Genomic DNA, 60,948 nt, shown 5'->3' on the forward strand with positions numbered 1-60,948 from the left:
AAAAAAAAAAAAAAAAAAAAAAAAAAAAAAAAAAAAAAAAAAAAAAACTCCTTTGTCCTTCCTTTCTACAGGCAAAGGGCTCATCATTTCCATAAGAACCTTTGTGTTCTGGCCTGTTGGCTCTGGGTTTCTGATAGGCCTTTTATAGACTGTGTTCTTACCATTGCAGTTGATTCACTTCAAAAAGAAACCGTGAAGCACTGAAAGGCTCCTTTAAGCCAGTTGTTGACTATAACTACGAACTAGTCCGGGAGTTATCGAGTTCTTCCACACAGACTTTGCAAGGAAGCAGATCAGGTCTCCGCCACTTATTAACAATGATTTTTGGTGAGTACATAACCTCTCTAAGTCTGAATTTTTTCATCTGTGCAGTAGGGCTAATGAAAGCTGGGCGGGTCAAAGGAGGCAAGTCACATGGATTGTATATGAACCAGTCTGACTTTCCCACTATTATTATCGCCTTCTATGAGGACACAGGCATTGTGAGAGCACAGGCTTTGTCTCTTTTGTTCGCTACTTTCTTCCAAGAGCCTGGAATACAGATTGGTACAGTGTAGTCACCTATTATTTGTGGAGTGAATAAAAAAGTGTCTTCAATTATTCCTTGTAATTCTTACCGTTCGGGACATGTAAATGCCTACTAAATCTTTTAATAGTGGAGTAGGAGAGATGATTCTATGATTTTTGACATTATATGAAGATTTTTGGCCTTGATCTCTTAGGTAACTCCAGTCATAGCATTAAGGTTTCTATGGGTGTGGTTTATGTATGCATTGGGATTGGGAGGGTACGCGTACCTCTGTGTGTGTGTGTGTGTGTGTGTGTTTGTGTGTGTGCGTGTGCACGTGTGTGTGTGTGTGTGTGTGTGTGTGTGTGTAGTGCCCTTTATTGTTGCTTTTCACCTAACTCCTTACTCCTTTTACAAGGTTTCTTATAGAGTCTGGAGCTAGGCTGGCAGCCAGCAAGCCCTAGCAATTCCCTCCTCAGAGCTGAGGCCCAGGCCCAGATTTTCTTTATGTACTAGGACCGAAACTCCAGTCCTCAGACTCCTAAGCTGGACTACACAGGTTGATTTTCTCTTTAAGAATTTTTAAAGTCACTACTGACTGACTGACTGACTGAATGAATGAATGATCATATGGAATGGAGTGCCCTTGCCACAGTACATGTTTGGAAGTCAGAAGACTACCTGGAGTTGATTGTCTCCTTCTACCATATGGGTCTTGGGGACAGAACTCAGATCATCAGGACTGTCAGCAAGTGCCCTCAGCCACAAAGCCATCTTCTCTGGCCCAGAGATTAAATTTCTAACCTCCTGATTATTAATTAGTTGTATGACTTGTGCAAGTTGCTTCACTTCTATTTCAATTTTTTTACATGTAAAGAATAATTGCCTTGACTCATAGAATATTGACGAACATTAGGCAAATTAGTATGCATATCTGTGTATAAATATAGATGTTAACAATATATTTATTTATTTATTTTTATTATCTTTAATCCTTTTTTTTTTTACAATCCAGTCTTTATCCCCCTCCTATTCTGCCCTCTGACAGTTCCTCGTCCCATTCCTTCTTTCACATCTCCATGAGGATGTCCCCAAACCCCCATCCTCCCTACAACCTTTCAGGCCACTCCTTGGGGTCTCAAGTTTCTAGAGGGTTAGATGCATCTTCTCTCATTGAGGCCAGACCAAGCAGTCCTCTGCTGTATATGTGTTGGGGGCCTTGGACCAGCTAGTGTATACTGACTGTTGGTGGCTCACTGTCCGAGAGATCTTGGGAGTCCAGGTAAATTGAGACTGCTGGTCTTCCTATGGGATTGCCTTCCTCCTCAGCTTTTTTCAGCCTTTTCCCAATTAAACCACAGGGGTCCCCAACTTCATTCCATTGATTGGGTGTAAGTATCTGTGTCTGTCTGTCTCAGTCAGCTACTTGTTGGGCCGCTCAGAGGGCAGCCATGCCAGGCTCCTGTCTGTAAGCACACCATAGCCTCAGTATTAGTGTCAGGTTTTTGTGCTTTCTCATGAGCTGGATCCCAAGTTGGACCTCCTTTTTGCTGGATTTTTTGGAGGAAAAGGAGTTGCTGGATCTCCTTTTCCTCAGTGTCTTCTCCATTGTTGTCCCGGCAGTTCTTTCAGATAGAAACAATTCTGGGTCAGAGTTTTTGACTGTGGGATGGCAACCCCATCCCTCACTTGATGCCCTGTCTTTCTACTGAAGGTGGGCTCTACAAGTTCCCTCTCCCCACTGTTGGGCATTTCATCTAAGGTCCCTCTCTTTGAGTCCTGAGAGTCTCTCACCTCCCAGGTCTCTGGTACATTCTAGAGGGTCCCCCCACCTCCCACCTCCTACCTCCCACTTCCTAAGGTTTTATATTTTCATTCATTCTGCTGGCCTTCAGGGCTTCACTCCTGTTCTCCGCCCCTCCCCCCCCCAATATCTGATCATGTTCCTCTCTTCCCCTCCTTGTCCTCTTTCCCACCCAGGTCCCTCACTCCCTTTGCTCCCCCCCACACACCTGTGATTGCTTTCTTTTCCCTCCCAAGTGGAATTAAGGCATCCTCACTTGGGCCCTATGGCTTGTTAGCCTTCTTGAGTTCTGTGGATTGTGTCCTGGGTATTCTGTACTTTTTTATTGGCTAATATCTGCTAATCAGTGAGTACATGCCATGCATGTCCTTTCGGGTCTGAGTTACCTCATTCAGGATGATATTTTCTAGTTCTTATTATGTACAGATTTAGGAGTCTTTATCTCTCCATCTAATATGTTAGTTAGTTGAGACAGTCAGTTGAGTTAGAAATTTTTAAGCTGAAACCAATGATTGCCTTCCAGTTTTTTAAAAAAAAAAAAAAACAAAAAACAAAAACACCTAATTACTTCTGTGACAACCAGAGCACATGAGTCTGTCTCAGATCACTGTGCTATGCTTGGTGGCTTTGCTCTGTGACACTCAGATTTGAAGTTTGTCTTTGTTTACTCTGTCATATGAAAATCTGCCCTTTCTCTTGTTGCTGAGACTATGTTCCAGACAAATGCTATTCTGGACCTCTGTGATCTTCTAATTCCCAATCCCTGAAAGTTATTAGAGCTCAGTGCACTATTCCCTGCTTATTGAATGAATAGTCCATTCTCTATACTGCTTGTCATAGGATCATTCAGAGAGAATAGGAATCAGCAGGTTTTTTATTTTAATTTTGTGAATAAATAAACCAGTAAGCCAGTAAATATCTCAGTTCCGTGGGTGATGTGCTCTCTGTTACAGCTACTTGGCTATGCTTGGAAGGTAGTCACAGACAACACAAAACCAGATGTGTGCCTGTGTTCCCTTAAAACTGGACTTACAATGATGAGTATCTAGAAGTAGCACACTCAATTAGGGTCACGGACTCAAATAGACTGCTTTTATTTTCTGTTTAAAATGATGAACAGATGTCTAAGCTGTAGGCAAATTCATCGGAATTCTATGCTTTCCTATTAGATGTTGTCTAGATTGGTTTTGCCTACAGTGTGGATGAATTAAGAGCAAAAGTCAAAATAAAATCAATAGAATCAATGAATCAAACAAACTTGGGTGAAGGTCAGGAATAGGCTCGGGTCTAGTGCCAACTTATTTTTTGGCATTTAAAATTTTTCTTCAACATGTCCACAGGTGGATGTCAGAGGACAGCTTGCAGTATGTCTGTCCTTAATGCCACATGGGGTCCAGGGATTGAACTCAAATTGTCAGGCTTAGCTGCAAGCCCCTAGTCTGCTGAACTATCTCTCTGCTCTCTCTTCAGGATTTTTCTTTTTTAGTTTATTTAATATTTATGTATTCTCTCATATATTACATCCTGACCACAGTTTCCCCTCCACTCTCTCCTCCCAGTCTGTCCCCCCCCTCCTCTCCCTCTCCATCCACTGCTCCTCCCATTCCCTTCAGAAAAAAGCAGGCCTTCCAGGGATATCAACCAACATGTCATATCAAGTAATAAGACTAGGCACCTCTCTTCATATTAAGGCTGGACAAGGCAACCCAGTAGGAGGAAATGGGTCCCCCAAACAGGCAAAAGGTCAAAAAGAGCCCCCACCCTCTCTGTTAGGATTCCCCCCAAACTGCTAAACTATACAACTATAACATAAATGCAGAGGGCCTAGGTTAGACCTACATCGGCTCCCTGATTGTTGGTTCAGTGTCAGTGAGTTTCTATGAGTCCTGATTCTTTGTATGTCAGTAGCTATGAAAATACGATTTACAGGGGAGTACATTAGGGTCTGTAAAGCAATACTGAGGCTTTCTGCCACCTTTACCGTGAAACCTATGCATTAAATATTCCTGCTCAAAAAAAAACTTTTAAAGGAGTTTGTTTATTATTTTTAGTTTTTCAAAAGTTCATTGACGAGCACTGTATTCAGAACATCTCCACCCCTTCATACTCGTCCCCATTCTATAACAACTATTATTATGCAGATTTATACACATGAAGGGGGGAAGGGGCTCTAGAGACTGGGATAGCAGGACACTATGAAAAGGGAAAGAGGGAAAAACAAGGTAGGGTACTATAGCTGAGGAGGGGGATGGTAATATTAATACACCTGCTTTTAAAACTGTGACAGAAAACAGCAGCGAGGGGTGCTTATTCATTAACTCATTCAACAACTGACTGTGCACATTTTCTAATGCCAATGTTTGTGGAAGCAATGACAAGACAGGTTAAAGAGTAAAAAACACTACACCATCCAACCTAGGTTTTTAGCACTCACAAGCTGATAAGGGGACAGCTTGGCAAACAGGTAGTGAGACCATATGGATACCATAATGTTGGAATACATTGTCTACTCTTCATGTGGTATATTATTTGGCTGGTAGAGGTTTCCATTGCAAGGGAGAGCAAAGCTGATATTTAATGCAAGTAAAATTAATTACTGTTGTAAGGGTTTCATTAATACGCATGTGTACATACTTTAATTTTCATCCTTAGAAAGAATACAGTCTGGGAAGAAAGGGCTTTTAAATGTCGATCAGCTTATAGAAGAGCCATTAAAGACCCAGATTTCATTTGATATTTGAGGAGAAAGGCTGCTTTGAAAGAGATGACAAACCCTCAGTAACCTGGGGAGACGCAGAGACCTTTTTTTCTCTCTCTCTTTCTCATGAGCAATCCTAAGCGGAACAGAACACGGTGCAGAAAATAAGAGGAAAATATCACTTGTTCTAAATATGTGTAATGACTAACCTCTATCTGATGCATTTGGCATAGGAGAATAATTAGAAAATTGAATTATACTCCTATTTATGCTTCTAGTGCCAAAAATAATGATTCCACATAAGTGAGAATTTTTTTTGCCTATGTTCATTACCTGCTACTAAAGTAAATGTGTTTGTATTTTTGTAAATCCTGCTTTTCGAGGCAAAGTTCTAGACTCAGTCAAATTTTATTCAATCACTTACAGTCTTACCTGAATTAATAAATCCTTACGTTTTAGATTTTGTTCAACTACTGGAAACATACACAAGAAATGTACAACAGAGGCATAGTGTGTGGGGGGGTGTAACATAACAAAGTGTGTATCCACCAGCACAACACAAGAAATAAATGCACACTTTTAAAAGTAAGTTAATCTATTTAGGTTTTTCTGTTTTTATTAATAGCTAATATTTATTCATATTTCTGATATTACAATATCAGATATTATAATATCAGATATATACATAATATCTGATATTATAATATCTTACTTTTCCTCCCTCCAAACCCTCATCACATGACACAAATTAAAAATGTACAAAAGGATATACATAGACGTTTTAACTCCCCCCCCCCCGTTTTCAGAATGTGAATGACTTCCTTGTTACAATGCAAAATAACCTAGTATTGGATGTTGGATTTAACATATTTCTCTAACTTACATTTTACCTTTTTCTAATATTTTACTGGCACAAACTGTGCTACAACAGATCTAGGTTTGGAGGAGAATAAAAGAGGCTAATGGGAGATAAATATGAGGCAAATAAATTATACACTTGTATGAGAATGTCATATGAAAGCTCATTTATCTTGTACAGTTAATAAATAGTGAAAATTATTAAGTACCTCACGACTAATCTTGGGTATAGATCATTTTACACATGAATGTGCACCTCTGTGGAATACATGTCTAGAAGTGTTAGATCAAAAAGCAGGTGCATTTTTATTTACACAGAGAAAATTATAATGCCTGTACCAGTAATGGGTAAGAGTGCTCGCCCCAAACTAACGCTAATAAAGCATGCCGTCCAATTTGGTCAACATCACAGGTCAATGTGGGATTGTAGAGGCTTTTAAGCTTGCATTTCCTAGTATGATTGAGACTGAGTAGCTCTGTACCATTTCAGCAGCCATTTGTATTTGTTCTCCTGTAACCTGCTTATTCATCCTCATCCTTTTTTCCTCTGATGTGTTGGTCTTGTACTTACTGATTTATAAACACAATTCATTTGGGGCAGTTTACTCTTTATCTGATATGAATCCTGTCTTGTGCCCCCACACCCATGCAATCCAATCCGTTGCCATGTTCTTTGTTTGGATGTTTCTTGCCATGCAGCTTTTTCTTTTATGGTCTGTAGGTTTTATGATTCATTTAGAAAGATCCTTATTTCAAGTGTAAAAACAACAGACATCTAAACAGAAATGTAATTTGTGGATCTTCCTGCCCCCCAGTTTAAAGATCATTTTTACTTGTGGCATTTTCACATTTAACCCTCAGCCCTGAACGGACTGGACTGGATATAAAGAAAGGAATCTGCACAGTGAACCTTCAGACATGAAACACAGTTGCTATGGAAATTTGATGTATCTCTGTTGTTTTAAAAACACTCATTATTTGTCTATTTACACTATTATGAATAAACCTCTGTGCTAGGCACCCCGCGGGATAAAAATACGAAACAGAAATTAGACCTTGTTCTCCTTGCTGTGCACTGGGGGATATCAGTATGATTTCAAAACCTAGAGAAAGCAAGGAAGAAAGTGGAATGAGCAGGGTGGATGGTCCATAGCTAACTATAGGTTGATTAAACCTGCCTATTCCTGATTACTGATGCTTTTATCCTTCGGAGCTGAGCTTGACAAGTGTTGTCTATACAGGGCCAAATAGCAAGTATTTTAACCTTTACCACCACTTGATTCTTCATGAACAAGGACAGTTGCTGTGTTCCAATGAAAAGCTTGGCTGTTGGGCACTGAAATGTGAATTTAATATAATGTTTACATGTCATGATTTTTAAAGGAATTTTTTTCAAGCATCGAGAAATATAAAATCAACTCAGCATATGGGTCACACAAAAACAGATGGCCCACAGGTCAAAGCTTGCCAATCCTGCTGTAGGGAAACAAACTGTGAAATTTTATTTTTGAAGACAAAATGGTTTCAGAAAGATTTATAAGTTATTGATAACTGCAGAAAACTAACCCACAATGCATAGCTTTATTAAAATTTTAAAAAAGGATATTGGGAAGTAATGACCATTAATGGGGTCATGGTGAGATTATGACCAGCTTCTGGCTACTCAACTAAACCCTGATTTGAAGTGGAAAGGATGCAGTTCTTTGAATCCAATTCATGGATTCCTTCTGTTAAACTGCCGTTCACCTAATATTTCTGTCAGAGAAGCTAGAAACTATGGTGATTGATGCCATAGAAACACACAGCGAGTGAGCTGGGTGATGAGCTTCTGGATCGTGGCATGGCTGAGAAGCAAAAAGCTTTTTAGCTGCCAGTCTAGAGGTAAAGTAATGGAATAAACTGCACTGTTGCTAGCATGCAAGGAGCTTACTGTTTACAGAGAGCTTTGCACATACATCATCACCCTTAATTTTAGATTGCATGCACAGTGACACTATGAGGTAGGTAGCTTTATGATTACACAGTTAAGGGTTTGAGACATTGTCATAAATTTAGGGACCCGATGTCTTTGTATGTGCTAAAGCCAAGATCACACACAACTAACAAATCATTATCTGGAAAATGATAACACCAAAAGCATGCTACTCAGTGCATGCTGGCCGTGTTTCAAGCACAGCTATACAACTGGCATGGGATGCCTCAACTGGCCTCACGACTGCCCAAGTAGGGATCTCTGATGGTCTTTGGCATAGGGTCACAGGCCTTGTAGTCAGTCAGATAGATCCCTAGGTTCAACATTCTGTCTTGCCATTTACAGCCTTTTTGTCTAAGGCAAGCTATCCAATGTCTCTGCATTTCTGATCTGGAAAGACACAACAACAAAATGCTATCTATTTCTGCTGAATACAAGGCACTGAATGTAAAATGCTTATCCTAGTGCCCAGTAAATCTTGGTTATTATTAAGTAGGGTTGATAATACTTCTGCCAAACCTGCCAGAGATGATTAAAATATGGTATCCACACTCTTTACTTGCATATACCCTTTAAATTTGAAATAATTATATCAAAAGTTGCAAAATGTAGAAAATGTCTTGTGTGCCCTGCACCCCAATAACAATTTTGTATAGAGCTGTCATACAATATCAAAACCCAGAAAATTCATATTCATATAATACTGTTGATAAAGAACTGATTAAGTTTTTATCATTTTATATGCATTTACATATGTATGAATAGTTTTGTACACATGTAGATTTGACCATCTACTTCCACAAAAAATACACAGAGGCTGTGTCCATCACCACAGAACTCCCCATGCTAACTCTAGATTTACGCCTGACTTTCCTCCTTGTTTCATTGAAAATCCTAGTTTGTTGCCTTTGTCATTACTAAAAATGTTATATGAATAGAATATACCACTTTTTGAGATATGTTTTTCTTAAGTATAATTCCACTGAAGTCTAACCAGGCCATTGCCTGCTTCAGTAGTTCACTCTGCTTTGTTGCTGAGTCATAGTCTACTGTGTGGCTATAATAGAGATTACATAACTGATGCCCACTGAAGGAGATTTAGACTATTTCCAGCATTTTGATATCGTAAATAAATTTTCTATGAGTTTCAATGATCACTTTTTATGTGAATACGTGTTTCCATTTCTGTCTGTCAGTAGCTGGGCTATATGGTAAATGTGTGTTTGAATTTAGGAAACTGAGTTACCAGAGTCTGTACTATTTCTCCACCCTCTCAACACTTCAGCAATATATGAATGATTCTGTTTTCTTCACATCTTTGTATAGTATCATCATATTTTATATTTCATCTGTTTTTTTATCCCCAAACAATTTCAAATCTCTGATCCTATTTGAAAATATGGTTTTTAAAGATATATTCAAAATAAACTAAGGTCTCAGGGGATTACAGTAGGTTCTGATTCAAGGGCTGGTACCCTTATTAGAAGGGAAGATTGGGGTGTGTGTGCACAAGGAGAACACTATTACAATGTAGACAGAACGTTGGGTAGTGCACCAACAGTGTTTCAGCAATCACCAGAAATTCAAAACAAGGAAGAGTCTTCTTTACATTTTTTCAAGGAATTCAGATCTGCCAACAACTTCCTGTTGCTCCAAGCTTCCAGTACTCTATGACAATGGATTTCTCTTGTCTGAAGGAAGCAAGTTTTTGATCACTTGATCATTTATGATAGACCAAAAAAACTGATTTAGTTGATGAATATTTTCTTCTAGTTTCTAACTGCTATTTTTCTCCTTTGAAATAGTTACAGGAAAAATAATTTTAATGAAGCTGAGTTTGTTTGTTTTCTTTTCTGTGTCATACATTTTCTATCAAATCTAAAAATACTCTTTTGTCTAACCCTAGATCACAAGATACCCTTCCTATATCTAACTCCTTTTACATTTTGCCACCAATCAACTAACCGTATTTATTCAGAGTCTTCATTCTGTTCTGTTGATTTATGTGTTGTCTTATCTGGCTATACCAGATTGGCTTGGCCTCTGAAGCTAGGGAGCAAGACTTAACATTATGTAAGGAAATTCTTTCTATTTTATTTTTTTTTCTCCTGGACTGTTGTAAGCTATCCTAGCTTTGTTTTTTCATAGATATTTTTGAATAATCTTGTTTCTATCATAAAACATATTCCTGGTATTTTGATAGAAAATTCATTACACTTAAGAGATAGTATGGTGAGAAAAATGGCAGCTTTACTACAGTGTTTCCTAATCCATAGACAATACTTTAGATTTCTATATTTTTTGTATCAGTGTTCTATAATTTTCAGCGTGAAATCCTACATAAAAATAACATGATTAAAATTTGTTTTAAAAATTTAATTTTTTACTTATTCACTTTGCATCCTGCTCACTGCCCCCTTCCTGGTCACACCCCCGCACACAATCCCCCCATCCCCCATCCCTCTATCCTTCTCCTATGAGTGGGTGGGGGCCCCTGGATATCCCCTCCACCCTGACACTTCAAGTCTCTGTGAGGCTAGGTGAATCCTCTTCCACCAAGTCTGCCCAGCTAAAAGAACACCATGTACAGGCAACAGCTTTTGGAATAGACCCCGTTCTGGTTGTTCTGGACCCACATGAAGACCAAGCTGAACATCTGCTACATATGTGCGGGGAGGCCTAGGTCCAGCCCATGTATGTTCGTTGGTTGATGGTTGTTTCAATCTCTGAGAGCTCCAAGGGTCCAGGTTAGTTGACTCTGTTGGTCTTCCTATGGAGTTTCTATTCCTTTTGGGACACACAGCCTTCCTCCTATTCTGTAGGCGTTCCCAAGCTCTATCCACTGTTTGGCTGTGGATCTCTGTATCTGTCTGGGTCAGCTGCTGGGTGGAGCCTCTCAGAAAACAACTTGCTCCTGTGTGCAAGCATAACAGAGTACCTTAATAGTGTTAAGGATTGGTGCTTGCCCATAGGATGGGTTTCAGATTATTGGTTAGCCATTCCTTCAGGCTCTGCTCCATCCCTCTTGCCTGCATTTCTTGTAGACAGGATACATTTTGGGTTGAAAGTTTGTTGGTGTCCCTGTTGGCTCCACTGGGGTTTCTGTATGGCTACAAGAGGTGGCCTCTTCAGGTTCCATATCCCCAGTACTCTGAGTCTCAGCTAAGGTTACCACATTGATTCTTGGGTGTCTTCCTTATCCCAGGTCTCTGTTTCATCCTGCAGATGCCCCTACCACCTCACCTCATCAGTTGAGACTGTGAGAGGCTATAGGGACTTTCCAAGTGGGACTAAATGTATTTTGCATTATGCTACGGCTAGGTATGGCCCCCCTAAAGTCATGTATTTGAACAAATCTATGGAGGCCAGGGAGTGGACATCATACATTATAATTATTTTTCAAGATTCTGGTAAACAAATAAATCAGAATTTATGTTATTTAATAACTCCATGCCCTTTACATTAACCCCCTTCCATTGTTACCATTTAATTCCATTTCTAGTATATTTATGTGCTGTCCTTGCATATGTAAAACACATATTTTATATCCTGTCTGTTATACAAATATTATAATTTTTAAAGTCTATAAATGTTTAAAATGTAGCAACATATGTTGAGACTTTATTACTAAAGACACTGCATACTTTGGTTTCAGGATACAGAGAACTCAATCTTACCAGAAAACTCTTTCCTTGCTGGCTAATGTTCGAAGGTGCTGCAGGCTGCTGGGAGAGAAAACAGAGCAATGGTCTTATCCAGGGCTGGACCCTGCATGATACAATACTGACCTGACAGGCAAGATGTGCCCACTGCTGCAATAGCAGCAAGAGTGTTTATGGGGGTAACCAATTGCTCTCTTCCTTGGATTTGAGCTCTCCTCCACAGGAGGTATTTCATAGCTGGTACTATAAAACAAGTTAAATGTCCATGCCCAGGCTATTCCATAGAACATAAAGCAGAAAGAATGTAAGTGCAGGAGGCTGGGGAGGAGGACAGTGAAATGCTGTTCTCTGACTCTTTTCACATATGAATCCACAGCAGCTGTGTTTACTTACACAAGAACAAGCCAATAAAACTTCAGCCTGGATAGATGAGGGGCTGCCAATGCCCCACTTCTAGTTGAAAACCTATTAGCAGTTGGTGGCTTCCAGAGGAGGGAGAATCACTTATCTTTGAGGATATGCAACTGGTAGGTGCCCATGCCCAAGTAGATGATCTAATACTCACGTACATATGAGCAGGACTAACCAAACTCAGTGGGTTAAAAGCATAAATAAATAAATAAATAAATAAGAAGATATCAAATTGTGAGGGAGATGTGATGGGGAATCCAGTGGGGAACTGGAGAGAAGTGAGAGCAGATATGATCAACAGATATTGTATATATGTATGAATATTTCAAAGGATAAATAACTTATTTAACGAATAATTTATTTAATAAATAAGCATGTGGAAATTAAAAGTAACAATAATTACAATTATTACAGATAAGTAATCGATGGTAAACATATATGACAAAAGAGCTCTAATCTTACATTATAAAATTTTTGTAAGCTCATTTATTACTTCATAGACTTTAAAATACCATAGCCTATTCTTTCATCCTTTCTAATTTTCTATATTTTCCCCTTGATTTATTGCAGTAGTTAGAATTCTATGACCATGAGGAATAAGACTGTTAAGAGTAACTTTTAATGCCTTATTGCTGATCTTATAGGAAAAAAAGGTTTAGTCTTTCAGTATTATGTATGTGAGAGCTTCAGGGGTTTTCTACATGGTCTGTGATAGAGAAGCACACTCTCCTCTAATTTAAAAAATTTAGAATTCTTTCTTTTGTACCATGGATGTATGCTGTCTTCTATCAAATACACTTGTGCTTCCATTGGTAAAACCTTGTGGGCTTTCATTTTAGCCTGTTAATATGGTGGAGTACACTGAGTAATTTTTATGTACTAAGCTACTCTTGTGCTCCTGGAATAATATCCACTTGGTTGCTTTGTGTATTGTTGAGTTCTATTTGTTAGTATTTTATTGAACAGTTGTATTCGAAAGTTCACAAACCCTATCAACTTTATAAATCTTTAAAAATTTTCACTTTTTTATTGAGAGAGGATCTCATTGTGTAGCCCAAACTGGTCTGGAACTCACTATACAGCCCAGACTTCAATGAATAATTCTACTGCTCATTGTTAAAAATACTGGGGTTGCAGACATGTGGTATCATACTTGTTTCAACTCTATTTTCAATTTTTATGCATAAAATTGTCTGATTTATCAGGTGCTATGTGATATTTTGATACATGTATGCATCATACAATGTTTAAATCAGGCTAAACATTTCTGTCTCCTCAAACAATCATTTATTAATGGTAGAGCAATCAAAATCTTTCCTTCTAGATTTTAAGGATACATAGTATATTATTTGTATCTGTACTCAATATACTGTGTTATTGCACATCAGAACTCCTTACTTTATCTAAATGCATCTGAGTCCACATTCATCAACAACTCCCTCCTCTTACCTCCTTTACTAGGCTTTCTAGCATCACTCTGATACATGATAGCTATCATTCTTCTCTCAATTTGCACGAAATCAACTTTTGACAGTGTGATGCTTAATATTGTCAACTTTGCAAGACCTAGGAATCACTGAGGAGATAGGTTTTCCCAACACCTGTGAAAGATTATTAGTATTAGGTTAATTGAGGTGGAAAAATGCAGCCTAAATTCTGCAGCACCATTCTCTGGGATTAGGTGCTGGATTCCTCAGAAAGGAGGGAGCCAGATGAGCAGTCATTCACTTTGCTCTGATTCCTGGCAGCAAATATAAGGTGACAATCTGCTTCAAAGCCTTGCCACTAAGTAATGCAGTGACTTGCCTGCCACAAAAGACTATGCTGGAATACTGCACCAAAACAAACCCTTCTCCTTTAAGTTCCTTTTGTGAGCTTATTTTATTCTATAAAATTATATATTATATATTATATAATAATATTATATATTATTTTATTACTATAGCAACAGGAAAAGTAATTAATACAGGCAGATTCCACATGTGAATAACATCATGTGGAACTTGTCCACTTGTGTCTGGCTAAGTTTACTTAACATAATTATATCTAGTGTCATTTATATTGTCACAAATCAAAGGGTTTTGTCCTTTCATAACAGAATAGCATCCCATTGAGTTTCTGTTCTTCATTTTCAATGGGTTTATTTTTAGCCAAATCTGCCACCTCCAGGTTTAGTGAGGGACCAGAGCTCAAAAAGTGAGATTGAGAGTGATTTAAGAAGACCCCCAATGTAGACCTCTGACATACAAATGTGTATACATACACGAGCAAGATTCCTTTCCATAAAATCAAGAAAACAATCCCGTTTATAATAGCTACAATAAAACATCTGCTAATAAAATCTTCATGGATGTATAATACCTATACAATTAAAATTATAAAACATTAATAAAAATAGTTCAGGAGAACACAAAAAGTAGAATGATGCCCTGTGTGCATGGTTTGGAAAAATTAAGATGGCTAAAATGTCTATATTACCCAAAAGAATGTACTCATTCAATGCAATCCCTATCAAAATACCAAAGATAGTATCAATTGAGTTACAGAAATGTTAACATTTGTATGGAAACAGTCATACACACACACACATACACATACCCCCAATAGCAAAGAGAACCTTAAGCAAAGAGAACAAAGCAGGAACAATTGTGACTACTTGACTTTGACTTCAAAATATTGTAAAAAGCCATAGGAATCAAAACTGCATAGCATTTGCATAAAATTAGCACATGATTTTATGGAAAAGAATAAAGAACACAGAAGTAAACACATGCATTCAACTTTTTTGGACAAAAATGGTAAGAACAAGCAATGGACTCAGAATTACCTTTTCAATAAATTATGTTGGGAAACTAGGACTTCCACATGTAGAAGAATTACCTTTATCAGCAGTTACAAAAGTCAACTCAATAGACTTAAATGTAATTTCCTTCCCTCTTCTTTCCCTCATTCTGCCACCCAAGTCTTCATCTTAGAACCTTATATATTAAGTTGAAATCTGTTGTCAATTTCTGGAAGAGAGTGCGTAGCATTTGTATCTTTTCAGGTGCTTCAGATGTATGGATTCAATTTTGGTAATGCTAATAGAGCAATTCAGATAATCTTTTTTAATATTGGGTGAGTTTTGATAGTTTGTGCGTTTTGAGGTATTGATCTATTTAATCTTACCTGGTAACTCTGTGTGTATGGATTTGTTTTTAATAATTCCTTCTTAACTTTGGAATGGCTAGGGTATCTATAGTAATATCTAAATATCTCTTTTCCTTTGTCAGTCTCACTAGGGGTTGACCTATCTTAGTATCACTGTAATAGATCATATTTCCCAAATTACTTGCTTCTGACTTTCATGGTTTCAAGTGATAAATGCACTGTGGTTTGAATGGTCATTGTTTATCTTTACACAATGATTCTTTTTTTTTTTTTTCTGTTTGCTTTCATGATTTTCCCCCTTTAGGTTTCAGGAGTTTCACTGTAATGTATTTTTTCCCCGTGTATTTCTTTGGGTCTATACTGTTTAGGGTTTGATTTGCTTCTTGACTGTGTAACACTATATCTTTCTATAAGTTTTGCATATTTAAAACATTATTTCTTCAAATAGTTTTTGGGATACACTCTTACCATGTAGCTCAGGCTGGCCTGGAACTCATGCTGCCCTGATCTCTAGCTCCTACATGCTAATATTAGGGGCATGTACCATTGCACTCAGCTTCTAACGTTTAGAAAAATCTCACAACCTTTCTCTTCTTTTTCTGGAGATACAATAATCTAAAGCTTAGAGCTTTTGTTAGTGTTGTGTGATCCCTGATGCTTTGGTTTTCCACCTCCCCTGCTTCTTTCTATTGTTCAGACTGCCTTGGATTTCACTAATTCATTCCTATCTTGTCTCTAATTTTCCTTCTGAACTGTCTAGAGAGAATTTTAAGGTTTTGATTTTATTTTGGTTCTAACAATTTGCAGTTCATTCTCTTTTTTAGGGGTTTTCATTCCCTTACTGGAAGTTTCTCTTTTTCCCACTTGAAGGTAACTTATAATTGCTTGTTGAAGCATTTTTCATAACTTCTATCGTGAAACAATTCAGATAACCAACATCTGAGTCTTCTCCATGTTGGCATCTATGTATTATCTGTTCCCATTCAAATTGCCCCAGTTCTTGGCATGATGAGTGGCTTGATATTGTTTCTTGGACATTTGAGGTACTGTTTTAGGAGAATCTGGTTCTTATTTAACACTCTACATTGTCAGGTATCGATCCCTTGGTAGGTATGGTGTGTAAGTTCACATGAGAGGAGATTTTTAGCAAATATCCACCGGGCACAGCAAAAGTGAGGAATGATTATCACTGTCTCATTGTAGAAACATGGTTTGCCCACGTGATTCTGTGGCAAAAGTGAATGGATGTCTGTTGTGCTCCATCATTTCACCTTGTTGATAGATACTAAGTATAGGTGAAAAATGATCTCTGCCATTAGGTCCCATTGATTTCTCAGTGGACAACTAATCAAATTCAGAGTAGCTTAACAGTACCTCCAACATAGGTATTTAGTATTGTTGATGCCTAGTAAGAAGGGAAGGCATGACTCCCTGCTAGGCTCTCAGTGGGGAAATCCAAAGGACTCACTACCATGAGATTTTGCAGTGCTGATCTCACAAGATAATTGATCTTACATTACCCCTTTGCAAACTCCTCCATCCTTATTTGTTGTGCTGTGTCAAATGTTTTTAAGGATTTGTTTTTTATTTTATGTGCACGAGTGGTTTGCCTGCATGTGTGTATGTGCACTGGGTGCATGCCTGGTACCTGAATACGTCAGAGGAGAATGCTGGATACCTTGTGACTTGAGTTATGCACAGTTGTGAGCTGACATGTGAATGTTGGGAATGGAACTCATATCTTCTGCAGGAGCAAATGCTCTTAACTGCTGAGTCATCTCTCCATCTTCCAGTAATTGTATAAGCTATGAGAAAAAGGCTGTGAAGAGATATACTATTCCATTTTGGCCAGAATCAGAAGTCAAGGCTTGAAGCAGACTGTTAGTCCTCCTAAGTCTGTAAGGAAACATTGTAACTGGGCAGAGGAGTGATGACCTTGACCATAGCTCAGGTACATTTCTTTTTAATGTGGCAGCAGGGCTACATTGGGGCTTGTGTTGTGATAATGACAACAACAAGCTAACAGTTGGCTAATAGTTTTCAGCGTCAGGCACTATTCTAACCATGTCCCATTGAGAATTGCCTATTAAAGCTCGTATCCACAAGTCCAAATATTCCAAAAGATCTGTAAATTTTAACATTTAAAAATTCATTTGGTGGCAAAAAAATCTGTCCTGAAATGACATTTCACTATTTATGGTTTTTTATCTATCATGTTTAATGTGAATATACATCCATTTCACAGCAGAAATATTAATGCATTTTTTCTATGGGATATTGCCCCAGAACCCATTAGGGATGAGATGAAATATAGAGCATATGCACCATCTTATCTTTCTAAAAATCTAAAATTTTCTGAATTCTGAAATGCAGCTGGCCCCCAAGGGTTTTTGGATAAGGGGTGGTAGATTGGTTCCAGCTTATGTGCCTGCCTCTAAGACTCCATTAAGGGAACATTTTCACTGATGCTTTAAAGCTCTTTCCAAATTATAACTGGACTGACATAAGTGAGCACAAAAGGAAGAAAGAGTTGGATAAACCCAAGCGGAGAGGCTAGGCAAATGCATCTTCTATCAGCAATGCAATCTCCTCGTGTCATAGTACAAATGCCTGACCCAACTGATTTTTTCTTCATCATTAATAATCAAGCTGAAAACTTTCAGAGGTCTAATGATGCCTATTTAAGTAGGAATATAGCATACTGTCGATAGGTGAACACAGAGTCACTTCTATCCCTTCTGCCCTTACTCCAGTCTTCTCAGGCGGCAGTACATATGAGACTTCTTAGTCACAACAATTTATTTTAATTAACATTAAGCCACTAATATAAAGCCAGGAAGTTTGCCTTCTGTGTACATGCCTCTCGACTGGAAGATTTCCTAGAAGCTAACTAAGGTCACTCTCATTGATTTGGGAGGGAAACCATGCTCATTTCATTTCATTCATTTAATAGATAATTATTAAGAACTTAGTCTTCAGGAAATATTGAAACAGAAGTGCGCTCAGAATTAACAAGATGGAAATATTCTCAAGTATATTTGCCAACAAACATCTTGAGTTCAAAGTAGACATGAAAAAAGGATGTTTGTGCTATCTCTAATTTCTTGAATATTGAATTATTCATTCCATTAACCAGTGACTTCCAAAAATGCGTTACGATATGGCATTTCTACTGGGAAAAGCATGAAAAAGAACAGTGTGATGCTAGTTATTGATGTAAGGCTGTCTGTTCCCTTCCCGGGAAAGGAGAATGAGAACAACAGACAAATGCCATATCATCCCTGAATCCTACTTTGAAAGCCTTAACTTATTTTTAGAGTATGCAAGCCTGCTTCTTACCAGGCAGTGTTCATTTGAACCTTCTGATACAGAGTTAGGCTTTTCTGAAGCCCCGAACTAAGAATGCTTTTTAACCCTTGCTGTACATTAAAAATCATACAATTTGAGGATGGGGAGGGGAGGAGGGTGGGGGCACATCCTCAAAGAAGCAGGAGGAGGGGGGATGGGATAGGGGGCTTCTGGGTGGGTGGGGAATGAGGAAAGGGGATAACATCTGAAATGTAAATAAAATATCCAATAAAAAATTTTCAATCCTTAAAAAAAAAAAAAAAAGGAATCACATTGAGAGAATAAAAAATTCAAAACTAAAGACCACAACAGAGTGATTGATTCAGAGCCCCTGAAGCCAGGTACCTATGTAGGCACACACACCTCTTAAAGACTTCCAGATGAGTCTGAGATTTTCGTGAGGACTAAGAGCCACTACAAATATTGATTAACCCACAAAACTGCAAAAGTTCAGATTTGTGGATTCAATTGTATACCTGGATTTTTATAAAGTTTACTTCACTGCATGCCAGGCACTGTGTGGAAGGACTTGATGAACATTATTCTAGTTTTATTCTCAGACAGTTCAGAACATTGCTTAAGGGGCAGCAGGTTTACCCACCTCTCCATTTCCATAAAAATTTTGAAAACAATTTCAAATACAAAGATACACAATGAAAACACAAGGCTTCCCAGGATATTAAGGAGAAGTACCACTGGCTGCTCTTCCCAACTAATATTGTTAATTAATTTCTATCTGGGGATCCTGGGACAGCCCATGCCTCAAAATGATTCTGGGATGTATTATAGTTCACATTTTAGGGGTGGCAAAAAAGAAATCAAATAGTGATTGAATGACTTCCCTGAGGCCACATACCGACTAGTAGAACTGAACTGAAGCTAGTTCTATCCTGCAACTCCACAAGAGCTGATGTGACAAGCTAGATATGCTCCTGCAAAGCTCATAGTGTTGAACCTATGATCTCCAATGTGATTCTAGTTGGAGAAAGGGTCTATAAGGAAGTAATTAAAGATAAATAAGTCCTAAAGGTGAGTCCTTGATTTGATAAGACTAACATCCATATAAAAAGGGACACCAACCAGGTAGTGGTGGCACAGGCCTTTAATCCTAGCACTTCATAGGCAGAGGCAGGCAGATGTCTGTGAGTTCAAGGCCAGCTCTGTCTACAGAGCAAGTTCCAGGACTGCCAAAGCTACACACAGGGAGACCTTTTCTTGAAAAACCAAAGGTGGGTTGGCCGGAAAGATGGCTCTAGTGTTAAAGACTGGGCTCACAACCAAAGAAATAAGAAACACCAGAAATCAGTTGCCCACCCCCTCCACTGCCTTGAGTCTTTCTCTGTCATAATATCAGTGTCCCTCTCCCCATTAGCAGCCCCTTTGCCAGATACACCAGAGAGTCCACTGGCAAGAGTGAGAGATATGAAAGAAGAGCCAACAGGCAGAAGTTTTGAGTAACTGGATAATTCCAGATGTGAACAAATGTCAAGCTATCATCCATGGAGTTGACTGTACATCTGAAAGAAGCACATCATGTTGCCTCTTGTAGGCAAAGTTTGTATGGCTGGGGCTTCTGATGGTTTCTGAACCAGCAGATGTAACTGGTCTCATCAAAGATTGTTTTTTACTGGGAGTGACCTCATGCAATCATTCCTATTTTCTCCACAAGTCATCTCTGACATTTGATTCATTGTACCAAGACCCTGCTAAGGATGTTTGTATGTAGGTGGTACTGCGTTACCATGCCCAGCTCATTATGAAAATTTACCTGCTGGCAGAAAGGATTCTGGAACAAGATGCACCATCAATTATCTCTAGCTGCAACAGATACCTAGTAGAAGAGGTGCCTGGGAGTTCAGGAAAACTTATGTAAGCATTTGCTTTTTTTTTTTTTTTTTTTTTTTTTTTTTTTTGGTTTGGTGCTATGTCTGAGGACTATTCATTTGGCCAGCTCAAAAATGTTCTATAGTTTGAGGACAGTGTTTCTAGAGATCTACCAACAAAGGAAATCTTAACTCTCAGTTTCTACAATTAAAAAGCAATGCTTGCAGAGATTTGATGATTAGGGTCTCACGGGTCTTGATAGGATTTCATTGTTCAAATGATTTGCAATACATTACAGTTTGGTAGACTTGTATTGGGATAACCTCATTGCTTCTCAAGAACTTTATTCCTCAAGGGTCTCTTTACAGGGATGGCTTGTCTAATTATGGAGGAGTAGAGATGCCCTACAATTTGCAGAAACAAACACCTTTTAATAATCAGATCTCACTCATCTGCATCTAGGTCTGTCTCCTGGGAGCCTGAAAGGGGTATGTCTGTATTCTTCCAAAATGGTAGACCTACTCAACAATTGTTTTCCTTCTCCTAAAGAGGTTGGGTGACTGAAGTCACTGGCCCTGAGTACCCCTGGGTTGGAAGTGGACTATCTATTGAGCTACAAAATTCCAATGCAGGAGACTGAGCGACTTTTAAAGGAATGTATGGTAGACAAGCCCTTTTAGAGAGGTCAATAGGAACATGAGGTGCAAGCGCATGTCTTTAATCCCAGAACTGGGGAGACAAAAGCAGGTGGATCTCTATGAGTTCAAGGCTGGCCTGGCCTTAAAATCAAAAAGAAATTCAGTAGAAACTTCAATGGGGAACTGATTAATGGCTGTTATGTTAGATACTCACCACTTGGTGGATCTTGGAAAGAGACAGTTTTAGCTTAGATTACAGATCATTGAAAATCTGTAATAGGAGCTGGAGAGCTTAGTGGTTAAGAATGTACAGCGCATGTAGAGGCTCTAAGGTTGGTTCCAAGAACCCATGTTGTGTGGCTCACAGTTGCCTGTAACATCAACTCCCGGAGGACTGGACACTGCCGGCACCTGTGCTCACTTGCACTTATAGCACATATCACTCCTCATCCCACATACACACATAATTTAAAATACAAGTTAAAAGCTATAATAGCTAATCTTTTATTGCATGTAATCTCTTTTGTATGTAAACTGATCAAATTGAAATTTGCATTGCCAACAAGATAAAAAAATCTTAGGTTTAATGTGGCATTCTTGTTTCTTAGCTTCTCCTCACCGTGTTGTAATTCATTATTCCTCGCTTGTTGTGCCAGGCTTCTTCCTCCAGGAAGTGCTAGTTCGTGTCTTCTGGTACGCTGCCACCTTCCTTAGCCTTTTATTTTGCTGTCTAAGCTAAGTTTTGTCTGAAGTTCACCAGGGTCTCAGGATGTTTTGGAGCCATAATAATATATGAATCCTTAGCTTTGCATTGTATACTAATTGATGTATACTGGTGTCCTGTAACTTCTTTAAGTGCTTATGCAGTCAATGGGATTATATCAAGGTTTCTGCCATAGGGCACCAAAGGTGTACCTCATCACTATACTCAGGAGGATTTGGACCTTTCTGAAATGCATAGACATAGCATCTTAAGGTTTTAAGGCATTGTAGAATCTTTTGCAGTGACCTTCATAAGTAGATATGAGTAGTCCATAAATATATCTTAGGATGCTTCCTCCATTGTAGCCTCCATGGGTAGTTTGCCTTAGAAAGACAGCAATTTGAAGGTGAGACAGTATTAATGGGAATATTGAGTCACTTTACTATGAGCACATCACCCCAAGCAGATAATCTGCCAGAGTAACCATGCTGTCATACTCTAGACTCCTACAACCTTGGTAAGATAAAAACCCAAGGCAAGTAGCAGACTATGACGCAAATACAGACAAGTGTCCATCAGTAGCCAAGAGAGCTGTTCCAAACCTTTTAGGTCACTGCACTTAGCCAGCTGAGAAGCCAAGAGTAGGAACTGTGTTATAGCCAGCCTACCCCTTTTATTTGGTTATTTATGTTTTTGAAGTTCAAGGCCATTTTATTGGAGCTTAAAAGAAAAATCTCAAGGCGAGCAAGCTAAAAGTCTCAGCAGTTACCTGGTGTAGGAAGTTGGAGAAGAAAAAGGAAAAGCTGCATGGAGAAAGGGGATAACTTCAGAGAAAACAAATGGACAAGCTCAGAGTGTCCAGAAAAGCATCTGGATGCTGTTGCTCTACAGGTTTTCTTGCCCTGTTGGAGCACTGTAACATCAGTCTTGATCTAGTTGACTTTTCTGTTAGGGACCAAAATCTTTCTAGACTTCAATGCCTGGAACAAGTTTCCTGTTCAAGCCAGGCATAGTGACACACATCTGCAATCCCACCACTCAGAAGGCAGAGGTAGAAAAGCTGCTTTGAGCTCAAAGCCAGGCTGATCTACTCGAGTGATTTCCAGGCTGAAGAAGGCTAGCCCATCTTAACATAAACAAATGAGAAATCAAGTAAGCAAACAAATAAATACCGCCCCCAGTCCCAGCCGATCAAATCAAAACCATTTCCTAGCCACCTCTGTGACTTGACTTTCCTTGTATTTCACTAGTGTATTCATGACCCCAGCACTTCTCTTCCTTCCCTTCCCCCAACGCCTTTCCATGTCTTTAAGCATAGATATGTATTTCAGTGCCCACATGCCAACTGCCTGCTGTGGACATGTTGTGCCTTTTGATTTGGCCCTGATGGCAGTTTGAAGTAACGCAGAGCAGAGGTATTTATAGTAAAAGCTTTCAAGTGTTATCAGCTCCCGCTTATGCTTAGTACCACCTGCTCCCACTGCAGTTAGTCCAGACCACCTAAACCACAGTCACGAGGTCAGTTCACCAAAACTCCATCTTCCTTTAGCACTAAGATGGGGTATAGAGACTATTCCGGAAGAAAAAAAATACATAAAGTGCACCCACCAAAAATAGAGGTCCCACCACCCTGGCTGGAGGGTGGCATCAGAACACCAACCACAGCCAACACACACAGGCCATCTGACCAGGCAAAGGGAGTTACTTTTCTGGAGGAATTCCACTAGTCCCCTGGTGAGGTGCTGAGCACCTCATGCTGAGCTCCAAGTGGTATTCTAGAGGTCAAGTCAACTGACTTATCTATCGATAATAGAAGAGCAAAGAGGAAATGATACTTGAAAGAGGGGAGGAGGATGGGAGAAAAAGAGGAGAGAGCAAAAAGGAGAGGAAAGGAAGAAGGAAGAGAGAAGGAAGACTGTGTCTCTTCAGTCTTTCTAAGAACTTCAGTGCTGAGTCATGCCCTGCCACTGGGTCTTCCTCCTGGGGCTGGCAAAATTGCAGGGAAGGGCTGGTTCCCACCAGCCTTGCACTGTGGCACAGAAATCAGGCTGGATCACACACTGCAAAGCCAAGTCCACAAGCTCTAAGGAATCTAATCCAATTTTCCATCACAGATCGTCATACTCAGAGTTCTTCCCTGATACCCGCTGGCCTCCTGAGTAGGACAGCCTTTCAAAAGAGATCACAGGACTCTGGTTGTAGATTGCGCAAATCTATCTTACCTACCACAGAAAAGTCAACAACTGACCTGAAGGTGTCCATAGAAATCTGTAAAGAGATAAAGCTGAAGTTTATATTGAATGTCCCTAGAAAGTGGTGCCTGGGTAGGATACTTGGTATAATGTGGAGATAGATGGGAGAGGGCATTGGGGAAGAGAACATGGGTGACCCTAGGAAGGCAAGGGTCATGGAGGTGATAACTCTAAGTCCTATAAAGTGAATCTTACACCCCCAGATGAAGATTACCTTGCCTGGTGTGTGTGTGTGTGTGTGTGTGTGTGTGTGTGTTTGGGGGTGGGGGAGTACAGTTCCCTCTCTGACTTGAGGCCATAGCAACACATTGGACATACAGCAACAAGATAGCCCCAGAATTTGTGGGGTAAGGACAAATGAAAATGTGAGACCTAGTGCTCAAGAACGCTTAAGGATTTTAAGATGATGAAAGCAGGTACCTAGGTCTTCTTCTAAACACTGGTCTCTGTGTGAAAGACTGGGGTTAGGGGATGACCAGTGTGAACTCTTCCTTCCAGGATAGGCAGTAGTGGGTGAGGGAGGGAGTACAACCTGACAGAAGATGACGATCATATTTAATCACCTACAGGATTATTTCCCAAACACAGAAACAATGAAGCAAACCTGGGCTGGAAGGAGCTCTAAGGTCTAGTCTCCCATGGAAGAAAGGTAGAGGGATGAACTTAGGGAGTGGAGGCCTTGACATGAATTGCAGGCCACACTTCCATTAGAGCAGGGGTAGTGAACAGTAGCAGTTATAAGACAGGACAGAGGTGCTGGTGAAGACAAAAGGTGTGGGGCACCTGCCTTTCCATGTGGCTTGAATCAGGCCGTCATAGTGCATGGCGTCTGACTGGAAGTACCAGGGAAAGGGAAAAGACTTGCTTTGAGTGTTTTCTTTATGTGTCTATATTTCAGCCCCACCATAGCCGATTGTCCCAGTGTAAATATTGAGTTTCTCCTGGCTAATTCCTTCTTAGAACCTCTTTGAAAGCCCTAGAAGCCATATACTAACAAACCCATTTCTCTTCTTAAGCAGCACACTTCTCCACGAGGCAAAGATAAATCGGGGGTGGGGGGGAGGGCTTTTGAGACTCTTGGTTGTGTAAGATAAAGGCATAGAAATGAGTCAACTGTGGATCCATGGACACAGTCAAAAAGGCCCGAGAAGGAGGTGTTATTGGGGACAAGGCAACAATTTTTTCATTACTGTTCTTCCCAGTCTACAGAATACTTTCAAAAAAAGTCCCTAACAGGGGCCAGCCTCTTTGGCAAATCAGCCTCTGAGCTGTCTTTCAGCCCATCACACGAGGTAAGGATCACTATTGATGCACATTTTGTATCACAAATTACCACCCACACTTAGCCGTTCTACATAGATAAAGCTCAAGGATGACAGAAAAGCTGTGAGTAATTCCAGACACCTGTCTCTGTGAAGGCAGAAACACAGCTGCTCTAGCCCAGAAAACGGATCTTCGACACCTTCTGTTCAGGGTCAGAAGACATTCTCCATTATTTCTGGAGAGTGAATAAAGGAGCTTCCTGTCTGCTTTGTCCACTAAGAAGTCTGCAGTGGGGCTAGCATCAGTGAAGAAGACGGAGTTAAATGGGAACAGGAAGCCACGGTGTTTCTGCCGGTACCACTGTTCCTTTGGCAATGCCAAGTCTCCTGCTCGGGTAATTCTACCCATTTCCTCTCCGGGCTTTCCCCAAGCCAGCCACTGAGGCAGGGAGGTCTGGATCTAAGCTCCCTTTAGTCAGTATACAGTGGCTTCTATTGAAAATAAGTAAAGCTCTGGAGAAATGGAGACGGTAAAAACGCTTCTAGTCTCACTCATTTGTGAAAGCCAGGGGCAGCAGCTCCCTCCTATCCCCCCAGAAAAGAGGACTGCAGAGGCATAGGCACAGAGCAGTAGAGGCCCGTGGTGCTGCTCTAGACCCCACAGAGCATGTAGCACGTCCCACTATTTCCTGCTTTCTTGGGATGACTCCAAATCCCAGTAAGCCTCACTTCAGGTAGCTGTCTTCCTCAACAAGCAAGAAGAATTATTTTTGGATTCATGCTCCTGATAATCTGTGAACAAGTGCTTCTCAGGAAAAAAGAAGAGACTGGGGAAACATGGGAAGAGGCTAGGGGAACATGGGAAGAGGCTAGGGGAACATGGGAAGAGGCTAGGGGAACATGGGAAGAGGCTGGGAGAACAAGGGAACTCTAACAGCGTTGTCTGCCCTAAGCTCTTGCAGAGGTACAGATGCAGCTTTGCCATTTCAGTTAATCTGAGAGAGAGGAGAGTCTGGTAGTCAGAGTATCTAGACTTGGAGCTGAAAGAAGAAAACAATATGGGATTATATTATTATTATCCCTATGTAAAAAGGATGGATTGCTTTGGGAGAAGCTTGAACCCTTGTTTTCCAGTTTCTGCTTTCACACTTTTCAAAGCCATGCTCATATGACCTTCTCAAGTCTTCGTCACTGAGTGGCATTGAGTCACTGCCAAAGGTTCAAGTATCTGTCCCAGAACATTGTCTTGAAACCCAGAGAAATAGCAAAGAGTAACAGTCACCTAAATTCAATATCCTAGCCTTGTAAAAAGTCAAATATAGCTTCTTTCATGTGTAAAGAGAACTAAAGAACAGATCCAACCAGACAGCTTCAAGTGCCCAGGACTGTAACAAGTGGGGATTGGATTCAAGTGAGTTCTAGAGTAGTGACACTGGCACATTGATTTTCTGGTTTCACCAGCTTACCCACTTTGGTAATTGTGGTTTTCTTTTGTTTTTTTCTTTTGGTGGTAGAACTTTTTAAAGCTCTTACAGGGGTCCACTTTTGAGGTTATGTCTGTAATTTAGCATACCAATGGGCACTCAAACATGTGCTGTGTACAAAAGATCTTGAAAAAGATTAATTGTCCTTTTATAAATGGTGTCTTATACCCCAAGAGAAAAAGAAAAGTAGACTGGGGTTTGAAGGATCATGGAAGCTTTCTCTCATCCCTTCTGTTAATAAATCTCAACTTACTGCAGGATTGTCCATTCCACAACCTTCTGTCCACACAGACCCCTATCTGACCAAAAGTAAGATGTCCAAATAGACCTCACTGCCAGGAGACTCTGTACTATGGGGCACACTACAGTCTCCTCAGCTTTGTCCCACTTATGTAAGTGGTACCAGCATACTGGCCAGTTTCTAGGAGAGAGATCAGGCATCCTTGAACCCAGGTGGGATGGAGGATGGATCTTAGTGTTTCTGGTAGTGCTTCACTGGAAAGTTACTCTGGCATGAGGACAGCCAAGCACCCAGTTTACTCTTTACTCCTTACAATTGCTTCCAAGGCAACATGGTACCTGCTGAGGACAGGGACTGTCCCTCTTGCTCTCATTTGAGCTACATGGCACATCGAACTATTTACTCAGCTGGAAGGAAAAAATGGATTATGTGAAGCCAAGACATCTCAGATGTAACAAAAGAAAGAAATATGAATGGAAGCATAATTATAGATTCATAGTGTTGTGGTCATTTATTGTGCTTGTCAGGAGTTCACAGTCTGCTCTTTGCTAGAATGTCTCTGCATCTTCAAACCTTCAAACTACCTTTATTAGTCACAGCTCATCTGCATGTTTATTTTCCTCTAAGTGATATTTACTTTGTATCTCATCATGTTTGATATTTTTTAATATCCTCTGAGTTTGTATTACAAATGTTTCTTAGACACCAAAGTAACATGTAATAATGAAGATATCACGGACACAGTCCCACAGCCCAGAAGTCTATCCTCTAAGAAAGAGCAGTTTTGAGTGTGAGTGTGGCTGGGAAAGTAATTCTCTTGCATTACACTGCCAAGCGTTTGCATGGTCTGGGAAAGGCACAATACAGACATTGTCATATATCACACTATGACATTCTCCTGTCCCCATTTTTGGAAATCATAGGTTTTCTACCTATGCATTCAGGCCCTCCCTTAGTCCATTTGATTAGTGCTGGGTTTAAGGCAAAAGAGTACGGAATGAGTTCTAGGCCACTCTCTGGTCTTAGTTCCAAGCTGGTGGTTTGTTTGTTTTTTTTTTTTTTTACTTTTGGGGTTCTCCTCAACACTGGCCTTAGGACTCCACACTTGCCTTTTTCTACCCATTTCTAAACTTGGAGCAAAGTCACTCTCTTGATAATTTGTGAAATCTGCTTCATCTCTGTGGTGGTTTGAATAGGAATGGCTCCCATAAACTCATGTGTTTGAATGTTTGGCACGTAGAGAGTGGCACTATTAGGGGGTGTGGTCTTATTGGAGTAGATGTAACCTTGTTGGAGGAAGTGCGTCACTGTGGAGGCAGGCTTTGAGTTCTCCTATGCTCAAGCGAGCCCTGGTGTGGTACATATTTTCCTTCTGTTTCCTGGGATCAAGATGTAGAACTCTCAGCTCCTTCTCCAGTACCTTGCCTGCCTCCACAATGCCATGATATCCACCATAATGATAATAGACCAAACCTCTGAAACTATAAGCCAGCTCCAATCAAATATTTTCCTTTATAAGAGTGAGTAATGGTGTCTCTTCACAGCAATACAACCCAAACTAAGACAATCTCTATCTCTAGATACATGATCTAAGGTTTTTTTTTTTTTCTTTTCATACAGGAAGAGACAGAGTCCAGGTAGCTCAAGAATGTTCTGATTGACAATGGATTGTCATCCTAAACACCCAGTGGAGGTTCTTCAAAGGCATGAGGTTTTTCTAAATCTTTAGAGAGTCAGAATTCATGAGGGTCTGAGGAATTTTCACTTAGGATATCGCTGACCTGAGTCAAACAAAGTACAGGTGACATCTTGAGAAACCACCTTGATTAACATGGACTGAGAAAGTATACTATGTTAGAACTAGTCAAAGCTTGTGGTTTAGTTGAAACTACCTCTCTTTGATAGGGGAGTGCTTAGGAACACAGACTTTAAAACCTCCACCCATGGTCCATGGCTCAGGTTGGTGCCTTGATTTTCCCAGACCTTCAGCTTCCCCAAATACACTCGGGAATAGCAAAGTCAGTCAAGGGAAAGCAGTAGTGATATCTCCCTCATTCTGGCAGTTGTGAAGTGCACCTCAAGAGGTGAGACTATGCTACCCATCACACAGTAGACTGCAGTGAACAAAGGAGACTGATGGGTAGGGAAACAGAAACGTGAAAGTAACCCTAGAGACTCTTAGCTTGGTTTAAATAAGAGCATCATTAGAATCCTTCTGGGAAAAAATGGGTAAGAGGGGATTCCATGCCTTCATAGGTTGGAAGGAAAAGTGGTGATCACTGGAGAAGAACTGCATGGCTTGGAGAAATTGTGAGAAAGAATATTAAGATTGGAAGAGTGGGATGGAGAGATGGCTCAGTGGTTAAGAGCATTGACTGCTCTTCCAAAGGTACTGAGTTCAATTACTATCAATCACATGGTGGCTCACAACCATCTGTAATGGGATCTGATGCCCTCTTCTGGTGTGTCTGAGGACAGCCGCAGTGTACTCACGTACATATAATAAATCTTTAAAAACAAAGATTGGAAGAGTAGTATGGAGAATGTGTGGAAATGGTGGGACTTGAGTAACAACACTGGACAAAATATCCATTTACAAGCACAATGAAGATGCTTTGAAAGACCCAGAAGGATTAAAACATTGCCAATAATTCTTGCTGGGAACTTCTCACAATCTGTGTAGGTATTCAAAAATGGTTGAGGTAGAAGACTTGGCAAGAAACTAAATGTCCCATGTGAGCAAGCATGTGCTACTGCCAGAGAGATTCATGTTGTATGGTTATTCATGTACTTTCCTTAATTTTTGCATTAAGTTTTAAATCTAGGTGCTAAATCTTTCTCATCCCTGTATCTATTATAAGCATGAGCTTAGTTCTCACCAATCTCTACAGATGGGCAACCATTATTATACCACATAGCTTTAGAGCATCCCAGCATGCCTAATTGCTTCCTGTGCTTCTCAGCACTCATCCCCATTCCAATCTTGTGACCCAGTCTAGATATGTTCCATATACGCCACATCTGTGTTTCAACTTTTTCCTAAATTTTATATTAAGGAATCAGAGTATATGTCTGATGTATTTGATTGCTTATCATATGGTTAACATTCATCCATTTTGTGACAGGTAGGCAGAGTTTGTTGTTTTTGTTGTTGCATAGTATTCCACTATTAAATAATTAATTGTGTTTTTTATTCTTCTCACTAAAGAGCATTTGGATTATTTATCATTTGTTTTTATGAAAAATTCACATTCATTTGCATATTGGTCTCTGTGTAGACATATGCTTTTCATTTATTTTGGGTAGATACCTAAGACTAGAATTGTGGAGCCATATGGTAAGCATCTGGTCTTCATTAATTGAAGCACCTTAAGCTGGGAATAATAAGTAAAAGGCTGAAAGTAAGTTGTGTAGAACTGGAACATGTGATTGGGGATATGGAAAAAAATTTCTGAAAAAGAAAGATTATGGAGAAAAGAGATAAAAATCACACAGAGATAATTCACTTGCCTTGTAATTTATACCTCAGTGTTCAGAAAGCCTAAAAATTTTAGCCAATGAAAACTTTCTTTAATCAGTTTTAATTATAGCTCACATTAATCACAACATATGAGATTAGGCATATGTGGTTGAGTATAGGGGTACAGGTGGCTACATCTGGCAATAGCTTCCATAAATGTCCACTTTTAGGGAGACATATAGGTTAAGTCATGGCAAGAATTTGTTTTTAACCAAACATTCCACTTAGATGATTCAACTGAAAACTCCAACCCTTAGAATCTACTACTACAGTTTGTGTTTATTTCATTCAGCCTTTCTGAGTATTTGTGTTTTCTTGAAGTAGCAAAATGTGCTGATAAGATTCGGAGGGCATGCAATTACAAATAATAATAGAGAGGCTGGTCATAATAGGAATCACTATTGCAAAGTCCATTCACAAGTCAAACTGAATCTTCTTATAATTGATCAAATTCCATTAAGTAATAAGGAAGAAAACCTACACTTTTTCTTAGCAAGCTGTCTTCTCCTCCACCTCTGTTCTACCTTGTCACCCTTCAGTACCTTGAACTAGAGTTCTAGTAGCCTCTCCACTTTCCTGTAACATATATTCTATTTTATACCTCCCCCCACAACACACACACACACACACACACACACACACACACACACACACGTTCATGCACATTCCTCTATATATATTTTCTATAAAAATGGGCCTTAATTTCTGGTGCCAAAGTGATGACCTTAATTTTTATTTTTAAAATTCTGTTAGTTGATGCAAACTTCATCTACATGCTCCTTATCTCAGGAATAATTTACATCATTTTTTTCCACTGGAGAAAGAATAATTTTCATTCTTACAAAAATAACTATTTTGGTCAAGACCTTGAGAGGCATTATTTCGTGTTATTTTGGTTGTAGAATAAGGCAGGTACATTTGAATATTTTTTTTTAGAGAAAGAGCTCTTTTAAAAGCTTTTTGGAAAAGATTTCTATTTAAACAGACAGTCAAATGGAACACCTGATTTTATTGAGACACTAAACGACAAAATGACTGGTGGTCTACTTGGATTTTTCATCACTTGTAGGTTGCTCCAGGGACATGAAGGTTGGGAATTACCATGTGTCAGAGCTAGATGGTAAGCCCAGGTCACTGGATTATTGCTTTTGGGAGGTGACATGATCTCTGTCAGTATGTGACTGATTTGTTGTTTCACTGTCTCTCTGATATTAAATTTTGAGGAGTGGGCTCAAGTTTGTGCTTTGGGGCCATCTATCCTTATTTGTCATATAAAAGAGAGTGCCATGTAATGGGAGATGGTGAGGGTTTTTTTTTTTTTTTCTTTAAATTCACTAAGGTCTATCTAGACCATGCTGGGCAGAAATGAAGATACAAGAGATTCTAATAAATAATGAGATGGCTTAACAAGCCTGATTATTCAAAGGACTACCCTCCCTCCAAAGAGAAAAGCAAGAACAGGGCAGTTCCTTAGCCCCCTTTCTCATCTCATGTCATGAGAATGCCAATGAGACTCGTCCATCCTCCACCTCCCACTTCCTGGTGCCAGATCTGTAAGCGCTTAGCCAAGCATGCTGGGAGACACAGAACCACTGAAGGGAAGGAGTAGCCGGATGTCTTGGGCTTTCTTCCCATTCCGTTCTGTTCTGCTCTCCTGACACCACCTCATTACTAGACGTAGGCACTAGACGTGACAGTCAACTACATTTGAACTGAGCAGAGAAGAGGTAGTGAAGGCAGAGTGTGCAGGAGACATGTCTCAAAGGGAGCCTCAGTCACCTAATCAGACTTTAATTTCCATTACAAATGACACAGAAACATCAAGCTCTGTCGTCTCCAACGATACTACTCCATATAAAGGATGGTCCGGAGACAACTCTCCAGGAATAGAAGCATTGTGTGCCATCTATATCACTTATGCTGTGATCATTTCAGTGGGCATCCTCGGAAATGCTATCCTCATCAAAGTCTTTTTCAAGACTAAATCCATGCAAACAGTTCCAAATATTTTCATCACCAGCCTGGCTTTCGGAGACCTGTTACTTCTGCTGACTTGTGTGCCTGTGGATGCAACCCACTACCTGGCAGAAGGATGGCTGTTTGGAAAGGTCGGTTGTAAAGTGCTTTCCTTCATCCGGCTCACTTCTGTCGGTGTGTCAGTGTTCACGCTAACAATTCTCAGCGCTGACAGGTGAGTTTCTTTTTTTCTGTTCTATTTGCCGGGATGTGAAATCAGGGAAGAGGAAAAAAAAAGAAAGAAAAGCTTGCGCTTAGCATTGACTGGCTACCGGTTGGCTTTTCTCACATTCTGTAACCTAAATGTAAGATGGAAAAAGCAGCAGCGTTTTAAAAATAAAAGTTAGAGTAAAAAATGTTAAAATGCCTCTGTTAGCATCTGAAGAGTGCTTGAAAATATGTGCTTTGGGCTGGGGTTTCCTTTCTTTGAAATGTAATTGTTTGCCTGAAAGAATAGCAAACGGTGTTTTTATTTTCCTCCGGCTTATTAAGTCAGGCAAATTGTTGCAGGTGCAAAGAAAAATACTCATGCTTTATCCATTAGTGCAACCTAGTGGTATAACTGTGTCAACATGAAAACATCGATATAGGTGAGAAATGGACCGTGTTTGCGTTACCACGTACCAGAAGGATGGTAAAGAGAGAAAATGCATCTAATTTATTTGAAAGTCCCCAGATTATCTAAGGGAAGGTAAACAGTAAGGTTTTCAGCTCCCTGTCAATTCAGTGTCCTGTCATCATTTAAATTCTATTTGCTTTTTCAATAAGCATGGGATGACATCATTCCCAGAGAAATAAGTTAATTCTGATGGACTTTTAAAGTCCTGTGGCTATAGCTTGTGAAACAGTCTGTCAGGGAGTTGGGGCTCTGGGTTAGGGTGCTTTTAGTTTGAATACTATATTATACTGTATAGAATATCTATTGCTGACTAACCATGAAAGCATGAAAAAAATGAGGCTCCAAATATTAAATTTTCTGAAAGAAGTCCATAGGTAATCAATGCCTGGCAGTACTGGCAGGGATAGCCTTACATACTGATAGAAGCAAAAGCGTGCTCTGTGTAAATATTATAATAATTATAATTACTATTATGCTGGTGCTGCTGTTGTTTCTTTTACTGGTCTATATTCTTCTTGAGGGCAGACTCCCATAAAGGCTACAGGTTTTAAGTTGTCTCTGTCCAAATGAGGAGGCATCATTGCACTGGCTCAACTGATTTTATCCTAATCTCCACTGATCAATTAACTTAGGGAATAAAGTAGCCCTTATGCGTGGGGGAAACAGGAGCGCTCTGCTTCTTACTGCTGGAAATCTTTTCTAGAAAGACTAAAGACTATTTACTCTTCCAGGAGAGTTAATTTGATTAACGTGAGTCACTTATACATACAGGACTTCCTTGGAATACTTATGCCAACACATAAAGTGTTAAGTCATCCTCGAGTCACACAGAAAAACATGCTGAAAATATCCTAAATAAAAAGTCTACCCTAAAATGACAAAATTGTAGATCTGGAATGCCTCATGGGAGTGAATAAGGGACAAGCTGATTAGCATAAATAAAATCACTAGCTATATTCTGTGTCTTTGGAACCACATCCAGTTCTAGTTGGTTCTATATGTCTGGAAAAGAGGAAAAGCTGAATGATCCCTAAAGTCCCATGTGTCACTAATTTCAACTCTGCTTGTGTTTCTGTGTTTCTAGATACAAAGCTGTTGTGAGGCCACTTGAACGACAGCCCCCCAATGCCATCCTGAAGACCTGTGCAAAAGCTGGTGGCATCTGGATTGTGTCTATGATATTTGCTCTGCCAGAGGCTATATTCTCAAATGTATACACTTTCCAAGATCCTAACACAAATGTGACATTTGAATCATGTAACTCCTACCCTATCTCTGAGAGACTTTTGCAAGAAATCCATTCTCTGTTGTGTTTCTTAGTGTTCTACATTATCCCGCTCTCGATTATCTCTGTCTATTATTCTTTGATTGCCAGGACCCTCTACAAAAGCACCTTGAACATACCGACTGAGGAACAAAGCCATGCCCGAAAGCAGGTATGTATAAATTGGTAAGCCTGCAAATACAGCCTGAATTTAGAAGTGAGCCCCCCTCTAACTGCTCTTCAGTGAGCTGTATTGCATTTATCTGTGTAGAGATCAAATAGCAGTCTACTGCTCTTGGTATGAGAACAGCCTCTCACTTCAGTCCCTGTGAGCAATGCTGAGTAAGTTATTTGACCTCTCTGAGCCCCAATTTCTTTATCTGTAAAATGAAGAAGATGACTTAATGACATAAATAGATAGGTAGTTAAAACTTCCAGCACAGTTCCTGATGATACTATGCATCCAATCAATGGTGAGACTATTAGTATTGTAGACAGTGGCAGTGTGAGAGCAGTCAGAGCTTTTTATCCTATAGCATGGGAATCTGCATAATGTGAAATTATATAGCAAAGCATTATTTGCTTTAGCAAGTATCAAAGCATAGTAGAAATGCACAGAATGGTAAAATTGACAAGACTCGTCACATTACTCAACGCAAACTACTTCTATATAGATAAGCAACTAGAGGTCTGAGGACAGTGGAATGAAGAGCCCATGGCAAGAGAACACAGTGACTCACACACACTTGATTCAGACCCATGACGTGCTCTCCTTTCATAAATCTATTCAGAATGAAAAGACAGTACCAAACGTTGTTCAGTTTGATTGGTGGATGGGGAGGCTTCCATGGAGAAAAGGGAAGTAGTGCCTTTTACAGAGGGGGGAGAGGGAGAGAGAGAACTATTCCTTTTTGTGTAGTTTACCAGTGGGTTGAATAGTTATGTTCATGAGGCTGAAGCTCTATAGAGCTATATACTTAGTGTCCATGTGATCCAGCTAGCTTTGCTCTGTTCATGGATCTATGAGGTGTATCTCTTGTACTAACAGATGTGAATAGGAGGATTCTCATATGTGCTGGATGGCACATTTTGTTTTTATTCCTCTTCTGAGATGCTTCAAATCCCTATAGACTAAAAGCAACTTTAGTACCAACCTGATAACTTTCCTAAACTGCCGAAGACTGTGCTCATCTGTCAGCCTCTGCAGATGCGGTGAAAGCTGTTCAAATAGTATCATTCCTTTTAGTGAGATAAATCACTGGGGATTCCACAGCACTGCTTGAGTTAACTAGAGTATCTCAACTTCCAAGGACGGTGGGAGGCCTCAGAATGAGAGTTAATGAGACCAAGATCACAGGTTACCATGCCAATTAGCTTGTCATATTCTGTATCCACAGGCAGACTTCCCATGTGTCCCAGCATTAGCTCATGAGCATGTGTTCAAAGAGAGGCCAGGTTTTAACTGTAAATTCCTATGTCAATCTAGAGCACAGTATTTTTTTTTCTGCCAGCTAAATGATTTTGTGTGTGTATGTGTTTGTGCATTTTTCTCCCCATATAGATTGAATCCAGGAAGAGAATTGCCAAAACGGTATTGGTGCTGGTGGCTCTGTTCGCGCTCTGCTGGTTGCCGAATCACCTCCTGTATCTCTACCATTCATTCACTTACGAAAGCTATGCGGAGCCCTCTGATGTCCCTTTCGTTATCACCATTTTCTCTCGGGTTCTGGCGTTCAGTAATTCTTGCGTGAACCCCTTTGCTCTCTATTGGCTGAGCAAGACCTTCCAGCAGCATTTTAAATCTCAGCTCTGCTGCTTCAAGGCAGAGCAGCCCGAGCCTCCTCTTGGTGACACCCCTCTTAACAATCTCACTGTGATGGGGCGGATCCCAGCTACTGGGAGCGCACATGTCTCTGAAATTAGTGTGACCGTGTTCAGTGGCAGTAGTGCCAAGAAGGGAGAGGACAAGGTTTAGATGTTCCATTAAAAATGATGATTTTTAGCCCCACTGTGTGTATTCAGCTTTAAGCTGTGCATAGTACAGTGTCTGGGTTTTTTGTTGTTCATGAATTGTGCTGAAGTTTTCAGAAAGATATCCTTGTAAGTATAGACAAACCATCATTTTCTTCAAGGTGCAAACAGTAATGCCAGTTGGGCTTTCTAAATACAATGAAAGCCCACCAAGTAGAGAAAAACAGGTTTGGAAATACCAGTCAACTGTGAAGAAGGCTGTATAGAAGGGTAAAGAAACAAGATAAAGGTTTAAAAGTTGAATTGGATCTCATCTCTCTGATGTTCCTCATCTCACATGCATTCATGCGGTTGTCATGAAATAGTGTTTGTGATTATTTATGCTGTAAATTTAGGAATTCTACTCTGCAAACGAGGAGATCAAAAAGAGAGAAAACGTCTCTTGCAGTGTTTTGTAAAATACTATCTATCTATCTATCTATGCTTTCACAGAGTGATTGGCTCTTTCCTTCAATCGCCATTCTATTATAAGAAATCTTGCAATTGAAATGAAAATGTTTAAAAGTTGGAAGGTGTTTAGTGCTGAATCTGGGACAGGGTGCTTCCCTTACTGGGTCAACACGTCCTGAATTTATGTAATTCTACTGTCATTTGATTAATAACTAGGCAAAGCCATGTCTCACACGCTTCGTGAGGAATTTGTCTTATTCACAGGACCAGGGGCCCCAGAGGAAGATTCTTGTCCAAGTTTCTACGAGGAAATTCTTTCCTCTAAGGAAACTCATTTTATCTGGGTGAGCAGTGCCCTCTTTCTAAAACCCTGAGGAACTGCCACATGGAATTTTCAACACCTGGCTTTGCAAGCATCATCAGATCATCTACCTGCTTGATTTTCCTCAACTTGATGGGTGCCTAAGTCCTAGAGTTCACCTGTTTCTAGAAGTCAGATTCTGACTTTCTATCCCCGTCTCCAACTTGCTAACACAAATAAGCTTGTTAATAACTGTTATTGGGAAAACAAAATCCTTGTAGTCAATAGATTTGTCAGACTTCAATTTGTGCTTTCAGAAACTGTGCTCTTGAAGTAAACAGAAGCTTACCTTTGGCACTATAGTTACATTTGTGTTTTTAAAAACTTGTGGGTTTTTTTTTTTTTTTAGAGTGCTTTTGGTATCTTTAAGCTTTAAATGGCTTGTGCCCTTGTGAACTTCTGCTAATTATGTGGCTCAAAGGGGGTGGGTGGGGCATATATTAACACTGGGCTTTAAACATCCTTAAAGTTGGCTTACATAAAATGGGGGGTGCTAATATTGTATTAACATTGCTTTAAAGTGAGCAAAATTGTTGTAAAATCTGGAGATGAGCAAATAAATAAGAAATAAAGTTTGAATGGCTTTGTGTAACTTTTTACTCTAAAAGTAATGACAGGATATAAGAACCCATTTCAATTCCAAGACTTTTTTATTTTTAAATCACAAAACTCTAAAAGAGTTGATTTTTCTTAATTAGAAAAATGTTATATATATACTCTCCTGAGACCACTTGAGAAATAATTTTATAAATGTCTGAGGCCATGGGCTTGAGGGCTCAGCAGTTAAGAGTGCTTCCTGCATAAGCATGAGGCCCAGACTTTTGATTCCAGCACCCACCAGCCAAATGTGGTCCTGCACACACCTGTAATTACGGCGAGGAAAGGAATTGAGATAACAGGATCCCTGGCACTTGCTGGCTGCCAGCCAAGCTAGAAAAAAAAAAAAAAAAAAAAAAAAAAAAAAAAAAAAAAAAAAAAAAAAAACCAAAGAAACCAGAAGCCCTGGGTTCAGTAAGAGACCATAACTCAAAAGGAATAAGACAAAAAAGTGATTTAAAAAGAAGATACGTGATACCTTTCTCTGGCCTTCATGGATATGTGCTCACAAATATGTACATGAATATACTTAACATACATTCATAATCAATAAGTAATTAGAACCCTAATTTTATATTACCTCATCCTCCACCCATTCTCCTCGGAGAGCATGGGCTCCCCCTAGGTATTCCCCAACCCTGGCACATCAAACCTTTGAGAGGCTAGGCCCATCCTCTCTCCCTGAGGCCAGACAGGGCAGCCATGAAGACTGAGCCCCCTACATAGGTACCGTGGGCCCTTGTTGCAGCCCATGTATAGAACTCTAATTTTAAAAAGTATCAGGCTACAAAAGTCAAGACAGTATTTTCCTGTTTCATTAAACTAGAGCCTGCATGAGTTAGTGATAAGATATGTATAAAATAACTCCTTAGTTTTCAAGGGCATCAGCTCCCTCCACTTTTGTAGCTAGAAACTGTGATTAAAAATTATGGGTTTGTTTTTATTTGGAGAAATAAAGTGATTTTATTTCTTGGGGTTAACTTTATACATAGCTATAATAATAACTACAATTACATTTAAGTTGCTCATTGTTGTACAATGTTCTTATAAGATTTTTCATTTTTTTTAGTGAGGGTTCTAGATAGGGAGGGATTTGGACACATGCAAAACACATTATGAACATGTCCTAAGTTTGCTCAAGGTCTTCCCTTGCTTAAAATTTAGGATATGGATCACAGCAATACTCTATGAAGTATGAACACAGTCACAAAGTCATGTATAACCAAAGCATGCCCAGAGGGTACATCTTCCTCATTGAGATGAAAAGTGCCCCCAGTTTAACACTGTATACCTTCTGTAAGCAAATTTTGTTTTTAAAGCATTTCTGCAGTTCATATTATCTCAGGTTAAAGATACATCAACCATTTTGTCAGAAGAAACCCCCTCTCAACTAGGTTTAAAGATAACAAGATGTGGGGACAAGAAAACTCCCAAACATGAGGATAGATTGTGTGTGTTTGTGTGTGTGTGTGTGTGTGTGTGTGTGTGTGTATTAGCATAGTTCTTTAATCTTCCAGAAAGTGTTTATAAGTAAGGTTTATAAGTAAGGTAGAGGAACTTTTACAAAGAAGACCCTTGTCAGGTCTTTTACCTTCTATAGGTACCTGTTTTCATTCATTTCAGGTCATTTCATGACCCTGAGTCTATATCTGTTTGTACTCAAACTTTATGAGACAGATGTATACTGGCCCAGGGAAATATCTAGTGCGAAATGCAATGCTACCTTGAGCTTGATTGCCTACAGGCTTCCAGGAAGCTTTTGGGCAAAGGCAACGGGGTGACTTGCAACCCAGACATAAGATTTTTTCCCCATTTCCTTGTGTATGTGTGTGTGTTGGGGGGGGGGAGGTTAGGGTACTTCTGGCATCATATACAGTTTCAGATCAAAGCAAGAACTACTTAGCAGTGTTTAAATGAACCTAACACAATCCATAGCATGCATATAAATTCAGTTCTCCAATAGTTAGTTCTACTAAAATCAAGAACCTCATAAAAGTAAGTGTATTTGGAAACAAAAACTATTGTTTTAAAAACATTGTTAAGGTCGAAATCATATTCAGAGGCCTGTGAGAAGCCAAGATGTTCTAGAACCCATCTGGAACCACTGTATTTAGAAACAAAGGTGAATGGAAACAAAATAATTACTGAGAAGCTTTTCCCTATGGTCAAGTCTGGGTTATAGTACTGATGTTTACAGGTATAGAGTTTATTGCTACTTTTAATGATTAAAATTTTACTTAAATAGTTAACATTAAAGCAATGTATGTTGTTGATAAACGTAATCCACATACCAAAAAAAAAAGCTGTTTAGAATTGTCTAGTTTTTGAGTATAAAAAGATACTGAAAACAAAATAATTGCTGCTCTCCAGCATCTGGTGCTTCCATCCTATTGTTCACCAACTATAATTGAACCTCCCTTGATCTGTGACTTTCTTCTCAGCCTTTACCTCAGAATCTCTCGCAATGCCTGGCACTTAATAGGAGTTCAGTAAATACCTGTCGGTTTAAAAATTATGGACCCCTGTCCTTTTCGAGGTGCATGAAACATCTAATGGAAAAGCCCTACTTTTTTGGTAAGACTGTGGGCTGTCTTACTAAGAGTCAAGGGAATGGGGTCACAAGGTTCATCCCTTATTTGTACAAGAGGATGTTTACAGTCAAGCTTCAAATTCCAGGCTGGAACACCTTTGACACGTTGCAGGCAAAAGCTACTCTCAGTACTGCAGACTGAGGGTGGTACCAAATGCATAAAAGGGGGGTTAGATTAGGAAGTGATGGGGTCTTCTGCCCACCGTTCGTTCACTCATGCTTCACTATACTCCAAAGAGCGTATTAGAGGTGTTTGGGTTACTAAGATGAACAAAAGCCGTGTGTATCCTAGGGCAAGCAATTAAAATTAAGTAAACCCTTGGCTCCTGGGCAGGGGCGGGGATTTGCGTGAAGGAGGCGCAACGGTTTCGCGAAGCGGGAGAAACTTGTCCCACGGTCCCACCCACCTCCCCAAGATGGCGCCTGCCGCAAAGCCCATCCAGCGGCAGCTCTACTGGAAGAGTCCGGCGGTCTTTTTCAGGCTATCGCTTCGGCCAAATTCGTCCGGAGTGCAGAGGAGCCCAAGGTTCCCGAGGTGCCATGCATTTCGGCAGGCTGCGTCTCCAAAGTCGGGTCTCTATTAAGTACGGACTTGCGGCGGCAGCCGGACTTTGAAACCCCGCCCCTTTCCGCGCAAGCGTCGCGGACAGTTGACGCCACGTGGGCGTGTCGGCGCGACCCCGCTACGTCACCACGCGCGGACAATGGCGACTGCATCAGCCTGAGGCGGACTTCGTTCTCAAGTAGTTGCCTGACGTGGCGGGAGGAAGCTGTGGTGCCTCCGGAGCCAGCCACAGCGGTGACAGCGCGCCTGCGCGCTTCCGCTTCGCCCTGGACCTAGCGGTGGCACTGAGGCCCCGCGGAGCCCGCCAGGTGGGTGGCGGCCACTGCGCTGGCAGTTCGAAGGCGCATGCGAGCGCGAATGGGGCGGGCGGGAGGGCGGAGTCTGGGCGGTTCCTCTCAGACTTCCCAGGGTCTGCTGGGGCGCTGCGGGAGGCGGCCCGGGAGTTGCGGTGCACGTTCTGAGCTCTGCAGCCCTCTCTTTCTCTGCTCTCTTCCAGCGCCCTTTCGGCCTCTTCACTTCTCTGACCGCTGCGTCCGGGACTACGTGAGGACCATGAGTGGCAGCAGCTTGAGCGGGAACGATGAGTTTGACGAGCAGTTGCGAATGCAGGAATTGTACGGAGGAGACCCCAAGGAAGGTGACACCCAGAATGAGCCCTCTGGAGAAACCGACTCTTTGGGACAACCACCAGATGACACTCCCTACGAGTGGGACCTTGATAAGAAGGCTTGGTTCCCTAAGGTAAGAAAGAGTAGCTTGAGTCCCACTGTGGAGCAGGGCCATAGAGCTCCCTGGCCACCCTTGCGGGACATCCCTCTTAGGTTTGTTCCGCTGAAGTACTAGGTCTTTGAACTGGTGACTGGAGGCTAGTCTATTTGTTCAATCTATTGCGGTCCTGATGTATAAAGGAAAGTAAATCTTAGGTTGGTGCCTCAAACGTTTCTATTTTCTGCCTTATTAATTTGTGTGTATGTGAAGGTCACAGTTCGTTTTATCTTGATATTTTTACTGCAAAGAGGAAAAACACCAAGAAAAACACATCTGTAAAAGTTTGATCCTGTATAGCCAAACTTATGTTTCATGTCCATGCTTGTGTAAAATGAGCTTGTCGATTTACAGGTGGAAAAGCAGTCATTCACCTCACTCTGCCGAATAAACTTTTCTTGCTTGTTTTATTATTCTACTAAATTTTGTTCCAGGGCATCTAAGTTTGGACCCTCTCACCACAGGAATATGACTAGGAATGCACAGGAAATGGATGAAAGAGATCTCAACATTTGTTTCGAGTACTTGGGAAATGCTAAGTGTTTAATTTCAACTTGGAAATAACACAACTGGTGTTGAACCTGGTGTTGTAAACTGTATGGTGAAAGTACTTTGTTAGTCTTAGCCTCATAGGAACTTTGGCATCAAAGGGTACTAAGGAGCACCAAGCAGTTAGAGAGCCAGTCACACAAAACTTTTCTCCATTGGGCAGAGGGATTGTTGGTTCAGTCTATTGCGGTCCTGATGTATAAAGAAAAGTAAATCTTAGGGTGGTGCCTTAAGTATTTTTATTTTATGCCTTATTAATATGTGTGTATGTGAAGGTCACAGAAAAAAGTTCTTTATTTCAGCTATTCTTTCTGATTTTGTACTTGTGCATATTTCAAGCACCCCAAACTTTAAGAATTTATAATTGAACTTCTGGACTTGCAATGACTTCTCGAATGTAGATGTGAGTTCTTTCTGAGCACTTTGAATAGTCTGACAAACAATTATTTGTTGTCTGGGCACCCAAAAGTGGATTCTCCAGTTTGATTACTAGTTGACTTTGGGTTTTACCGTCTCGTTATTCAATACTTCTTTTGTTTTATGTATTGGACACTTTAGTCAAATATACTGCAGAGAAGTAGTAATTTATAAAAATGTAGAAAAAAGTGATAGCGTCACTTAGAAACTATGCATGTTGTTTTGGCAATCTGAGCACCTTTGTCCTACTTTGATCACACTACACACGGTTTCCATATAAGGTGACTGGTCTTGGATTATACTTTAATTAGTACTACTACCTGTGGTGTAAACACTTGTTTAAGTTTTAGGTTATATTGCTGAATGTACAGCCTTATAACACAGTTTCCTTCTGCAAGTTGAAGTAACCTTGTCTGCATGTGTGTTGACTTACCCATGTAGATCACGGAAGATTTCATTGCTACGTATCAGGCTAACTACGGCTTTTCTAGTGATGGTGCATCCAGCTCTACCACGAACGTCCAGGACACCAGCACCAAGTCTGTAGAAGAACCTCCACAAAAAGAAATCCCGGAAACCACTGACTCCAAAAAGAGGGGAGAAAAGAGAAAGGCTGAATCTGGCAAGTGGCTCTGTCTTTACAAAACCTGGGTTTAAAAATGAGATAGGAAAAATATGTGACTCCCGTTTACATTTTGGAGGATTGTAATAGCATTGAAAGAAGGATAATGTGAGTTTTCACTTTAAGATAGCCTTAAAGTCATGAAGAATAGAGATAACCCTTTTTCTTTTTCAGAGAGAGTGCTAAAGATAATTCTCAGTCAAAAGGTTTATATATTTTGAAAGCTACGTAGTGATTTGAGTTAGTCATAGTCTTCTAAAATAAAGAGGACATTCTAAAACCTTGAAGAAATTGCCATTGCCAAGATTTCGTAATGTAATTCTTGTTTCTTTCACATGTTTTATTTATTTCCCTTTGCTTTTTAGGATGGTTCCATGTTGAAGAAGACAGAAATACAAATGTATATGTGTCAGGTACTTATCCCGTTGCAATGCAGTTTTCATGTTGAGACTTTGTGTTAAGGGAATTTTAGTTTCAGTGAGTTTTAGTCACCTGCTTTTGTTATCTAGGAATTTACATAGTAGGGAATGAAGAAAAGTTATGCAACATTACATGCTGTTCTGTATGCCTTCCTTAGATAATTTAGAGCAGTTTTTTTTCCTTCAGATTTAGTGAAGTGTAAGCATAGCATAACTGTGATATCTTTTAATGTATAAAATATGAATGATCTTCACATTTATGGATAGGAAGTTTTTGTATTCATTTACACAAGTCAGCTTTGTATTCACGTAAGTTTCAGGTTTCTCATTGGTAAATTGCTAAAAATGTTTACCTTCATTAAATACTTTAAAATTGTTCTCTGAAATTACAGGTCTCCCTCCAGACATCACAGTGGATGAATTTATACAGCTTATGTCCAAATTTGGCATCATTATGAGAGATCCTCAGACTGAAGAATTTAAGGTTAAACTTTACAAAGATGATCAAGGAAATCTTAAAGGAGATGGGCTTTGTTGTTATCTAAAGGTTGGTATTTGGTCAAATAAGTCTCTTATCCCTTCGGTGTTTAACTCAGGAATCAAGGCTAGAGTTTTATAGATACTAGCCTAAACCACTAACCATCCAAAACAAAACACAAAGAAAACTGAGCTCTCAGGTCCTAACCGTATATAGGTGATGCTGTAGGTACCTTTTCTAGTTTTTTAACGTATATAATAAATGCTGCTTCCATTCAGTATACTCAAGAAAGACTGCAAATACTGGACACAAAAGAAGTATTAAGAGAGAAAAGTCCAGAAGTCATCTTAGTAACACTCAGGTTATTTGCTTGTTTTAACAATACTGTTTACTACAAGGTCAGCATGTTATGTAAATATGTAACTTTGGGGCTTCTCTTAAATCTTCAAAAATCTCACTGCAAAGACCTCTTCATCAGTGTATATAATCAACAGTTTAAAATTCTGAGAAGAAAAAAAGTCAGTGACGTTTTATTTGCACATTGGAATGAACTGGAATGGAGTTTAGCAAAGTCTTGTCTGTTGCCTATTTTTACAAATACAGTTTTGTTGGACACAACCCCACTGGCTCACTTATGCTTTTGCATCTGACTCTTTTCATGTTTCATCAGAAGCATTGAATGGTTGCAGCAATAACCCTGACCCTCAAAGCCTAAACTGTTTACTAACTGGCTCTTGACAAAAAGTGTTTTCTAACCCCAAATTAGACTAGAAAGGAGATGGTGAATTATACTTACACTTCAAACACAACGGAAGAGAATTAAAATGGAAATTGGCAGAACTGTATATAGTCTTTTCACTGTAAATTGTACAGGCATTGATAGATGTGAAAGGAAGTTATCATTTCTGGAACACCAGTCACCTTAAGAGTACATGTTATCCGTTCTCACCTGGCACAAAACAAATGGCCACAATTATGACATATGCGTTTGTCATAGAACCTGAAAATAACTATAAATCAAAATAAAAAATGATAATGTGGTAGTATAAATATCATAGGTAAGTAGTTAGTGGACAGTATACAGTGGGATGTCCATCAATTTACAGTAAAAAGACTATACACAGTTCTGCCAATTTCCATTTTAATTCTCTTCTGTGGTGTTTGAAGCAGTAAGTATAATTCACCGTCTCCTTTCTAGCCTCACTAGAAAAAATAGGCTTTAGCTGGCAAGGTTTGAGGTTATCAGCTTTTAATCTGATAAGTGAACCCTAACATGATTGTTTAGGATGTTAGTCTTCTATGTTCATATGTAAGATTTGAGAATTTTGCCAGCCCAAAGTTGACTAAAACCTGTGAACTAAATTTTTAAAAGAGCAGGGTATTGATGGGATTTAAACAATTTTATTTATTTATGTGTATACATGTGGGGAGGGAAGGCCATGTATATATGTGCCCATGAATGCTGTTGCATACAGAGGCCAGAAGAAGGTGGTGGATCCTTTGGAGCTGGAGTTATAGATTGTTATGAGCTACTCATTATGGCTGCTGGGAACTGAACAAAGGCTCTTAACCATTGAGCCATCTCTTCAACTCCATGATTTGCTTTTTAAAGAATAATATTGCTCTATGAAACACTTTTATATAAAACTTAAGGCCTGTGAGAATAGCACATTGTCAAACTAGTAAGTTGTACTCCAGAAAATAAAGTTAATTATTCCAGAATCCATATTTGATTGAGCAGCTTAGGTCAGTGGTCTCCTGTCCTTTCCTCTGAATAGGGGATGATAACTAGTGTGTTGGTGTAGGACTCAGAATCCATAACTGCATTTACTATATAAGCCATTAAATATCTTGTACTAAGCATGTCATTACAGATGTATATTTTAGTTTGATGAAGCTGAACACTAAAGACTGGCTGTATTCCTTTCAGCTCCTTGAATCACCCACTGTTAGGTAGATGCTACAGAATTTCACAACTCAGTTCCACTCCTCTCATTCTACAGATGAGAAATTTGGGCTCCTGTATACAAAAAACCTTACCCAATAATATAATTTACAGAACACCTACTGTATATTGTGCCCTAACCTTTCCATATACTATTTAATCTAATTTTTAAGGAACTCTGTGCTGAAGATATTTTAGCTTTTTGCAGATGGAGAAATTGGGGGTTTAGAGAACTAGTCATGTACCTAAGTTAAACACAGGTGTGTGAGGTATACGTGTGTTTTGAACAGAGCTCTCCTGATTTATATTTTAAGATTCTTTATCCCAAAGTAGGTAACTGTCATTGTTTATATCAAAATCTCAAGTTTCATTTCAGTTCTCAACTTAATGAGTATTTTATTTTACCTTTATAAAGAAAGAATCTGTGGAACTTGCATTAAAACTTTTGGATGAAGATGAAATTAGAGGCTACAAATTGCATGTGGAAGTGGCAAAGTTCCAGCTGAAGGGTGAATACGATGCCTCAAAGAAGAAGAAAAAGTGCAAAGATTATAAGAAGAAGCTGTCTCAGCAACAGAAGTATGTAGTTTTTCTTTTTTGAGAGATTATATATACATATTTTAAAGTAATTTTTGATAATAGGTACTTAGTTTTGTTCCATCAGACATGTCTACAAATTATTCTCAAGGATTTTCATTTTCTAGTTAGAGATTGTCAGCAGTCTCTTCCATGGGCTGATTTGGTAATGGTGAGGGAGGGTTTCCTTTTTCTGGGATGATTTAAAAAGTCTGTTCTAGACTTTGTTATTCAAAAACAAAATGGTGAATGATGGGCTCTTGATAAACTGAACTTCATTGTCCCTCCATCCTCTCTTCCCACACTTCCTGCCCCTACTCCTGTGCTTCCAGTCTTCAGGAATGAAGAATTTAATTTTGGGGGTGATTATTTATGATGTAAAAGGGAACTTCATTTAGCTCAGTATTGACCATCAAATGAAGAGTTGAAACTTATTCTAGAACTATGACTTCATTTTCAATATGGATTGAAATCAATTGCCAGGAGCTAAATGTGTATATACAGGTTTGTTAGTAAAAGTTAGAAAGGCTGAAGGTTTTATCATTGCATTTATGGACATTTATATTAATTTGTTATTAAGTATGTTTTGAAATGTGCTAGTTTTAGGAAATTAGTCAAAATAATACTTTCACCAGTGAATTCTGTTAACATTCTAGCATTATGCTTAAACTCACAATAAGATGATAACCATATTTTCTTTGTGTGGCCCCATGTTTTTTACAGACTGAGTTAAAATAGACACCTATGATATTTTCAAACAATATCAGGAAAATGTAAGATTATAGCAAAGAGTCAGTAGTATACTATTCAGTGCAATTTGTTCTTCATAATCTTATAAATTGCATATAAATTTAAATTGGTTTTTGGTCTCAAACTATAGTCAGCCATTCATATACATGGATTCCATATATGTGGACTCACTGTACTGAATATGTACCATTTATTTTTCTTGTCATTAATGCCTATACAGTGCAGCATGGCAGCTGCTTGCATAACATTTACATTGTGTAAGGTGTTATAGTACCCAAGAGATAATTTAAAGTGTCTGGGAAGACAGGTACATGTTATCAGCCAATACAGTAGTGTTCTGTGTGGCCAAGGATTTGGGTATCAAACCTCCACTGAAAACTAAGGGATGCTTTCTTCGTCTTCCTAGAAAGTTGTACATACTAACTCATTAGGAGACTTTAGAAGCCTAACTGCAGTGTTCTTTAGAGCGACTCCAGTTACTTTCATAAGGAACACATAAGGAGGATTTCAGATTCTGAATGTATATTTTCCCTCCTGCCTAGATGATTTTTTACTTTATAAAGTTCTATGGAAGTATGTTAGCATCAAATAATGAATATTTGTCAACTCTCAGTAAAGGATTATATCCGTCACTTTTCTCTCCCACATATCTGAACCCAGTTTTCAGTTCACTGTTACTTTTTGTTACATTAGGCAGTTGGATTGGAGACCTGAGAGACGAGCTGGACCAAACCGGCTGCGCCATGAGAGAGTTGTCATTCTCAAAAATATGTTTCACCCCATGGATTTTGAGGTAGGAAATGGCATTTTAACACCTAAAAATTCCAGAATGTTTTTATTTTATAAGAAGGTGCAAAGCTTACCATGCCCCATCACTGAAGTAATGGGTAGGATAGGAAAATGGAACAAAGAATCAGCCTGTATTTAGAATCCCCGGTGTTTATCCCATTGTTCTTTTGATTGGATCCTAGATAAGACTGTTACTAGTCATACTGTGGGCCAAACTCCCAGCTGCTTGCTGTCTGAAATCAAAGATTGATGGGGACAGCCTGTGGCTTTTGTAGTACAGCTGATTTCAGTGGAGAATACCAGTTTCACACTCGAGTCTGAAAACTGAGGAAAGGTTGATTTATAAAGGAATCTAAAGTTCCAAGAATGCAGCTTGTTTCTCAGGACCACATTTTAATATCTGTGTAAAATTCCCAAACCAGCAAATAAAGAGTTAAATAGGAATTGTCACGATAGCTTACATTGTGTTGTACTTCCTGATAGCATGTGCTGGCGTAGATGGATACTATCAGTAGTGCTAAAATAACTTTTGCTTTTTCTGTCTAGTTCTGGAATTAATTATAGCACATTGTACACAAGGAAGAAAATAGTTGTAATGTAAAAATTCCGATTTGGAAACATTGTAGTTGGAATCTCTCTCTGGTCTTGTTCTTTTTCTTCACATTGTCAACGGTGTCACAATGACTGTTTGAGTCTAGTCCCTTAGCAAGAGCCTTAAAATGGACAGGTCATAGCTGAACTGTCCTTATAAAGTGGTGGGGTTTACAGAACACTTTTGGAGTCTGAACATGTTTTCATGAGTAGATGGATTCTGTAGTCTATTTCTAGAAATAAAGTTGCCTAATGTCTCTTTTTATCTGAAATCCAGAGGTTCTTTGAAATATGTAACAGTTATTTTAGAGTTACAATAGTAATGAAATACAGTTGAAAATCAAATGCATACTCCATAGAGAGCCTCTTTCTGACTTACACTGGCTTGACTTAAGGTTTCTCCAACTTTAAAATGGTGTGACAGCAGTTGCGCATGCAACAGGAGCCATGATTTACATTTTGGATTTTGAAATTTTTCTCAGGCTAATGACATTTGATACCATCCTTTCTCACAATACTTAAGGCAGCAGCTGCAAGCTTCAGGGCTCCATCACCATTTGCCATGAGGGTCAGCAGTGACCATGAGGTCGCTAGTGTACCTATCCGATGTTCAGTAAACAAGCTGAACTATTCAGTACTGTATTAGAAAATCAAAACCATGTTTTGTAAGTTGCTTTTGTAAGTTGTTTTTGTGGGTTAACATGTTCTGTGTGTTTTAAAGGTGGAGGATACTACACTGGCACATGGTGTACTTTATACTGAGTAAATTGTCAGGTTTGGCTAGGATTAGTAAGACAGGTGGGCTACCTGTACTTGCTTTTTGAAATGTTGTCATTGCCAGAGGAGGTTTAAGAAATAGTACATGTAATCCGCTAGATGTACTGCCTTTTCATCATGTCCCCTGGAGAATGAATGCTTGGTTTATCAGGTGATAGCATACATTCATCTGCATATATTAAAAGATGTAAGCTTCATCGCAACCTTTGGAATGAAAAGGAAAAGTCTGCAAGGAAAAGTCTTAATTGCATATGTTCTTTCTTCTTCCTCTGATCTTGCTCTCTGGGAAAACTTTCTCCAATAAAACTGTCACACTATGTACACTTATATTTTCCTGGAGTGGCCCATATAATTTTTCTCCTAAAAACTACTTTGGGTTTTAGTTTTTTTGAGGTAGACCTTCACTGTGTAGCTCAGGGTGGCCTTGAAGTTGCTTTGTAGCCCAGACAGGCCTCAAACTCAAAAGCATCTAGCTTCTGCCTGGAGTGCTACAGCCCTATGCTGGATATCTGTTCCTGGCCAACACAAATCCTTTCTGGTGGGTGCTTTTTTAAGACAGAAGCTTCACACTTACAAATTGGAGACTGTTTTAAAATAAGTCCAGGACCCAGCAAGATGGTTTACTTGGTAAAGGTATTTGCCATCAAGCCTGACCACCTTAGTTTGATCCTTTGAACCCACATGGTAGAAGGAAAGAACCAACTCATGTAAGTTTGTCATCTGACCTCTGTAGGTGTCCTTTTGTGCATGTGCATGCATGCATGAATGAATGAGTGTGTGAACAAATGAGCTAACAAAAGTACAAGCATACATATGTAGGAATGTACATATGTGTGTAATAAAAATCCTTGGTTTGGTTCAGGCTGGTACTTTGAAGTTACAAAGCTTTCATCTTTCTGTTTTGGTTTTCCTTCCTAGTATTTCTTTCCCTTTGCCATAGTATGAGTCCCACAAGAATCAGGACTTGGTCTACTTTGTTTGCTGCTGGATTTCCAGTGCATAGAATTGTGTTTTTCACTCCTCAGTACTTGAGCATGTGTATTAATATGTCCTGAATGTTTTTGTGGTGCTCAAATTTAACCAGGCCCTTGAACAAGCACACATTCCACCATTGAGCTTCACCCCAACCCTTCCGTTTATTCTTGTGAAGAGTAATTGAAGGGATGAGTGAGGTCCTTGTTACTTCTAAGCCAGGCTTCCCATTGTATTACACACATCGGCATGGTGTGATACAATGTGAGAAGCTAAGATGAAGCTAGGGAGATTAATTTTAATAAAGATGTGCCTAGTAATGCATGGTTGTTGTCCACCATTTTAGTCAGTGTGAAGTTCAGATCAGAGAGTTCTGTGTCTAGCTCACTGGGTTAAAGAGTCTTCTTGAGACAGGAAGCATTAGGCTACTGTAGAGTAGAGGTGAAGTATCTATTTCTGGTATTTGCATGCCCTGAAGCTGAGAGTTCTGTTTTTCCTTACTGGGAATCTTGAATGCTTCCAGAGGTCTGGGAGGAGAATCCTCCTGAACCAGAGACCACTGGGAGAGATCAGCAGTGCTTCAGTTTTTGTAGCACATTCACAATGGAAAAAGCAACAAGAATATTTTACTATGTGCTTTAAAAACTATATGGACACACTGATGTATAAGTATATAGTTTTCCTTTGCTAGTATGAACTGCTTCTCTCTATCACGCTTGTCCATTTCTACCTTCTCACTTAGAGGAGCCTGAGCTAGTAGCAGTGAGTGAAGTCATCCATCTCTAGTTTTGATTCTTTCATTTATTATTATAGTCTGCAGACAAATGTACGGACCTTTAAGCAAAGCACTGTTTTTCATTTGTTAATTTGTTCCAGTAATAAATTTAGTTCTCGAATTATGAAGAAGAGGGAACTCCATTTTAATCATGTTTATTTTTGCAGGATGATCCATTGGTACTGAATGAGATCAGAGAAGATCTTCGAGTAGAATGTTCCAAGTTTGGGCAGATTCGGAAGCTCCTTCTGTTTGATGTAAGTTCATGGCTTGTACCAATGAGTGCTGAAGGCTCACATCCTTTCAGGCTGAGGAAGTGACTGAGAGGGCCCTGGAATTTCGATTAGTGTTTTTCTATTGCAGGCCTGCTGCCTGTCAGCAGTAGTTCAGTGAACATGGCTTATAAGGCAAGGCTTTGATTGATTTGATATGCTGAGCTTCTCTCCCTTCCCCCTGACTCTAAAAGACTGAGAGCAAGAAGGAAAATGTGTGCAGCATTAGTTTTCTCAAGGTTCTTGACTTTCTCTGAATTAATTCACCTGATCATAGTCAAGGGACAAAAGCTCCCTTGTGTATATTCCCCTGTATTCTCAAAATTGATCGGAAGTACTTAAGTGACCATTTATTACAGTGTACTGCTGACGTGTTGATTGTGAGGGGCCTTATGCATGGCAATCCTCAGAACCCTTTGAAGTGGGGAGCTATGAACCCTATAGATGAGGAAGCCATGTCTTTCCCTGTGTGAGCCCTTGCTCAATGCTCCTTCAGCTCTCAACATGCAGGTTTTAATCCCAGGGCAAATCTGATCTCATTTTACACTTAACAGTCACGTGGTCTGGCCTCTTGGGTAGTGTTAGCAGAACCATTTGCGAGAACACTCTCCTGGTTCTTGCTAAGCAAGGTAGAGCTACAGGAGCAGCTGACCACTGGGATAAAGGAGAGGGGTGGGGGAAAAAGAGTTCTGCTTATGTCTTGTAGCTCAAAGTGTCAGGAGAGTGCTACTCCTAATCTGCCTTAGATAGGTGTGTCCAATTGCTAATCTTGTCATTCAGTCCTTCTTACTCTTGTCTTTTTAGAGACACCCAGATGGTGTGGCCTCTGTGTCCTTCAGAGAACCAGAGGAGGCTGATTATTGTATTCAGACTCTGGATGGAAGGTGGTTTGGTGGCCGTCAGATCACTGCTCAAGCCTGGGATGGGACTACAGATTATCAGGTAATTCCTGCAGCTTTCAAGGCCACATGAACTTGCATTGCCAACTGCGAATTTAGTGTGGGAGTTGGCTTGATCTGTTTTGGATAATACAACTTGTAAATAATGTTTTACATTGGAGGATAGAGAAAAAATTTTCACTTCTCAGCTTATAAGTCTGAAATTTTGAGGCTTTTTTAGAATAATAAGAAAACATATTAAACTAAAGTATTCCACATCCTTTCTCATTACAGAGAATGGACAAAGCTGAAATAGTAATGTTTTGGGAAAGGAAATATTTCCACAATACCAATATTTACTTATAGTTATATAATCTTATTTAGGTTGACTGTGTGTAAGGTTAACTAACCAAGGTTTTGAAGACGAGAGTAAGGAAGTGCTTGGATTGCTTTGGAATGGTTGCTTTACAAACTAGGGTACTTGTGTCAGTATTAGAAATGCTCAGAGAAGTTATTGCTTTTTTGCCTAAAACTCATTTTAACAATGGTTCCTGTTTATGCACAGGTAGAGGAGACCTCAAGAGAAAGAGAGGAAAGGCTGAGAGGCTGGGAGGCATTCCTTAATGCCCCTGAGGCCAACAGAGGCCTTCAGCGTATGGATTCCATCTGCAGTTCAGAAAGGCCAGGGCCTTCCAGAGTGAGGCATTTTTCAGAGCACCCAAGCATGTCTAATATGAGTGCTCAGGAAGCTACAACTGGAATGGCATTTGAAGAAACTATTGATGAAAATAAGTTTGAAAAGGCAGAAGATGGGGGAGAATCTGAAGGAGATGCTTCTGAAAAAGATGCCAAAGAAGGTGGGTCTGATGGGGACTACTCTGAGAGAGAGGGAGGAGAAGGCTGCCCTGAAAGAGAGGGAGGAGAAGGCTGCTCTGAGAGAGAGGGTGGAGAAGGCTGCCTTGAGAGAGAGGGTGGAGAAGGCTGCCCTGAGAGGGAGCTTGAGCCTGAAGAGGGTAATGCTAAAAAGGAGTCTCAAGAGAATGGCCCTGAAAGAGAATTGAAGAAGAAAAGCCAAGAGAATTATGAAAAGAATGGCCTTGCAAAAGAATCTGAAGGCAATGACCTCAGCAGAGAGTCTGAAAGGGAAGGCAGCCTCAAGAAAGAGTCGGAAGATGATGACTCGGAGAAGGAATCTGAGGAAGACAGCTTAGAGAAGCAATCTGAAGATGGCTCTGACAAAGAATTAGAAGAAAATGGTGTTAAAAAAGATGTTGACCAGGATGCCTCTGACAAGGAGTTTCCAGAAAATGTTGAGAAAGAGTCAGAAGAAAATGAGACTGACAAATCAGATTTTGATGAAGGTTCTGAAAGAGTGTTAGGTGAGGAAGGCTCAGAGAGAGAATTTGAGGAAGACTCAGATGAGAAGGAGGGGGAAGATGATGATGATGAAGATGAAGAGGAAGAGGTCGTATATGAAAGGGTTTTTGATGATGATTCTGATGACCTTGAGGAAGAAGCAGATGAAAAAGAGGAAGACGATGACATAGATGAAAAGATCTTTGATGACTCAGATGAGAAGGAAGATGAAGAAGACACAGAGGCAAAGAAAGATGACGATGCCAGTGACAAGGTATTCGAAGACAATTCCAATGAGAAGTTGTTTGATGAGGAAGAAGGTCCCAATGAGAAGTTGTTTGATGATTCTGATGAAAGAGGGACTGTGGGGAATGTGAAGGAAGATGGGTCTCAGTCCACAGACAGCAGCTTTGCCCTCAGTAGTAGTGATGATGATGATGATGAAGTGTAATCCTTTCCACTTGCTTCTTAGGGAGAGCCCTCTATCTCCATTTGCCCGTGCGTCAGGGTCAGTATAGTAGTGTTACATCAACATGTGCATAGTGGTAGGATGCCATCAGACTAATGTCTCAGAGGTTTTTGTTCTCACCTGTACCAGTGGATTTAAATATGCTTATTGGTTCTTCAGTTAAAACTTCATAGTTACCATACAAGTAAACTGGATACCTGTCATTTTTTTGGATTTGTTAAATGCATGCAAAAGAATATTTTTAAAGTATTCTAATTGGAGTTTGTGATATTCAGAAATAAAGATTAAATTGGTAATATGCAGAATCTGAAATGTGGACTTGAGTTAACTTGTGTCTTAAATATTGCTTGATTCCTCCCACAGCCCTTATTTCCAGCCTGTGTTAACCATTTGGGATAACATTTCCCCATGCTGCACCACAGCATGGTCTTAAAATCATAAAAGAAATGACATTTTAGACTCCTTCCCTCAATCCTTGGAAGTTACCTTTGTTTTTAAATTTTTTCTACTCTCTACTGAAACCAAGATATGCAAAACTGAATTCTGTGTGGTCCACAGGTTCAATTATTGAAAGTAGGTGATCAGAGTTGGACTGTCCCGGTTTAGATGCTAACTTCAGTTAGCAGGCCTCTCTCCAGAAAGATGTGTGTTCAAGTATAACACAGCTGCTTATATACACTTGGGAGAAGTTCATGGATTCCTCTGGAGATTAATAACTTTTCCTAAAAATATAGTTTGTTTTTGTTGTAGAAATCACAGTTCTTAGTATTGTGCCAAGTCAGATTGTTCCAATGTAATTAGGATTCATCTTTGATCATGTTTTCTCAATTGAGTATTGGTGAATTTACTAATAGTGTAGTGTTAAAAGACTTGAGTCCCCAGGGAGTGAGGAGGTCTGGTGGGGTGGGGTTGGGGACATCCTCTTGGAGATGTGGGGAGGAGGTATGTGATAAGGAGCAGTCAGAAGATAGACCAGGACGGGGGTCACATGGACTGTAAAAAAACATTAAAGAATAAAATTAAATACAAATAAATACAAATTATAAAAATAGTTCTGTTGGGAGCCATGAACTGCATCAGTGCTCAAACACCCACTTATTAGAGACTACTTCTAAAGGGAAGGAATACTTGGCCTATACACATTGGTTGGAATGTGTGGTTGACTAACATGAATTAGATGCACAGCCATGATGGGGGTGTGTTGTGTCAAGTGTGCCATTTTGGCTCTATATAGCAGCACACACCTGTAATCCCAACAGTAGAGGGGCAGAGGTGGTGCAAGTCCAAGATCATCCTGAGCTCCATAGGTTAAGGCCAGCCTCAGTCTCATACTGAAACCCTGTTTCGGGAACAAGAGCATAATTGGAAAATCTAGACTCTGCCATTAAACAATAAACCTGATGAGTTGTTTGGGTATTAAGGATAACACTGCTTGGCAAAGACTTCTTGCCTTCTGCAGATAGGAAATATGGCAATAATAGTACTTTTTGGATTTGAAAGCATTTCCAACCCTAGCAGGTTACCATCTCCATCTCCCATGTCAGTGTTTCCCTCCCTCCTTCCTTCCTCCACTCTCTTTCCTTCCCCCCTCCCTCCCTCCCTCCCTCCTGTGTGTGTGTGTATGTGTGAGAGAGGGGGGGAGGGAGAGAGAGAGAGAGAGAGAGAGAGAGAGAGAGAGAGAGAGAGAGAGAGAGAGAGAGAATGAATTTCAATTAGGTTATGCTGTCCCCATAGTCGGACCATTATTCCCAAATTCTTTCATTTGGTAGATTAAAAAGTACTCATGCTCCTTTTCTGTGAAAAGAGGAAGTCACAGACAGCTATGAAATGGTTAAGAGCTCGTGCAGTGTCAAATTAGTCTAAAAATGATGAAAATACATACATGTATGAAATGTATCAAATAATTTAAAAACACACAACACTTCTCAACAGTTGTCTTAATGTTTGCCTTTAATGTTCCATAAAGGCTGGAGAGTTGGTTCAGAAGTTGAGAGCACCTGTTGCTTTTGTAGCAGACCTGACTTCAGTTCCCAATACCCACATGGGGGCTCGTGGTCATCTGTAACTCCAGTCCCTGGGGATCCAAAGGTGCCTTCTGACCTTCACAGGCACCAGGTACACACACAGTGCTCATGCATACATGGAGGCAAAACAACATGGAAATCTAAAAAAAACAAAACCATGTTCCTTAATGTTTATCAAATATATCATACAGAATTCAACCCTTAGATTGAAGTGGTTTTAGGCATCCCTTTGAATGGCTTGAACACCCTGCTCCTCCCTAGTCCACAAGTACACTGGATTAAGAAGAAATTTCAGGTGCTGTGGAGATGGGTCAGTGAATAACATACTTTCCATGCAAACACAAGAACTTGAATTCAGACCTCCAGGACCTGTGTAATAAACCAGGCAGAACAATGTCCAGCTAGAGTCCTCATGCTGGAGAAGTTGAGACAGAAGGACCCCTGGAGCTCCCTGGCCACCTAGTCTTGCCAAATAAGTGTGATACAGATTCAGTGAGAGACCCTGTCTCAAAAATTAGAGCAATAGACAAGACACCCAAAACCAACCTTTGGCACCCATACTTACATGGATGTAATACCCCTGACACAGAAATACGTATACACACATGGAAGAACAAACTTAAAACTATTTTAGAAGATGATGCTATCAGTCTTTGGCACTATTTCAAGAATTCCTTCCCTGGAGAGATGAAAAGTGTCTACCTCCTTTTAAGGTCCTAGCAACGAAGTATAAGTACATCAAAGTTCAGCTAACCTGGAGGAGACCTAATGTGTTCATCTGGTTTACTTCACCCAGAATATGGGTGAAGGGTTGCTTAGAGCAGCCAGAGTGACCCCAAAGCTGCTGCATGCAGTTTACACAGCGTGGAGGAGGGTGGCTTCCCCCAAGCTAATCTTCTCCTTAGTACCTCCTCAAGACCACATGCCGTTACTGAACTGAATCCAAATGGCTAAGAGGAGTGGCTGGAATCAAGAGTTGAGGGTCTAAGAGATGAGCTACAACCCCTTCTCTGAGGGATTACCATGGCCAAGAGGCCTGCTAGTGACAATCTTGCAAGAAAGTATAGTTATCTGTGGACGATGGCAACTGTTGTACTTGGAGGACTGAGTTCCACAACAGGTAATTCAAATGAAATACTAAAATCATGGCTTTCTACAAAAGAAGCCTATTAAAGGGAAAATTGGAGTAAGTAGTATGTTGTGAGTCCTCTTCTTCGTCAAGAAGTAATTAATAATTGGTCTTTCCAGAGTCCCGAGGAGCCAAATCTAGTATAGTTGAAGCTGTTGCCTTTTCTATTCCTTAATCTAGTTTCCCGACTTAATTACCTACTAACTCCCAAGGACTGGAGAGGAGATCAGAGTTAGCCACATTCTTATTCAACCTTTCTTGAATAATGGCAATCTTGCCTTCTAAAAGTAAACCAGTCTGTTGTGCCTCAGTTAGTAAAGGTGCTTGCTTCCGAGTCCAATGACCCATGTTCAATCCTCGGTTCTCACATGGTGGAAAGAGAAAACCAATTCCTCCAAGCTGTCCTCTGGTCTACACACACACACACACACACACACACACAGAGAGAGAGAGAGAGAGAGAGAGAGAGAGAGAGAGAGAGAGAGAGAGAGAGAGAGAGAGAGAGAGAGAGAGAGAGAGTATTTAAAAGCAAACCAAACATTTCCATGTAACACACAGTAGTGTTTCTTATTAGTTTGAACAAAACCATGGCTTGGGGAACTGTAGGCTTATACATTTGGCCTTTGGATTGGATTCATTGTTTTTCCATGCATCCTTGAACTGTAACTCACTAGGTAACCATGTATGACCTTAGACTCCTGGCCTTCCTGTCTCTACGTCCCAAGGGCTGGGATGCATGACTCATTGCACCTATCTTATATGTTTGCCCTTTGTGAACATTTACCTGTGTTTCTTGGGTTGATTTTTTCCCCTTACTGAATCTCTTTAGATTCCAAATACATGCCTTCAGAAAAAGAATATAATGTAATGTGTGTGTGTGTGTGTGTGTGTGTGTGTGTGTGTGTGTGTGTATAAATACATATGAATAACCTGCTTAAGACTAACAAGTATAATGTTTATGTTTCAGGGCTGACCAGAGGAGTCATGAATTTGAAAAATAGCAAGGAGGGTTATGTGGGAGGATTTAGAGGGAGGAAAGGGAAAGGAGAAATGGTTCTAATCTCAACAATGAAAGAAATATTTTTAAAGAGTAAAAAAATAACTTCTTTCTGAAAAAAATCATCTTTTAAAATCACCTTGCTCAAAAATTCAACTGTTCATCACAGCTCATTTACATGACTTGGCTTCATTTATATCTTAAAGTAAAATGCTTCCCCGATTAAAAACAGTTAACACAATTTCTTCCTTTGAAAAACACCTCGAGAGAGAGAGAGATTTGCATGCATGTAAGTCTGTCTCTTTGTCATATGCATGCTTTTTGCCCAAGGAGGCCAGAAGTAGATATTGGATTCCCAGAACCAGAATTACAGGAAGTAGTGAGCTGTCAAATGGGTGCTGGCAGTTGAACCCTGGGACCTCTGGAAGAGCAGTAAGCATTCTTAGCCATCTCTGGATCCCAATCATTCCTTAAATCACAAATTGCTATTGCAAATTGCCTAAGTCCTGGATTCCATCAGTCATGGGAATGACTGTTTGACGGAAAACAAAGCACATTACTAGGTGAAAAGTCGGTTAGGCATTCAGAGTGTTCTAGTTCCTCTTAGAAAGCACAAGGGAGGGTGTGGTATGCCAGAAGCATCAGCTTCCATTGGAAAGCATGAGCTGGTGGTTTTAGCTTAATATCTTGGGCGTGTGTGGAACTTACAGGCAGTGACATTGAGATACGTTTGTTTTCATCCTCGATGAGGTAAAGAATGCTTCCTGCCAGCATCCTACTGTTTGCATTACCTCTAAATGTTCTATCAAAATAATAATGATTCCCAAAGAGTCAGAGTCTAAGAATAAAATGTCAACTGATTTATTCTTTTCAGCATGACCATGACAATTAGACTTAAATAATGATAAACAAACCTATAACATCTTAATGCAAAAATGTCCAGATTCAGCAGTGCATCTGACATTGAATTTTGATTTTTTTCTTATTACCAAGGGATTTATACTATCTTTAAACTAACATAACATTTGTTTTTAGTTAATTCTAAATAAATTATAGGTTAAGTTATTAAAACTTCACACTGCATTTTGACTCTTTTGATACCATCTTATAATGGAGATGTGTGGATTTTGATGCTAAGACACTTGTAAGATCAAACTATTGCTTTAACATTCACCCCTAATATAATATCTTTTCTTTGTTTTTGTTTTTCTCCATGGGTACTATACATTGATTCCATAACCTCAAACGTGCTGGGCAAGTGTTCTACCATTGAGTTATAGGTCCTTATGGAATCTGAACTATAATTTGGTCAGTCAAATAGCAAGTAAGTATTGGGCTGGAGTCTGTCCCATATGTTAGATGAGGTGGTATAAATATCATGTCTATATGGGGTTATTAAATGAATGGTTCTATTCTTCAGGTATGTGTACACACTCTCCCTTGTTCACTTTGAGTAGTTTGTTACTGCAGGACTAACTCATTACTGTTCTTCATGAGTCAACATCGCAGTCAATCATGTCGCTCTCCCTCAGCATCTCAGCTGCTCAAATTAAAAATCTAAGAATCACCTTTTATTTTTCCTTCACCTATGCCTCAACGTATTGTTGGCTCTAACTCCAAATATATCCAGAATTGAAATGTACATACCTGTCTGCTCTCACAAGCCTGGTCCAAATCCATCACCTCATGTCTGCTTCTCTGAAGTAGCTTCCACGTTGAACTCTTCACCTCTGTTGTTGTCCTTTACCAAGCTTTTGTTTGTTTGCTTTGCACAACAGCTACATGAATTTAAAACAAACAGAAGCTTGGGATGGCTTATTTGGCAAAGACATATGCCATCAAGCCTGACAACCTGAGTTCCATCCCCAGAGCACACATGACACAAGAAGAGCATTAACTCCAATAAGAGGTCTTCTGACCCGCACATGCACCTTGTGCCATGCAAATGGACACCCTATAAAAAATGTAAATGACACTCTCTGGTTATCATATTTGGCATTCCCCTCCCTATTTCCCATCATCCTAGGATCGATACAAGCTCTGGACCAACCACAGCTTTGTTCTGGTCTCTGCTGCAATGTGTAACTCATGCCTGAAAAACTAAAACCACTTCCCCAAAGACCTGAGGGCTTTTTGTTAAAATGTTCGAGAGTAGTACTTGGGGAAAAAAAAATCCAAATCCAAAATCCTTTCATGCCTTGCCCACCAGGCCCTGATGGCCTTGTCCTTGAGTCTTGTCCAGACTCACCTCAGAACATTCTATTATTTACCACTCTCCAGTCAGGCATTATTGCCATTTCTCTTGCCTACCCCAGGACCTTTGTATGTGCCTTTGCTGCACATGCTTTTCTTAAGCCTTCAGTCTGCTTTTAAGCATTATCTATCATTTCCCAACATCTTCACCAACTCTGCATCCACCAGGGGGCTAGTATCCAAAATATATAAAGAACTCAAGAAGCTAGATACTAACAAACCAAATAATCCAATTAAAAATTGGGTACAGAGCTAAACAGAGAATTCTAAATAGAGAAACTTTGAATACCAGGGAACACTTAAAGAAATGTTCAGTGTCCTTAGTCATCAGGGAAATGCAAATCAGAATATTGACCAGAGCTCAGGGAGTCTTATGG

General features: G+C 39.8%; 2 protein-coding genes across 3 annotated transcripts; both read left to right on the top strand.

The window, feature by feature from the left end:
• Nucleotides 1–32,089: 32,089 nt before the first annotated feature.
• Brs3 (bombesin receptor subtype 3) lies at nt 32,090–37,356 on the top strand. The gene is made up of 3 exons (XM_034486060.2): nt 32,090–32,526; nt 34,055–34,406; nt 35,796–37,356. Exons 1-3 carry the CDS (start codon nt 32,090–32,092, stop codon nt 36,207–36,209), a joined length of 1,203 nt encoding a protein of 400 aa, XP_034341951.1. The 3' UTR covers nt 36,210–37,356.
• A 3,534-nt stretch (nt 37,357–40,890) lies between these two features.
• Htatsf1 (HIV-1 Tat specific factor 1) lies at nt 40,891–54,473 on the top strand. 2 transcript variants are annotated; one of them, XM_034485837.2, is made up of 10 exons: nt 40,891–41,076; nt 41,265–41,509; nt 42,941–43,121; nt 43,487–43,534; nt 43,933–44,087; nt 46,379–46,542; nt 47,983–48,082; nt 51,361–51,450; nt 52,270–52,407; nt 52,909–54,473. In XM_034485837.2, exons 2-10 carry the CDS (start codon nt 41,321–41,323, stop codon nt 54,148–54,150), a joined length of 2,307 nt encoding a protein of 768 aa, XP_034341728.1. In that variant the 5' UTR covers nt 40,891–41,076; nt 41,265–41,320; the 3' UTR covers nt 54,151–54,473. The 2 variants fall into 2 exon arrangements, with proteins under 2 accessions (XP_034341728.1, XP_034341730.1); XM_034485839.3 differs by lacking the exon at nt 40,891–41,076 and having other exon boundaries at nt 41,180–41,509.
• Nucleotides 54,474–60,948: the final 6,475 nt, after the last annotated feature.

The sequence above is a fragment of the Arvicanthis niloticus genome, chromosome X (assembly GCF_011762505.2).
Source record: "Arvicanthis niloticus isolate mArvNil1 chromosome X, mArvNil1.pat.X, whole genome shotgun sequence".
In the NCBI taxonomy this organism is placed as follows: Eukaryota; Metazoa; Chordata; class Mammalia; order Rodentia; family Muridae; genus Arvicanthis; species Arvicanthis niloticus.

Bases quoted from the DNA above. Each gene is read 5' to 3' on its own strand.
- Brs3 (XM_034486060.2), top strand. From the start codon at position 32,090: ATGTCTCAAAGGGAGCCTCAGTCACCTAATCAGACTTTAATTTCCATT. The intron at 32,527-34,054 runs GTGAGTTTCTTT...CTGTGTTTCTAG, and splicing joins ACAATTCTCAGCGCTGACAG to ATACAAAGCTGTTGTGAGGC. The intron at 34,407-35,795 runs GTATGTATAAAT...CTCCCCATATAG, and splicing joins AAAGCCATGCCCGAAAGCAG to ATTGAATCCAGGAAGAGAAT.
- Htatsf1 (XM_034485837.2), top strand. From the start codon at position 41,321: ATGAGTGGCAGCAGCTTGAGCGGGAACGATGAGTTTGACGAGCAGTTG. The intron at 41,510-42,940 runs GTAAGAAAGAGT...TTACCCATGTAG, and splicing joins AGAAGGCTTGGTTCCCTAAG to ATCACGGAAGATTTCATTGC. The intron at 52,408-52,908 runs GTAATTCCTGCA...GTTTATGCACAG, and splicing joins ATGGGACTACAGATTATCAG to GTAGAGGAGACCTCAAGAGA.